Genomic DNA, 72,089 nt, shown 5'->3' on the forward strand with positions numbered 1-72,089 from the left:
GCATTTCTTCGATTATGACTCATTCTGTTTTCCATTTCAGCAGCTCCAGGTTTATTTTGGTGCCTTAACCAAGCATTTTAGATTTGTTTAACCCTTTTCATTGTAGGCTTTCTACTTCAGTTCATATTTGTTAGAAAAAGGGAAGCAAAAGACTGGAAGAACACAGCCTTTGAGGACTCAGTGTAAGTGGGAGGGTCCCAGTGTGGTCATCTGGATGCTGAAAGCTGATAGACTTGGATTTTGTTTTTCTCTGTATATAATGCCTGGCAACACATCTGAGCGTTCGTTCTATATTGTCTCTATCTGTGTGACTCATTACTGTTTCATTATGTGGGAATGAAATGGTGCAGTTTTGTCAGGCTCATGTTTATTAATCCTGGGAAACATATCAGGGAACCCCTTTGCCTCTTTATGTGCCCGGTGTGCCATTTAAAAACCTGTTAGTGTATACTGCACAATACGATGTGCATAACTTCCAGCTATATCATGAAAATTCAGAACATTTTGGCAAACTCTCTTTTCTCTTGGATTCATTTTACAGTTCACATCCTGGTGGCATAGTATGAGTGCCCAAATTCTAAGAAAATATATTAAATCTTTTTAGTCATTTTGTTTGCCACCATTGGCATAGCCTTTATGTCTCGATCTGATCTGTAATAAGACCAAGTACTGTTCAGCGTGCTGGTAGGTAGACCCAAGGAATGTGCAAGATGTTTTACATATACTCTGTCCATTGTGTGTGATAAGAGGGATGCAACACACATCTTCACCATTCTAGATTTCACTGTATCTGAAGATAATCACACTGCTAGGAAGCAGGTGACTGGTTTCCCCATTGTGTCATTGCCTGTGATGATCTTTGTTAATTTCTTGGAGGAAAGCTCAGGTGCAAGGGGACACAGAAGAGTCCATTGCTTTCCACAGTGAGAGCACAGGAAGATGCACAAACCTGCCCAGAACTTCTTTCCAACAGAAGTGGCAGTACCTGATTTAGGGCCTGGCATTCTGTAGATTAAAGCAGAATGTATTTCACTAAAAATGTTCAGTTTGCCCGGGAACACTGCCTTCTAGAGGCTGGCTAGCAGGCATCTCTAAAAATAAATGAGAATGCAATTGCAGCACAAGGGCAGCGCAGCCTAACCTGCCCTCTAAAGGTGTCGGAATTAAAAAAGGCACAGCATCGCCTGTCATAGATAGGGTAGAGATTATTCTGATATTTTTAAAGATGCCGTTTTAAGACAGGCCTGTAACCAAACATATTTTCTTTCTGTTTTGTTCTATTCAGAGAAATTGTTTCCAGACCACTGTGACATGAAAGAGCATGTATTTACAGAGTACAGCAGAGTGTCTCTGACAGAACATAGCTGAAGGCGATGTGATCTGGAGCAAGATGCCTCATAAATTCCACCCCATCTCATGACCCATCCATCAGAGGTGTTTTTGTTCAGGCACTGCTCACAAAACAGCTACCATCATGTAGGCAAGATTAACAACAGACAATGTGAGCATCTACCCAGAGCCCAAAAAGGAGTGGGTGGAGAGCAAAAATCTAAAGGAAATTTGGGAAGAACACTGAAGCCTGCCTTGATTAACAGAAGCACATCTTTGTAATTAGCATGGTCTCAGCAGCCCAAGTTTTCTGCTGCTTGCTAGGCGCTCCTTAAAAGCCAGTTGGGCAGCTGGTGAAGCTGGCCAAACATCCCCATGTTTGCAGAGAAGTGCCGCATGCCTCTTCCATGAGCAATGTTTGAAGGTGCTGCAAAGTCATTTTTCCCGTAACATCCTCAAGCGATGAGTAAGGACTGAAGAATCAGGAGTGCTGGCTGTCCCCTCCTGCCGCCCATCAGCTCTCATCTGCCCTGGCAGCGTGTGTGCCCTGGGTGTGCATGGCCGCTCAGTGTCCCGGCTGTGGGAAAGGGGGTAAGCAGCACAACTCAACTCAAGTCAGGAAAAAAGAGGTGAAAATAAAAGGCAGGGCAGGCAGAAAGGCTGGTATCAAGGCAGCGCTGTCTTTTCCCTTTGGACATTACCCAAATTTCCGTTAAGAAGCTGTCTAGCGGGAGGATCTTACCTGTGTTTTTATCTCAGCACGCCTGGCGGAGAGAAGGGGCTTGACCTTTGGAGTCCCTGTACAGCTCAGCCAAATGCTCCGTGTCAGCTCAAGGGGAGGGAAATTGAAGAGAGATTCAGCACAAAGAAAGTGCTTTTGATCTGGGGCTGCCCTTTTGCAGGTGTACAGCAGGGTGGCTCCAGCTTTTGGGCACCCAGGGAATGGAGGGTTTGAAAGGCTGAGAGCACCTTCCCCTGTTGCTCGCTATGTGAGGTGGAATTATTCATCTGATTCCTGTGTGGGGAGAGTATGAAAGATACTGAAGTAGAAATATGTATGGTAACAACTCCCTGTAGAATAAGAAATTTGTGGTTTATTAGTTGTATAGTGCAGGAATTGAGGTTAACTACCAAAACAACATTTGTTGCTCTATGGTCAGAGCTTGACAGTGAAAATATGCTGTTAAATTATGGTTTTAAAGCCTCTTCTATTCAGACAAAGTTTCAAAGGCGAGCTCTGCCAGCATGTCAGTTAGCATCATTGAAGACCTGTCCTGTGCAGCACCTCTCTGCAGTCTGCACGGAGAAGAACTGGGGACGCACATACTGCAGGGAGAAGAACTGGGGACGCACATACTGCAGCTCAAGCAGAAACTGGAGCTGAATTGCTTGCTGGACACAAGGCAGCAGTAATGTCTCCAGTGTTACAAGGAAAACCAGTACCTAAAGTCAGATTTTCACCAGTAAAACGAAGGAGAAATAACATCAACATCTGCATTAAAATGTGCTCAAGTGTGTTGCGAGATGAACTTTGGACTTAGTGATCTATCGCAGTCCATTTCCCTAGTTTCCAACCACTCACACTGCTCAGGGATTCAGGGGGTTTTGGAAGAGCCCTGGGAGCAGGTCGGGTTTGATAACACCGTATAACATGTAAACAGATGGCTGGTTAAGTTTTTTGTTCCATTCACTGTCTCGAAATTACAGACACAGGACTCAGCCCACCATGTACCAGCACGTGCTGGCCAGCATAATAGTAGCTCCCTTATGCCTCCAGCAATGCACAGTATCCTTTTTTTATGACAGGCAGATAATTATTTTGGGAAGACCAAAGGATCAAGTCTAACAATTTATGACCAGATAAGAGATACATAAATATTACTTGATCAGAGCTGGCCGAATGCCAACCTGCAGCACAGTTATTATTAATCTGAGTTAACTCCAGGGACTTAACGTAAAGGTTCATCCACTGCCAGTAAAACAAAGAGTGGCAGCCTCAGACGTGGCTTCTGTGGTTCCCAGTTCCTCTGCACCCATTTAAAGACTACTCTTATTTTTTACCAGTGGGGTTGCAGTTTCATTTTGTGGAGTGTTAAAGTGTTTGTAATCTTTTTTCATGTGGTTCTGTGGCACTATCCACATCTAAAGTTTGTTTTATGTGAAGTTTGATAGACTGGCTGTATGCATAAGCTTCTTGCATGTTGTTTCAGTGTTAAATATGGATGATTTTATTTTTATTTTTTTACTTTTGCTGAGCCATTTTTGCTGAAAAATTGGCTTCTTATATACTTTTGACAGAACTAGATATTTTTTACATTTTCAGTGAGGTGGAAACAATTAGATCATTTGTATTGTGTGCCAGTCAAAACCACAATATCCTCCTGCTTCCCCACGTTGGGTTGTTAGGGCACTTCCCTGTGATTTGCAGGCTTTAATTTCCAGCCTCCTGAGGCTGAAAAAGCCAAGAACTTGGAGCCCAAAGCTTATTTATAGAGTGATTCTGCTAACCACAGAGATATAGTGCAAAGGTAGACAGCACCACAGATCGTTTCGGTCTTAAAGCTATTAATGTATGCTGCCTGCAAGGATATCTACTGTGTAAATTGCAGATATTTTAGCTGAAGATCCATCAGCTCAACTCAACTAGAAAAGAATTCTTCTTTTGGGTGAGAATTAATGAGTAGGAGAAGCCAGATACCGATACTACTCTGATAATATAATGCATTACTTCCACTTGGAGCGACAACTTTCTGTATCATATGCTGCTGTTATTTCCAGCTAAATCATTTAGTGGGGGGTTTGTTTAGGCTGTAAATTTATCTTGCTGCTAAAATGGCTTCCAGAGAGAAAAACTGTCCTCGTCTCCTTTTGGAACCACCTTCATAGAAAAAAAAAATGAAGCAAACCAGATATATGCTCAAAATGCTGCCTTACACAGCATCACTGGAGTCTTCAGTACTGTGACTTTTACAGCCCGGTGCCCAGATCTCTTTTTGGCCCAAGTTTTTAATATATTGGATAGCAGGTTTACAGCCTTCTGCCAACAGACAAGGAAACAGAGAAAGCTTATTTCTTCTAAGAAAGAAAATATAATTGTCCTTATGAGCGCTTTCTTTCTGTTTCATTACAGAGCACTAATCTACAACCTGTATAAACTATAAACTGTCTAAGAGTGAAAAATCACATTGTACACATTTCATTTCAGTTTCCAGTATTTTTTTGAGGATTCTTCCAGCAGGCTTTAGGATAGCTTATCTTTTTTTTTTTTTTTTTTTTTTTTTTTTCCTTAAGCCAGGGTAGAAAATCACCACTGGAAATGAAAATGGATCCCTGTAGGTATGAAGCACACCAAATACTATTGCGTAGTTTGATTTTGTATTTCTGTTTACATTATCAGTAACATGTTACTGTTTTTTAAAATTCCCTTGTGTCCTGCAGGATAAGATAGTAACATACTTCCCTTTGGCATTCAAGCAGTAATTAAGTTAGATTTAGTTTACAATTTTAATGGGGAGAACTCCCTACACAATTCCCTGTATCATGCATAAACACAGATTCCTGTTTATTCATACAGAGATCTGTTAGTGCTGTTTTATACTAACATTTGTGTTTTGAAACAAAATGAACCCATTTTTAAAAATCCATGAATGAATAGCATATACAGTGAGGTTTATGGAATATTAAGCTGATCAAAAGTTCAAGTATAAACATCCAGGGTAAGCCACCTGAGCTTATTTTATTAATGTTCAGAAAATGTGAACATCTGGGGAGAAATATTCCTGTATGTTTTGACACATTTCTTTGTTCTTCTACCCATCAGGATACAATCTCTGCACAATAGAGGTGTAGGGATTGTTTAATGTCTGCATGCCTGGGAACAGAATAAGGCTGATCCTGCCTGGTTTTGTGCCTTATATAGGGCTTGGCCGCACTAGGGATCTGTCAGGAATGTGCTGCAGCCCCTAGCCAGCCCACTCGGCTGGGCTGCCTTCCCATGGGAGCCAGCTTGTGATGAGGAGGGAGGTAGGGAGAGCACCCCAGCACCCTCCCATGCATGGGTCCTGCAGCTGGGGAGCCCTCCCAGCTCCCATGGGTGAGACAACCCATGTGGGCTGGATGCCACGGGACTTTGTGTGGGAGGCAGTGCTGGTGCAGAAAGTGAAAACGCTTCCTTCCTGCATGGGCTGCAACAGGACTGACTTGAATTACAGTCCCTGCGTTCAAGTGAGCACAGGGACCACTCCATGCCTGCTATTTTGATGTAATGAGGTGGTGTGAGAAGTTGGAAGAAAAAGTACATGGCTTCATGAAGTGCTCTGTGATGCAACCTCATGGATTTACTATAACAGACGTGGCCATGCTTAAAGGGTGCTATCTGTTCTGAAGAACACACTTTTACCAACCAAGCTGTTTATTTTTAGACAACTGAATATTAACAAAGCATTTTCAAGTGGTGGTAAATTCCTTATGAATGCATGTAGCCACACTCAAGAATATTTTACTTGAAATGACAGCATTCAAATAAAATACTGAACTGGTGGATGCCAGAGTGTGAAGGGGGGCATAAAGTTGAACTTTTAGTGATAAAACAAAGGAGGAATTCCATTTTCAGAAGAAAAGAGAAAGCTTTCTCTCAGGTCCTTTATCACAGAATATGTGTCTGTCTCCACGAAACATAACCTTTGGAGCTGCTGGAGAGCTATGACATGGAGACCCCCCAAGCCCCAGCATTCGCTATACGCAGATGTTTAACTTAACATTTTACCCAGAACATTTTCACTGAATGCTGGCAGCATTTTAGCATCTCTGATGCTAGTTTGTGTCTATGGAGATGTTTTGAATAGTTTGATAGGAAAGAGCTTTAGGGTTGTACAACAAGAGATGTCTGTGTAACTTTCTCAGGGTACGGTCTAAATAGCAAGTTTGCATTCTTCATGAAATTAGGGCATTCCTTGAGCAGACATTGCTTTACTTCACAGTAAATCAGCTCCAGTACCTTTGGTACACATGAGTTTACCAAGAGCACGTCTCTGAAAGGTCAACAGATTGCTCAGTCTGGTCAAAACGTCTTTCCAAGTTTTAGATTGCACAAGCTTCAGTCTTGAGAAAGGTTCCCTTGAGTGATTCCCTTTTTAATAAAAGACACAGTGCTGTTTTGTCCATGAATTTTCAATGTGTTTCTTCTTCCTGAATTATGTTGCTAAGGCACACTGTCTTGTTTCCTATTCACCATTCAGGCAACACTTCTACCATGCATTGGGAAAATCACTTTGAGGAACGTGGGCTGCTGACTAGTCCAACACTGATGAGCTTCTGTCCATGACCACCTGTAGCACAAATGTGTCCGCCAAGAAAGTGGGAGGCAGCACCATTTTATTTAGATTTTATTTACTGATTGAGACAAATATTTCATTTTTAGCAGTGCTGTGCTTTGAGACAAAGAAATCCTGGGTCCACTTCAGTCAGCAGAAAACACATTTGGCACTTCAATACTGACACTGTAATCATTATTTCCCAATGGCCTGTTGCAGTACTTTCCATCTCCACATTGTTTATGCCTTAATCATTTCCCATCCTAACTATTCCTGCTGCCACTTTTGTGCTCTTAACTCTCATAGCTTCTCAGTGTCCAAAGTTCAGTGGCTAAATCATGGACTTACTCAAGGAAATGGAAATGTCCCACCCTTCTCCTCAGTCACCTTTCACTGGCCTTCTACACAACTTTAAGGACAATTCAAAATTTGCCCTTTGTCTTCCAAGCCTTTCCTCTATAAGCTGAAGTACAATGTCCACTCTGTGACTAGGACTTTGACCAAATTTTAATGAAGTTATTCATGATGTTCTTCATTCAGAGGGTGGTGAGGCACTGGAACAGGTTGTCCAGAGAGGTTGTGGATGCCCCATCCCTGGAGGTGTTCAAGGCCAGATTAGATGAGACCCTGAGCAACCTAATCTTGTGGGTGGCATCCCTGTCTATGGCAGGGGGGTTGGAACTGGGTGATCTTTAAGGTCCCTTCCAACCCAAGCCATTCTGTGATTCTATGATTCAAAGGGGCCAAATGGCTAATACAGTTCACATTTTTAGTCAGGAATAAAAATTCTCATGAACTTCAAATGATGCTTAATGCAACATTTGTCCATGAGGAGGAGTTCCCCAAGACATCTCTGATCTCTATCTTCTAGGCGTCATTTTCTAGAGAGAGTGTGGAGATGGCAATGAACTCCAGATATCTTCAGGGGATCCCTGGAACAATTTGGTCTTCAAAGGTTTTATGGACCTGAGTTTCTCTCAGTTGCAGCAGTTATGTTTTTAAACATCAACAGCCATTTTACACAAAAAGATTGGATGAAATCATGGCCATCTCGAGTCAATAATAAAACATATATAAAGATTTCTCTCTTCCAAATTTAACTGTCTTAAAAGTGGAAACTCTATAACTTAGATATTTAGCCTAAGCTAGTCCTTCTACAATTAGCAGAAGAGAAGGCTCTTCAGAAAGTGATTTGCCTAATTATTTTAGACATGCATGTTATGGTTAGGATAAAATGCCCTCAGGAGGAAATTTCTCTCTCTTGACTATAGACAGTGTAATAGCCTACAGACAGGCTTAGAATAAAATCCATCTGCTGTATAGCTTGTTTCAGTTATGTATTGACTTCCAGGTTTTTGTCTGTATAGCCTTGGGCTCAGTCCTGCATTGTGTGATCCTGCCTAGAGTCACCTTTATTTCCATTGCAAAACAGGTGGTGGTTTGGGTCACAATTAGGGGTGGCATCAACCAACACTTCTAAATTATTTTTCCCCCATATTTTGCTAAAATGAACTTGGAAAATATAAGTCATTTTCAGTGCTATTTTGGTAGGGAATACCAGAACAGCCTGATTCGTAGGAAATATCAGAGAATTCTAAAATTGTTTATTTACAATTTTAAACACATTTCGTATAATTTTCCACAAAATGGAAAATCTCATTCCCACAAAGTTCCGCCCAAGGTGCAAGCAGATGCTTTGCTGGAGAAACCTCAGAGGTTTGCTTTATTGTGCAAACTATGGATGAGTAATGGCTACACAGAATTTGTTACATATGACTTTAGTTAAGTGGTAACTAGGATGTAGTGAGTGAAAAATGGAAAATACAAACCTAACTGTCAGAGATTCAGAAGCTATCAGGTCATTAGGCTTTACAAGAGTAGCAGATTATAACAAACTGTAGAGATTTCCACTTGCTTCCATCATTTCGTGTACATAAAATTAGTCATCCTTTTGCTTCCCCTAGTTCTACCTTAGACAATAGACATAGAGGAATCCACTGGGATAACCACGGAGTTCCAAACCATTGAACTATATTTATTTAGATTACAAAAACAAAAGCAGCAAACCTTACTGATGAACATCACAGACTGAAGAAACAATGCCTTTAGAAACATGCAAATAGATTTCCTTTAATTCTGGAAGGAGGTCTTTGAAATAAACAGCGTGGTAAATTATTTAGCCTCTATTTTTTTGGAGGTTGAGCTTGCTAATGTTCCAGATGTGAGAGTACAGGAAGTTCTATCATTTCCTCAGAATATGTGATGTGTAGACTATTATTTTTACCATGGATTGGTAAAATAAGAAGAAAAACAAGACAATCATTCCCTTGTTAAATGTATTATGATATTAGATTATTCATGACACCACTTTTTCTGATTTTTCATTTTTCCTTGGCCATGTAAATGTTTTCTATGTTGTAAGAGTCACTCCAGCAATAGGTACCCATTTTTCCTAGAAGTGGGCTGAGAAATCATTAGGAAGGTATTTTGAAAATATAATTACAGAATATAAAGCACTAATAATATAACTATGGAATCAATGTTGGGTATTAATGATGATTAGTAGTACATCTGTGGAAACATATTTCCCACACTGGTACTGTAAAATATGTGACATCATTGATTACGCAGATTTCTCCATCAGCTTGTGTGATTAGAAAGTCTGTCTTTGAAATTTAAAAAAGCCTGCATCATTACAATATACATAGATAACGGTAAAATTGTTTCCAGCCTGATAATAACTAAAGCAGAATATCTGTTTTCCTCATTGATTCATATTACTGCTAATTTTTTCAAGTTTTTCTTGTTCAATACACTCAGGTTTTCATCTGAGTTATTTCTTTTTTCTTATTATTATTTTTGGTTAATTATTATTAATTATTTTCTTAAATATAGAAATTACTACATTAAACTCCCCACCAACACATACTTCCTTGTTCATACATGCAGATTTTATGTATTTTTCTCAAGAAAAATAGAGAACATAAGAAATGCTGAACATCTTTTAGTTATCCGTTTAAGAGCTCCATTTCATACTCTGTTTTTGTCAATAAAAGTGCAGCCTCAGGTCCTCAGAGTTGTGGATGGTAGGCTTGCACAGTTTAGCTGAGAAAGAAAGATTCTGTAGAAGGGACAACAGTGTTCTCAGATGTTAACAGAATTTTGAGTATGAGCAGAACAAAAAAATATTAAAAATGATTAAAAACATAGAATCATAGAATCACAGACAGTTTGGGTTGGGAGGGACCTTAAATACCACCCAGTTCCAACCCCCTTCCATGGGCAGAGACACCTCCCACCAAACCAGGTTGCCCAAAGCCCCATCCAGCCTGGCCTTGAACTCCTCCAGGGATGGAGTATCCACAGCTTCTCTGGGCAACCTGTTCCTGTGCCTCACCACCCTCACTAAGTAAAGAATTTCTTCCTAGTACCTAATGTAAATCTACCCTCTCTTAGTTTAAAGGCACTACTCCTTGTCCGGTCACTACACTCCCTGACAAAGTGTGGAAAAAACTCATTTGATGAGATTTTGCTCTGTAGATCTTTGCAACCTGATAATTTTACTAATTCCGCAAATGCTAGGAAGTCCTCCAGGAAAAGTAAAACTTGAATTATGCATAAAATCACACATTCTGAAGAGTAAAAGGGGCAAGCCAACATCTTTCGAGGACATCTTTCATTGGATCATCTTCTTGAAAATACTACATTCTATTAGCAATCCCTGTTTGGTCTTAAAATATTTACATTCCAAGATAAATGTTGACCTACTGAATAAACAAATTTCTGTGAATGGTTTTCTAGCTAAGTCATGAGTGGGTGTCCCGAGCACAGGAATCAAATACATTCACCAGCAAAACTTACAAGACAGGAATTCCCCTGGGTCTAGTGAGATTTAAACCTGATCTTTATTCAACAGCAATTGTTTAATTTAATCTACTGAACCACACTTAGATTATGTTTACTGTAAATCTCATGGTTAAAGATTAAGCATGCTGCATCTAAAGTTATGTTAACTTTGGGCAGCCAAGAATTCAAAATGTAATTCAAGTACAAGTTGCACATAGAAAGATGGGTTATAGTTCTGTTATTTTGCCAAATCTGCAAAGATGCTGTCATGCCTTTGTAACGAACCAAGACTGACAATATGTATGCAATACCGCAAAGAAAGCAACTATGTGGACAAATATCAAGAGGAGGCTTACCACTGTCTAGCTGGAGCTATACTGAGTCCTGAACTGCATAGATCCTGAGAAAAACAAAACAAAACAAAACAAAACAAAACAAAACAAAACAAAAAAACACTAATGTCTGTTTGTCTGTTGGTTTTATTTTTCCCACCAGCAGAAACCACAGACCAGGGAACTTGCACATTAAAGGGCAGTAAAATGATCATACAAAAAAAGGTAGAAAGGGATGTAATAACTCTATGCTATATTTAGAGAGAACGGAATATTGATTTTGAGTCTTGGTATTACTTAATAATTAAGGATCATTTCTTATTTTGTACTTCTCTCTAGAAAACAAAACAAAACACCACCTAAAACTGCAATATAGCAATATATTCACATTTGTCATTCATTCAGCTCAAAGGGACTTGTGGTCAGTGATGCGCCAGAATGCCTTGAATTTTCAGTAAATATCAATAAGGAGACTATTATAAATTGCTGGGCTTCACAGAGCTTGCCAATAGCCTACTGAAAATTGTGCTGGGAGAAGGCAAGAGGGGAACACACACCTGGCAAAAACTACTGTTTTCTTGCCATGAAAGACAGAAATATATGAGAGAAAGACATAGGCATGGATACCCAGCTATATTTCAAATGTCATCTGCAGTTGCGCCGATCACTCCAAAGACTTCAGAAACCTAAAGCTGCTCCCAGCATTGGATAGCAGAAGTATAGATAATTCCATACTTGAACATGTATCCAGTTACATTGTGTTGTTTCATAAAACACAAAAGAATCTAAGTTACTGTGACTTGAGGCAGCAGTAATTCTAAGGAAATCAATGACATTACTCTCAAGTTGCTGCAACTTTCAGAATAATTTGTTCCCCCAAAGGTCCACTTTTCAGAACTGTCTAAAAAACAGGAAACTATATTCAGCAATCCTGAAAACACCTTGGACCATAGTGAGGAAATAAATAGCTCCTTTCCACTCCAAGTTGTTGGCTGCACTCACGCATTGTTTTTTGGCTGGGTAACAGCTGTGAAGAGACAAATATTTTCCAAACGCAAATATAAAAATGCCCTTAGGATGCAGACATTTTTATCGCTTTGTGGGAACAGAGCATTCTGTTTTAGATATTAAAAATTCAGCAAACAGCACATACTTCACACCTATTCACTAAATCTCTAATGGTAGTTGGCCTAAAGAGCATTGTGCATAGCAAGGTTGTAAGGAAGGAAAGTCTTGATGGGCACTAAATGGCTTCTAACTATACAATCTTCACAGAATACTGTTTATACACTCTTATTCCAGTTTCTGTCCTTCTCTTAGTGAAATTAGTGACAAAACTAATGACTTCAGTGGTATACAGGCAAAATTCTTTGCTTTTAGCACTTTTTAGCACTTTTTCTTTTTAATATCAAAAATATGAAAATATATACTTTTCTAACACAGTAAGACAGGTTTTATTACATTCTGCACTAAATCATCTTCTTGTTATGAAATTGACATTCTGCAAGCTCTGAATCATTAAAAAGTAATAAGGATCCCCAGCAGGATTTTTTGCTAAAGAGTCAAAGAAGAAACTTCATTTAAGTATTATCTAATTTCCAAGGGAATTGTAAATGTATAATCAATTAGAATTCCAGGTCCTGTTTAAAGAACAATTGAAAAGTCATTCGTGGTCTATTGTGTTCTGATTAGGAATGGACTGAAATTTTCTGGAATAACAGTTTTCCGTGATACAATATTGATCTAATAATACTGAAATGTATCCGAGTAATTCAGTCAAAACTGCTAATGAAAGCCAGACCGGCTAACAGATTTCCATCTGCCTCTTGTCCCATTCACTTTGTCCTTTTCACTACCCTTTTACTGACTCTGTTGAGCTAGAAAAAAACACCTTTGCCTTCATGGAAAATTTGATATTTTTCATTGTTCATCCATTTCAGAAGAAAAAGGGTAGGTATTTGATATCTACATATGATATAATTGTTATTTTTATTATTTTACATAAAGGAAAATGAAGGCCCTAGCCCCAAATCCAGAATGTTAAGAAGAGTCAGGATATTCTGAAATTCCACCTGACCTCGGATTTGATCTGAAATAAAAATCTGCAAGGAAATAAGAATGAAAAGTTAGTGTCAATAAATAAAACCTCTTATTTTTAACTTCTTTTTCTCAGGTTTGATATCAGTTTAGTCATGTTATCCTATCTAGAACGGATGTAACTGTGTGACTTTCTTATACAAAAGTTGTGTTGTTACAGAAAATATTATAATGTGAATTAGAAATTAGGAAGGCATATAAGACCTGGGGAACTACAGACCAGGAGCCTCACCTCTGTGCCTGGCAAGATTGTGGAACGGATCCTCCTGGATGCAATGTTAAGACAACGCAGGACAAGGAGGTGATCCGAGACAGCCAGTGTGCATTCACCAAGGGCAAATCATGCCTGACCAATCTGGTGGCCTTCTATGATGGAGTGACTGCATCGGTCAACAAGGGAAGACCAACCGATGTCATCTACCTGGACTTCTGAAAGGCCTTTGACATGATCCCACATGACATCCTAATCTTTCAGTTGGAAAGATATGGATTTGAAGGGTGGACCATCTGGTGGATAAGGAATTGGCTCAGTGGCTGCACCCAGAGAGTGGTGGTCAATGGTTCTATGTCCAGATGGAGGCCAGTGACAAGTGGTGTCCCTCAGGGATCTGTCTTGAGACTGGTGCTTTCCAATATCTTCATCACTGACATAGAAGATGGGATTGAGTGCACCTTCAGCAAGTTTGCAGGTGACACCAAGCTGAGTGGTGAGGCAATTCCTCAGCCACCAGTGAAAGGACCAGTTGATGTAGCACAGGATGCAGTTGGCCTTCTGGGCTGCAAGCACACACTGCTGGCTCATGTTGAGCTTTTCATCCACCAGAACCCCCTAAATCCTTCTCTGCAGGGCTGCTCTCAATGGATTTTTCTTCCAGTCTGTACTCCTGTCTGGGATTTCCCCGACCTGGGTGCATCACCTTGCACTTGGCTACAGTTTCTTTGGCTAAATGAAGCTGCTCTGTGTGTTGATTTGCTGGAAGTGGTCCCAGTATAGCAAGAGATAGCCATAAACTCCCTAGGGAAGAGGCAGTGGCCATGTTGTCCTGATGGCCTAGGGGCAAAGCACTTGCCTGGGAAGTGGGAGATCTGATTCAGTTTCCTCCACATCCTGAGGAAGTCCCAGCCCCCTCCCATTTCCCAGCCTCTGCACTAGGCTGGGATGGGGTCACACTCCATCCTTCCTATTGCTGATAGAATACTGATAGCACAGGTGAAGAAATCATGAACCCAGAGAAGGGGTAGACAAGAGGGCTCCCATGTGGCTTGTACTCTGCTAGGAGTACGGAATCTCATCTCTGATTTAGAATGAATATGTAAACAGCCTGGGAAGCGGGCATCAGAATTGAAGAGCTGCCTCTAAATGAGTCATGTCTTTTCTGGGCAATACCACAACCTGTGATTTTGGATTGATGTGGATGACTCAGTGGCACTAATGAAGTCTGCGATACGCCTGCTCTTCTGAATACATCGCCGCTGTCAGTGGAATTAATATACCCATTTTGGCCCATTTAGCAAATTAGCAAAAGTTATGAATAATATCCATGATGAGAAAACATGAGATGACTAATGAGTTAAGACTTTTTTTTTGGTGAGGATGTCAAAACACATTAAGCATATTTCAGAGATAAGAAAAGTAATAACCCTCTGTGCTGCCATTAAAAGGCATTGCTAGAGCAAGAAGTAAACACTTGCACCTATTTCCCAAACAGAGGGGGCTGAACGGTTCAAACTGCTCATAAATGAGACAATAGAATCACATGCTGAGAAAAGAAGAGGGAATAAAGCAGCAAAAGGCTGTCAATTTTTGGACAATTTATTTGCTGGCACCCCTATTCTTTCCACTATCCTTATCCTTCTTCCCTTCTGTTCCATCTCCCACCATCAGACTGCAGCATGGAGCTATCGTGATATTGTGATTAGCCCAGAGCATTCAGCAGCTTTAATCTTAAAAGCCAGTATGTGCTTATGCATACATATATGTGGGTATATTCATGCACTTGTACAAAATTCTATTTGATGTAGACAAAATACATCCAAAAGAAGAAGTGATGGTATTTCCTCCTTTTGTTCTTGAGGAGGGTAAGATATTTTTCTCTGCACACAAGTGCTCCCCTGTTCCTAATGCAATCACTTTCAAAATGTGCAGTCCCACCCAAATGAGGATTGCATCCTACTTTTCTCCTCTGGGGACTGCAAGCTTTGGCTTTGAGGCCTTGTCCTTACAAGTACAGCCTTTACTTCGCACTGCTTCCGTGTAGCTAAAGAAAGGGGTGAACCCTCCAACCGTTGTGTGTGTCCTGCTCATCAGTCACAGTCAACTATTAATTTTGAAAAACGGGACACCTCTTAAAACTTGGATGGAACCTTAAGACTGATAGGAAAAAAATGTCTGTGATGTTAAAATTGCATTTAATAAATAATAAAGTCTTAACTCTGGGAATTTGGTACTGTTTTGCAATGCCTGTCTATATCACCTGCCATCTTTTGAATTTGTGTCTCCAGGGGCCGCAGCGGTAGGTGATGAGCCTGGAGCTGATAGCTCTTTCTGACTCAGAAAGGCACAGGGCCAGGAAAAATGGTAGTTCCCAGCTCTTATTAATGAGAGCATGGGGAGACCTTTCTATTTACAGGATCAAAGACAAGTTGACACTTGTTCTGGCACTAAGAAGATTATAAATAGGGATTCTGCTTTTGTGAGTTCCTGAGCACCTTCAATTCTCCTTGACTTTGATGAAGAGGAAGAAGAAATTGTAAATATAACCATCTGAAGATTCTCTGTGAAGTCCTTGCATTCATGTAGGACAGCTATGAGAAATGTCAGGAACCAAGCAGCCTCAAGATGCCATGACCTCAGGACTGTTTTAATCAAATTTTTTTTGCTGAAGCCAGCAAAAATATTTTTGGATTACAAAGTTATGTTTTTCATTGGAAGAAATGACCTTCTGATATCAGTGAAGTTGTACTGAATGTCTTAGATGATGAATGACGATATTATATTGTATCCGATTACATAGTTCCTGAATAGGCATAGTTTGGCTACAGGAAGGGTATTGGCTTGGATATTTGTTACTATTTCCTCTTCATAGAAAGAAAACACAAAATATGCAGATTGGTATGTTTTGGTTGGGTTTTATCAGGAAGGCAACACCATGCTTTGGCAATTAGGTGTAGTTTTGTCTTCAGTTTATTTAGTCTTCAATTTTTCCAATCTTTTGTCAATAATTGCCTGTTAAAACAATTATTAATAACACATTAATTACATCCAAAATACAAATAATATGATAAAATGTTTGTAAGTAGCTTGGTTTTGTGGAATACCCCCTTAACTTCTTAATGACCTATGGAAAGCAAATTGTTTTATGTCTGACTAGCTTAGCTGCATCTGACTTCAATTTATGTTCTGCTCCTGAAACCCTTGCTCATCAGATTATTATCTGTGTGGTGCATATAAGCAACTACTTGATGAATGTTCTGAAATTTGCCTATATTTACCTCTGAGGCAGAATTTTGAATGTTTTCTTCCAGAGGATCTTAAACAGTATATCAGCTCTAGTTCCCAATAAGCTCATCTTTATTTTCAGCCTTTTTCTCATTGTAGAGCAAGAAATGGGTAGATTCACATTTAATAGTTTGTTTGTTTATTTATTTATTTATTTTTAAAGTAGAGACTATAAGAGAACATCCAAGATATTAATGGAATCTAAAACCTTTTTGAACTGTTCAGTAAGTTACCTTTAAGCATGGTAACAAAGGAATGGTAGCAGGAGTAACTATAACCCAAGATCAGTAAAAGGAAACAGAGCTTGGCAAATTACTTTTTGATAGAGTGATCTATATATTCACCATAGTGACAGAATATAGCTGAGATCAACTCACAACATACATACAAACAAGTAGGTGGACTGTCAGATAAAGATGTTTTTCAAACCAATATGGTCATCGTGGGAAGCAGTTATTTACAACACAACATCACAACTGTCACTATGTGTAAAATGACTCTCTTTTTTTGACTGAAACAAAGTTAATTTAAAAAGGCAAGAAAGCAAATTTTATTCACTGTGGATATGTCCATAGTGTGCGTAACTTGCAGTCAAAGCCAGACATATATGAACAGAAAAATCAGGATCAAAAATAAAATTTGTAAGATAAAGAGGATTTGTTTTATATGTAGGTGACTTCTCATAGCACCTAATACACCTAAACCCTTTGCCTCTAATGCTCTGCCCATAGCTTCCCAAGTTCAGTACAAAGAGGTCTGCCCTGAAAGGAGAAGGAGCCCCAGTGGAAAAGTAAATTGGCACCAGCCCTTCAGTTTTCGCTGCTTTTGACATCTGCCTCCTGCGAACCAACTGTAAATATATATAAACTGACTGTTGTCTATGCTGGACAACTATTGGCCTGAACACTCTTGACCATAGCAAACAATGCTGAAAATCTAGTTCACTTATTAAAAAGCATAATTTAAATATTCCAAAAGCAGTGATAATTAAATGCTGGATAATTATCATATATTTAAATAATAACATTATCTACATTATCTATTTGATATATGGCTTTGCTCTAGCAAAATATGGAGAAAGTATACTGTAAAGACTTAAGATGAAGAATTATGCATTTTGGTGACAATAACTGCAGTCCAACTTTGTTTTTTTTTCTTTTAACATCCAATTTCAATGAAAGAACATATGTTAAAGAAAAAAAATATATATATTTTTGAAATTCTGGGTCCTTTTTCTTTTTTTTTTCTTTTTCTGGCAGCAGCTCAGCAGCCTTATTTTCTTCTGCCCTGTGAGTGTCTTGTCCCCCCTTCCCCCAACTTTCCATTTATTTTTTTTCCAGTGGAGGTGCGTCACCATTGCTTCTGCAGTCTGTGCTCAGCTCCTGAGGAGTCTGCCTGGGATGTACCACTGCTGCATGGGCCAGGCTGCTGGGAAGAAATGCACAATGGGAGGATGGGAGGGCATCTCACCTACTTACTTACCAAGGAGGAAAGTTATATACCCTGGTATCAAAGAAGGGAAATGCAAGCACAGACATGGTGTTTGGGAGCCATACAAGAAGTCTCAAACACTCCCAGATGCTGGATCTACAACTCTAAGGGCTAGCTTGACTTTTTTGTCCCTTTACCTTTTCTCCCAGCTTCTAAGAAAAGGATCTAAGAAAAAGCACTGGGATATAGTCAGTCTCTGTCAAGTTTCAGCTAAACCAGGATATTTGGAGAACTCTGTGGCAAATGTCTTTGTGACTAAGAGCCTGTAAAAATGTTTCCAGATTAAAAGTAGCATTCTTTCCAGTTCAGCTCTTAAACAGATCAAATGTTCTTAATATCTGCCTTATAAATGCTTATGCTGACAGTAAAATCTCTAAAGGAAAGATTGCAAATTCACCTATATTAAATGTTGATCCCACGCAGAGACATTTAACTCCACTTTCATAAGGGAACCTTGTTTACTGTGCTGGAATGTATAACTTGGAGGCTTTTCAAATGAAATTGTTTTGGAACAGCTTTTCTCTTTTCACTAGTTTCCTGAGCAAAACTTGCAGGCTGTCAAATATAAACACGTATTGCAGTGGGATCAGTTTATGAGTTTCATTCTAATGTAAATTTATACAAGTTTGCGTTGGTATAACTGCTGGCTCCAGACGAGCATCAGATGTGAGACCAGGATCAATCCTCGCCTGGTAGCACAGGCGCACCGGGCCCTGCAGTGAGGATCTGGTGGTGTGGCCGTGTCATGTCCCCCTCCTTCTGCCCATGGTAGAGGTTCGTTCCCCCTTGGTATTGTGCACCCTGAACTCCTCCTGGCTACCGGCTGCCCTTCTCCAGGAGGTGATAACTGGCCCTGCCAGGCCCCAGCCAGGAAGGAATTAATCTGTATTTAAGCCCTGGAGCCGAATCAATTTCAGGGCTTGATAGGGCAGGGAGTAATGGTTTTAAACTAAAAGAGGGAAGATTTAGATTAGACATGAGGAAGAAATTCTTCACTCAGAGGGTGGTGAGGCCCTGGCACAGGCTGCCCAGAGAAGCTGTGGGTGCCCCATCCCTGGAGGTGTTCAAGGCCAGGCTGGATGGGGCTTTGGGCAGCCTGGTCTGGTGGGAGGTGTCCCTGCCCATGGCAGGGGTTTGGAAATGGGTGGCCTTTAAGGTCCCTTCCAGCCCAAACCATTCTGTGAGTCTGTGATTCAGCCAGACTGGGGGAGCTTGCCTTGGTAGCATTTCAGACATCTTTGCTATTTCAGCCAGGACATGTAAATTCACATTGCTCCAAATTCAATCTGATTTCCCACCCATTTTCATTTCTCAGCTGCTATAGGTTCTGTCCCTGTTCTCAACAGCATTGCAATCAGCTGCAGGATGAATTAATGCTCTGTTTACCTTCTAGTCCAGATTGTTACAGCATGTGCATGGAGTTCAGTGGTTTTTATTGTTTTTAAATTGGTCATTTAACAGTGCTGCTGATTCCCATCAAAGCCTGTGAAGCTGGTTTTTTTTTTTTGTTGTTGTTTTGTTTTTTTAACTCCCTGCATCCAAAACAAAAAAATCAGAAGCACCCAATACCTCTAGAGTAGTTACATTTCATGTCAGCACAGGTTTGCTTTTATTCCTGGTATTTCTACTGTTTTTCTTTTCAGTTATAACCCCTTGCTCAAGAAACTATTCTTTATTTTTTATTTATTCATTTATTTTTCTGGAAAACAAATTGCTCCCCTCCACCCTTCAGCTGCCCCAAGCCTTTGTGCTGTTCATGGCATCGTTCTTTGCAAATCTGCAAAATGTGAATGTCGAGGACCTGGGCTGCTTGCAGTTGCTGGAATGAATCTGCTAATCTCTTCCTGCATCTGATTTATATGTAATTAACAAGGAGGTGCCTTGTAGGGAGCCCAAATAGGAATCCCTTCTGTTATAGGAAGCCACAGCTATGAGTCACTCCAAGTGAGAAGCTTAGTAAAAACATCAACATCCCTAAAATATTCTGGGGGGAAAAAAAAAAAAAAAAAAAGAATCCATGTAAAGGAAAATTAACCTGCAGATTCTACAGCCACATTACAGGGTGGCTGGCTTTTTTTCTGAATGTTATTTTCCTTTGCTTGGGCTAATAACTTTGCTTTACTACAGAAAGTGATTTTAAACAGTAGACAGAGTCATGCCTTTGAAGCTTAATGGCAACACAGAGGTGGGTGCTGCTTTCATGTGTTGTGCTCTCAGAGGACCACTGGCATGAATAAACATTGCAGAAGAAAAGAGATAAGCAAAATTGCAGGCATTTCAGAGCTACTGTGAAGTTTATGGCATTATTGAAATGCCAAACTCTTACACATGATCTAAAAAAACCATTGGAGACCTTTAAAAATGTAAAAAAAGCCCAAATAAAATTCTCAATGCCCTTTAACTATTGATACTTCTGAGTTCTCCCCACAGAAAATATTATTTACAGACCTGACTAACTCTCCTCTTCTGGGGTTCCTTGCCCCTGTCTGTCAACATGTGTGCCATTATTTTACTTTTCTCCCACTTTTGGATGCTGCTGCGGCACTTGCCCCCAGGCACAGCAGTGCCAGGCCCTGGGCCACCAAGAGGAGCCAGCAGCCGGCTCCAAGCACGAGAATGGCCAAGAGTGGAGCTCACTGGGTCTGTTCTTCTCTCTCCTACTGCTTTCACCAGCAGGTTATTGCATCTAGTCCCGTTTGTGGCTAGCATGCTGATCCTGTGAGTGCTGCCTGGCTTTTGTGGTCAGAAATCGAGTTTCAGGCTCTGGGGTTGGAGGCTGATGTGTGTCTGTCACTGTCTGTGCGGGCAGAAGTGGGAACCCTCTGAGCCACATCTGGTTACAAGGCTTCCCTTTTTCAAGCCTCTTACTTTTGTTTACTCTCTATATATATCTTTTTACCCCTCCTTCTTTTTCTCTTTCCAATAAGAAGAAACACGGTAGGTCAGGAAAAGCTCAGCTCAGATGGATGAGTAGCTGCTACCAGTCGCGTATATCATTCACCTCTCTGTAGCTACAAATAGCTTTGCTGGGGAGTGGTGGCTTCCTGAGCAACATCCAGAACTGTGATGTATTTCTCAGTGCAGACAGCCAATTGCTACCTAGACATTTTCCTCTGCAGTTTAAAAGGCTCTCGGAATATGATGGGAAACCTTGGACATCACCCCCAGGTTGAACCAGTGCCCCTGCCTGGACCAAGAACCCGTCACTTGGGGTTTGTGATGCATGTGGAGATGCTCAGCCCTGTGAAGGTCACTGCTGCTGCTGGCATCATACAAAGGTGGGGGATTAGACCTAAACCAGGGTGCTGCAGGCACTGCTGCTTCCTGAATGCCACATTAATGTTGCCAAGCCCAGGTGATGGCTCTGCGTCCACTCCCTCTCTCCCCTTTTCTCTAAGGCTTCTCACACCATTCGGTTTCAAGTAGTTGTGCTGTGCTTTTACCTGTTTCCTTCACGCTGTTTTGCAGCTGAATGCTCCAGATGCCTACACCCACAGTTTTCTGTATATGGGGCTTACATTATTAGAGTTTCTGCTGTTTGTCCTATCAGCCTGGAGGCTTTTCCACGCATCAGGCAGAGCTTAGGGCACAGCAATTCATCCGCAGTAAACTACAGTAGACATTATACATTTTTTATTATTTGCCTAACCTTGAGCAATGCACAAACCACAGAGGAATTTCCACTTGGAAATTCAGCTTCAAACCAAAATTAAAAATCAGAGGGGGAAATAAGAGAAAGCTAACTGTGAACTTTTGGTTATTGCAATCTCATTCTCAGCCCCAGGGAAGTGATGGGCAGCCTCCATAAAGCTGTGCTGCTCATGGGTACCATCTGCACCAGCAGCAGTACCTTCCCTGCTCAGGAGATTAGAAATTTCAGGGATATTTGTAACTCGCACAGACATTGTATATGTGTTTTCTAAATTTGTCATCATTTGCTTCTCCTGCTTTTTTTTTTTAATAAGTTTGCTTCTTATTCTTCATATTTGAATAAGATGAAAGTAGCATTATATAAAATTACCAGTTTTTGTTTAACTCAGTGTATAATCAGGAAAATCCTCAACATCTTTGTTGTGAATAAGAACGCTCAGATATAACTCTTGTAAATGTATAAATGTATAAACTGAAGTTTTTCAGTTCTCTTCAGGGGACTTTGTATGTTATCCATAGAGTTTCATGCAGCAAGTAGGAGGAAAAAGGAATTTTGCTGGAGCGATTATAATGCCTTTCCAGTCACTCAGCTGATGTCACTAGAGTTCCATAAATTAGCGCAAAGCAATCTGCTGTCTGTTTGCATGCCATATATGTTTGGTTTGGCAACATTTGGCAGAAGCCATACCTTCAAAAATACTAACAACTACTGTCCAGTATCTTTCTTAATAGACGAAGGCTAAACAAAGCTACCTTTTTAAAAAATCTACTTTCCATTTCAATCACAGCTATAGTAGGAGTCGAACTCGGGATTTTTGCCAAAGTTTCCTCCAGTCTGAAGCAGCCAGCCGGCAACCCCTGAAGGCGAGGAACACAGCTGAATGGGTGACAAACAACGTGCCCTAGGGAAAGCCTGAGGTGTGGTTTAAAAGCCTCGTGCCCTGGCTGGGGACCTTCCCCTCCGTGCTCCTCCTCCCCGCATAGCATTGTTGTTAGTCTGATCTCTGTTTATTTTCCAGAGGCCCAATTTAGAAGCGATCCTCTCAAATATTTATAACTTCTGATACTTTCAAGTTGTTCAAAGAAGCCATGGAATGAGTTTCAGTCCTTGGAGAAGCCATCAGCTTAGGCTGAAGTCAGTGGGGTTGCCTCAAGAACCAAACTGGTCCATGGCCCTTGACATTTTTGATCTAGTAATAATTTCTTGAGCAGTATGGTGCACGTGTTTGCCAACAATGAAATGCCTTTTTTTTTTCTCTTCATTTTTCCGCTGTGAGATTTCAGATTGTTTTAAGGCTTCGTGTAGCAACTGTTTGCTAAATGTCCTGCCTGCTGGTTCTGGACATTTGGACTTTGTTCAGACCATCTATTATTAAATCCTTTATTTGATCATCATTTCTGCTTTGGCAAACCAAGAGAAAAAAAAAAAAAAAAAACAACAGTAAGCTATTAAAATCTTCTCTTTGTATTCATGCAAGAAGCAAACAGTGACAGTGAGTGTCAGGTGCATGTGGCTGTCTCACTGGGATGATCCCTGGAGATTTTCTATTACCCATATGCCTTGCACAGCCACATTGGCAGTCAGGTTTGGTACCTTGCAGTAGGTGGTCTGAAATGACCCTTGCTCACTTATTCTATGGCTCGTGGTGTGTAACGGCAGCTCTCATCCACATGGAAGGAATGTGGCCGGAAAACTGGTTGTTTGTGGGTCTAATGCCCCAGATTAGCAGAGAGCGATCACTCAGCAGCACAGACCAGGTCATGAGGGCAGAAGTGCTTTATCAGAAGGAAGCAGTCTTAGATGCTCTTCAGTAGTGAGCATGTATATTAAGCAGTATGTCTACTAAATGCCTTTTTTCTTCATGCAGTGTAATAGTGTTTCTGGAGACTACATACTGTTGGATGCAAATCTAACCAATTAACAGAAGGCCCATCACTTGTCCTTGAAAGCCTGTATCTTTTTCTAGCAGAAAGATGGCATTCACTAACAACTTCATAAAAATAAATAAATAATCAAAAAGCACACAGTAGCTGCAGAAACAGGAGTGCTAATACCTTGTGACAGTATGACTGTCTGGTACTGCAGCAAAACTTGTAAGAACTGCAACTAAAACTGTGAGACATCCTTTCATTCAGGTGTTTTGACAAGACAAGAAGAAAAATGTTAACAGTCTTTGCTTCTCCAAAGTCTTTGTTTTCTCTTTTATAACTTTAAGAATGTAAAACTCCAGAAACAAGAAGCCAGATTTTCAATGGTTGCAAAGCTGAGGAAGCTCCTAGAGCTATGCTGGCTTGCACCAGCTGGAGGACAACCAGCTTCAGACACTTCTGTGATCACTGGATATTCACACCTAAATTATATTTCTTTCATAGCTAACATAAGGTAAAGTGCTAGAAGAAGCTTTTTAAAAATCTCCATTTCAATGTTTATTTTGATCACTTTCTCACTGGCTACAGTCTGTATTTGATGTGTACATTCTTAAATAGGACAAAAAATAAAGTCTGTAAGCACATGGTTCAAAAGCCTTCTCAATTAGTTTGTAAATTGCCAGGCAGCTTTTACATGCACTCTCAGGAAATCATTGGAATGAATGTGGAAAAATAACAGAAAAATAATTTAACAGTATTATCAGAGTATTCCTATCCTTCTAATTCCTGTCTGCTTCAAAGGAAATCATACTAAACAAATAATCTTTTCTTTTTTCTTTCTGTGAAAGTGAAGCTTCTTGCTATTCTTACTTCTGCTGATTCCTTTGCATTTCAGGAAATCAAACCTTTGGCTAATATCCCCAGGAAACGAGTAGAAAAAGATCTAAAAAATTAACTGATATACTTGCTAACCTTGTCAATATTTCCACTAGCTTTCAATTTCCACTAGTGTTTTGTAACTTACAAAGGTAGATTTCTTTCTTCCCTTATGTTGTTTCAGAGTTTGCTGTTTCCCAGGCCATAGTTTTCCAACCCAGCTCCAATATTCTCCACTCTTTTCTGCACCATTTCCTACCTAGAAAAGTAAGTAGGAGTAAATGTTTTTTAAGCATCATTCAGTGAGATACTGGGAAGGATTCGGTGAGCCTGCAGAGCTTGATTCACAACTTGTGTGTAGGTAAAATCTGTGTTAGTACCAGAAGCGCTAGGAGCCTCCTCCTGGAGAGATGTCTTCCTGCACTTGCACTGCCAGCCCAGATACATGGCTGAGGCCTTTCCCAGCACCCTGACAGGATTCCTCTTGGTGCCCCAGGCTGGCTGATGCAGTTTGGTGCCTCCTCTCCACTGCTCTAGCCTGCGTCCTTGCAATCACTGTCAGCCTAAGCACAAAGGTAGCAGAACTATTCCAGGAGGTACATACAAAAAGGAGAAGCAATAGGCCAGAAAGTGCCACAAGGAAGCAGCTGTAACAACAGTGGTGTTGTGAGGGAAGGATACGTTTTTGTAGCTAAAAAGGTGAGTCATATGCTTTTTTGCTTCGGGCTGTTTGAGAACATTATCCACTGATTCTGTTACTAAATTTATTTCTTTCCTGATTTACAGTAAAAAAAAAAAGTAAAATATTCCCTAAACTCTTCAGGTTTTTTAGATAAAGGGATATTTCACCCTTATTAGAGTAGACTAAATAAGCATAAAAGCCTCCATTTCAACTTTTAATTCCCCTAACATATTATTTTCCAGGTGGGAAACTCTCTTTTGAATTCATAGTTCTGAAATCTCGCATCTGGTAGAGAGATGTTATCAGTGCTGCCTTTCAGCTTTCTTTCCTGAGCAGTGATGGTAGCACAAGTATTTGAAAATGAGACTTATTCAGAAAATTCCACCCAGAAGGTGGTGAGAGCTCCCTCCACCAGTGTCACTGCAGAACCCACCCCAAACTGCACACAGCTGCTTCGTGCATCTCCAGCTGCCGCCTCTGTGCACCACGCCAGAAACCTGGGACTCCTGTTGATGGACTTTTTGGGAAGTTTGCATTCATCAAGGTGCTCTGTCATCAATGAACTTAAAATGCAGAGGAATCAACAGAAATAGTACTGTGCAAATAATTTAGTGCAGAGAAAAGAGAAGACGTTTTGTTCAGCTGAAGAACGGATGTTAGCTGCCAGATCTCACAATGAGCCTCCAGAAGCATACATTGACCAGAAAACAGAATATAATTTTTCATACTAACAGTGAAAAATAGGTAAAATGATTTTATGTTACAGCAGTGATAATCAGAAATCACTCTGGTGTGTCAGTGATCCAGATTCCATAGTGTGATGCTGAGTTCAGTTAGATGAGAAAGAGGAGTGGCGTGGTTAAACTGCAGGCTGAAATCAAAAGCATAAACTTTAGCGAGAGTCTTAATGCACCGAGTGCTGATCACACATTACATCTTAATATTTTGACTTAACTGACATTTTATCTACTTACTGCTGTAAAATCATACTGTTTTCTCTCAAAAGAAGGTAAAAAGCTATTATATAAGGCTACGTTATCTCTGCCAGCTCTTCCTAAGTGCCTGCCAAATGAGGAAGAAGCAATACTGCATTTACTCTGAAGTACTAAGCAAGTTTAATAAGTGGTTGTAATTAAGTTCTGACAATGTGAGAGCATCTTCTTACTGAAGAACCAGCATATCATTGTTATTTAGTTCAGAAATGGATGAAGGAAGCACAAACCCTATTCCTTCACTTGCGTGTGTACCTGTGTCTACACAAACCTGCAAACACAGACCCAACGTAACTTTAAGAAATACATGGACAGAATTCCTTCCTCCTTCTTTAAAATTAGTGATGTCTGTGACATAGTTCTTTTCAAAGCACAGTATTACTCAAGGGTGATGTCTTTGCCTTTGATAAATGCATTTACACACGTACACCATGACTGGTGTGATTCGTAGAGACTGGATGCTTCATTAGTGGGAGAAATGTACCTGGAACCCCACTGTTCACTTCAACAAAACACTAAACACTCTGATGGGAGCAGAGGGGGATTAAATGATTTCTTTTCCCTCAAAGAGCTCTAAACTACTATTTTTTTTTTTGTTCTGTTTAGTTATAGACATACCAAAGACTCTAAGTGGTGTTATCAGAAATAGCAACATCTGTCTGCTTGAGAGCACAGAGGGCTACATGCCTCACTCCTTCAAATCTGCCACGGTGGGACAGAAAAGCAAATATAAAGATATAGAAATCTTCAATCTGTATCATCAGGTATAATGTGCATTTTTCCATTTAAAGCTCACATAAATTTTTCTGCATTATTTTGGTCTGCTTGCAGTCATAGTGGTACTGCAATACGTCCCGAGAGCCCAGGTGAGAGGCGGCTGAGACAAGCAGACCGTAGGGCTGGAGAAGGCTGTGCTGGGCAGGCTGAGGTCTGCAGGGCAGGCTGCCTCCCAGCACTGCTGGCCACGGGACTTTCCAGGATGCTCCGGGGATGGTTTGGGACAGGCAGGTTTTGCTTTACTTCCCTTTATCAGCATGGGTAACAATATAGCATCTGTTAAGCGCTGGCTGTAATTAAAGACAGTTGCTGGCAGTAGCTGGAATTCTGATTTTGCGGGGGGTCCCCTAAAAATCAGAAGTAATCCTTTGGGCTGTGAATTGCCATGTGGCCGAATGGAGGGGAAGGCTATTTTGCTGTCTGAGCTGCTTGCCCGTCTGGGTTTTCAACACCATTAGCTACCAAAATGAGCTGTAAGTAGTGAAAGTTCTCTGCGCGCTACATTTTCCTTCAGCATTGAAGAAATCACAGAAAGCATATCCACTTTTATCAGAGGGTTAGGAGATAAATGACAAACTAAAAGGGCTTGTCTTATTTTTTTGCAACAACAACAAAAAATCACTTGAGCCCGTGTAAGCCAGTTTTATCAACGTGCCTTTGCTCTGCCAGGATCGGTATGTGACACTGTGTAAAGCAAACATGTGGAGCACATCAGAGATTTTCCACTTTTCTTCTCAGAAATGAGGAAGCATGGAAAAAAATTGAATCCAGACTGCAGATGGTGGACAGCTTACTGTGTTTGTTTCATGTGCATTTCCGTATGCTATACTACATGTTAAAGCACAACTCAGAAGCCAAGGGGATGCTATTACATTTTTTAAATCATCTATCTTTATGTCTGATTTTTGAAAAAGACACCATAAAGAGAGGTAGAACAAACAGCACATGCCCTTTAAGGGTGCACTACATTTTTCCTCTCCTTTCTTCTTCCTTTTCGAGTTGCTCTTTCAGGTCATTAAAATGGATTGTGAAGAGGCTCCCATGTATGAACCAAAGGCGCTTCCCAAAAGAGAGGTCAAGGCATGCTCTGCTCTTGAAGTTGAGCAAGGGAAAGTATGATAACTGTTATTATGATCTGAGGAAATCTGTTGAAGATGCAAACACAGGTATGGCAAAACAGATAATGAGCCCCTGAGAATTTGGCTTGTTTGGATGAGGGTGAGGTAGACACCATAACATGACCTTCAAAGGAAGGCAGCCAAGCCGAAGTGACAAAATCCCACAGGTTCAGGGAAACGCTAAAACCAGACTTCTGTGAGCTTGTAGCTCAGGCTTGTCCTGCTTGACTTGCAGATGAGGATGAGATGCTGGATGTCTGGTGCAAGGGTGGGCCTCTCAACCACAGAGTGCACGCCCGCCAGACGGTGAGCCTTGAGGAGAGCCCCAGAGACAGGGAAGACCAATGCCATCAGCTCTTCCTTCAAGCACAGCAGCTAACAGACTTGAAAACCCAATAAAAGTATTCTCCCCTGGGCAGTTTCCATCCCCCAGTAAGAATCCAGTCCTGACAGATGCTTTGGGATTTGATACACCTAAAGGGGGCAGAAGGGATGGAGGGCAGGGGAGGAAGAATCTGTTGTGCACAGGGGAAACCTACCAAAAGGTTAAATGCTTTGTAATGATTGACAGCTCTTCTGCTTTTTAAAAAAAAGCAAAAAAAAACACCATTCCCTTCCTCCCCATACACCACCTTGTTCTGCTTTCCCAGAGATCTCTTCTCCAGCTTCTCTCAAGTGTCAGATTGTGCCTGTGCGATGGTCATGGTGGTGTAAAGCTCTGCTGGATGAGGACCGCAAGGGCAAGTGTTCAGGATGGACTTGACAGCCTCTGAAATTAGGAGGTGATCTGGTTATAACTGGGGAATACTGTGAATATTAAACAAGTACAGATCTACCACTTTCCTAATTGCTCTCTTTCAGTCCCAGTGAGTCTGAGAAAGTACCTCCATCAGTTTGTTCTTACAGACAGAGCAGAGGCGGCCCCAGGAAGTGCTGGCTGTGAGGACTGTGGATTGCACTTTGAATTCTGCCATTGCTAAAAAAGGAGAGGGGAAGGAGACAAGTGGAACACAGTTCTCTCATGGGACATTTTGCCAGCTGATAAAGGATGAGCTGCCCAATAACTAGTTTATAGACTGCCTAAACCACCTGAGATTACTTTTGCTCAATTTCAGAAAAGGGGTCTGTTTGAAGAGTTAGCACAACACAACTCTCCCGAAGGGGATCAGATTGGGCTTAGATTTCAGGCTAGAAGGCTTTTAGGAGGAGGCACTACTGGACTTCTTAAATCCCAGCTCTCAGACAGCCTTCAACAACATAACAAAGCTTCTGTTCTACATTTTTCACATTTAGATCATAGCTAGTGTTAGGAAGAGCCAATTTTGAAGAAGCACTTGATTCTCTCACATGAAACTTCATTAGTCATGTTCCTCGCTCTCACAGTCTGTCATCTAGAGACTTTTGCCTTGCCTTTCCAAATAAGCCTCCCATGCGTCTTTCACATACCCACACAGACCACGCGAAGAAGGAAGAGGAAGACACATCCAAGAATAGGCAGTGTCAAAAGGTCAATGCTTTTCTAGGCTTTGATTCAGAAAATTGTCTTTTACAGATTTTCAGATTCTGAAGCCTGCTATTATAACTCCCTGCATCTTTGAAGGAAACTTCAAGGAGATACGGTTTGGTAATAATAACAATAACTGATTGGTGAGCCTTCATTTGAACTTACCTGATCCTCACTCATCAGACTTCTTGAGTGGGATCTTCTAGGATCTGACAGCAAGGGGATCCAGGCAAAATAATTGTTAGCAGGGCTACTAACAATGCACTTTTTAGTGACAGCTGGAGAGCCCTGTGTGAGCACTCCCTTGTCTGAAAATCCTCCCTGCTGTGACACTGAGCACATCCTCATCATGGGCTAGAACTGGTTGTTCGGGGGCAGATGTAAATGCCAACACACTTGGGTTTGACCCAACATGTGACTCAACTCCAGACCATAGCCTCTACAGTTACATCCGTACTCAATGTTTCTGGCTGACATAGTCTTTTTTAAATGGCTTTTTGTAATGACTTACAACTTATTAACTGCTGTTTTCAGTTATATACTGATAAAATTTGCTTTAGCTGTTGAAAAGAAAGCATCATGTTTAATTGAGAAGACTTTCCAAAATTGTTACATTTCAATCACAGAGGCAATGGTCTATTCTTTACTTAAACAGCAGCTGTATTAGTTAAAATGAAAGAATACCTTGATCTTCATGGTCTGAGAACCTTCTTGTCCTTTTGAAGGTACCTCCTTTGTGCAGAGGATGCCAGCTTCTCCAGGGTGTGGGCTGGTACAGGTGCACAATTAAGCAGCCTTCAAAGCTCTTCTACCTTTGCTTTAAATAAGGTACTTACTGCAGAATTGCTCCAGCTGTGATGTTCCAAGGATAGAAGAAACCTGTAACTACCTTTTAGTAGAATAAAGCTCAGGTATTATGCAAAAATACTTAATACACAAATTACTTTTTAAAGATGTTCTCTCTTCCCAAAACTTTGCCTTGTTAAGCATAAAAATATTTCATAGAAAACTTGATCTTAAAAACAGTGGGTGAGCTGCATATTCTCGGCATCTGCGTGTACCTTTCCCTGATCCCAAGAACCGAATTCCCTCCATGCCGAATTCCCTTAGATCCCTTCATTTATCTTAGAAAAAAGCCAATATAAAGTAATTTGAGAATATTATTATCTATCAGTATTCATACTGATGGCTAATACTGAGCAATTCATGCAGTGACCATAATGTTATGGAGTATCACTTACACATCTTCTATAACAGTAGAAGTCTGGGTTCATAATGCAAGCGTCCAAAATTATTTTGAAAGATATAATTCTGAGAATGTTAAAACAAAATAAAAATGTCAGTAGCAATTTCCACGGAAAGAGAATATTTTCCTACTGCTACATCAATGGTGTGAAAGTTATGTAAGTCTGACACTTGACTCTGGCCAGCAGCACTCTGTGTTGTCAGGTGTGCCAGATGTTAGTGCCAAATAATCTAATACGTCACCTGAATACACAGTATGCCTTCTTGTTCACAGACAGATTTTCAGGTGTCCTATGGCAGGGGCATGTCAAAACCTCAAAAGTTAAAATAGGCAATATATTTCCTGTAGTAAGGTGTTACAGTCTAGTTTGAGTGCTGATTAACTGGGGGTTGTGTTTCTCACACTTTCTTACTCTCTGTCTTATTTTTTTTTCCCGTAAGTTCAAGGACATCAAGCCAGCAAGGAAGAAAGAAAGTTTCAATGGGAAGTGAACAAGATGATAGAAGATTTGTGAAATAATTAGAGTTTTATGACTAAAATGAGATTTTTTCAAATACAGAACAAACGCCTATTTGCTGAACCTTTAGGCTATGCTAATGGGAAGTGGAGGATAGGATACAAAGAAGCATCTTGGGAAGGTCACACAATGCTTTGAAAAAAAGTTTCTTTGGCTGGAGAGACTATCATATTGATGGTATAGGTATGAGCAACAAATCCTTTTGCATAGGGGGAACTAATGTCTGAAGTTTGGGCCTGCCTTATTAGAGATGTGGTTTCTACTTCAGACCAGTGTAATCTCCAACGGATGAATTATTTACTTGCTCGTAAAAGTTATCAAAGGTATGGCACTATTATTACTGGTCAGCAGAGAAGGGAAGACAATAATTGATTCCTTAATATAAATTATTATCATTTATATCCTGGGAAGATCTAAAAGATGGAATCAGAAGTGATCTGTAGTGAAAAGTATTTTTTTTTTGTCCTGATGCCCTCAGCTGGCCAGCAACTGGGAATCTCCCCTATGACTGTTGCCACAAAGTGTATGTCCTCCAAGCACAGGGTTTTGTGCATGGCTCATCTTTTATCACCAGCAGATAAGTAGCTTCTGACCACATTTTGTCAGGCCCAAATAATAGACAGGAATGAACGAGGGCCTATCTTAGTCCAGATCATCTTGGCTTTGTCCCCAGACTGCAGTGCTTACAGCAGCACATAGATTTTCTTCCTGCTGAGTTGTAATAAAAATATGGAATAAATATGGATAGAGTTCATTTTCTGTAACAGCCACAAGGCAAAAAGACGGTAAGCTGAGTTTCTCTAACAAGCTGCTCAGTGTGACATTGATATATATATAAAAAGTTCTTCTTACAAGATATTCCACTGTAAGTGAATACTCATCAGTGACCTGGAGAGATTAACTACTTTCAACAACATAATTTGTGGTTACATTACCAGAAGACATTTTTGTCTATGAAACTTTAAGCTCATGGAGTGAAAATGAAGAATACGGCATGGTGAATTTTTCCAAGAACCATTTCAATTACTTTGTTTCAGTTAACATTCCTCTTTGTAGACAGCTACCTTTGAGGATGTTTTCTGAATCTTGTATTTCTCCTGAGTTTTTTGATCTGAATGGGCATGATGGCTTGGGATCTGAACTGAGCTAAAAGAAAAAAAAAATGTTTTTCTTCTCATGCTATTGTCAATGGAGAGAGCCTCATTTAAAATGCTAAAGCTGGAATCTCAAAACCTGCAGTTTTGGTGGGCTTTGCTCCTTCTAGTTAGATATGTGGGACCATAGTATTTATAAGTTTACAAACAATATAACATCAGCCTCTTCCTCCTGCTCTATGACAAAATCTGTATGTTTCCAGTTATAGTCCACTGAGGTTTTACTGTCTCAGGCATTTCTAATAAAAGTGAAGAATGACACGAGCACAGTGGCTTTGTCTCAGAGGATCCTGAAGTCCCACTTCTCCTGCAGCATTTCACAGAGTTCAGGCAGAAAATGTGTAGAGAATCCTTACATAAACTCACATAAGGGGCGAAGGTTTAACCTAATGTAAAGCTGAACTGTTACATTGTTTGTTGCTAACAATGTGTTTATATGCAGTCGCAAGTTTCCCATGCAAAGCCAAATAATGTTCACTTAGGAAACTCTGGAGCTGTGGTATGTGGCGGGCTTTATACTCTGTGAGTTATGACAGTTAATTACAAACAAGATTTACAATTCCTTTGGGATGGAGAGAGACTCTAATGTCAGCATTTTGACTTGAAAATATTCTAAAATATCTCCCAGCATAGGAGGACTAGATCTTATCTTTCCAGGCATATAACTATTTGTATTAATTAAGAGAATACAGGACACTGCTGATATCTGGATCCAATAAGTGAACAAAGCAAATGAAAATGCAAATGAAAGAATGATCTGATATGGCATGGTGTAAATTTTAATCCAAATAAGGCTAAGAGTGGGTTGTTCATGGTGCTTCATCAACACACAAAATGTACTTACTCTGGGAAATGTACAACAACTGGCAAACAGTATATGCCAAGTTATATTTTAGATTAGTAAAATAAAACTGAAGTTTATTAAGTGGCTGCTGTAATTCACAAGACAGAGAGGTGGAGATTTGAGAACATCTTTTTCTTTCTGATGCTACTATATTACCATACTTCATCAGGGAACCTGTGGCTTTGAAAACAGATGAATACACAGAAGTTGTTGGATTGATGAAAACAAAATAAAAAGAAACCTAAGAAAGGCAAATAGCCTCCCCCACACTCAGGTAACTTAAAATGACAGAGAAACAGTTATAAAAGCAATTCACTATACAGCTCAAGTCATCTCTTGTACAGACAGGAGTGTGTGAAAGTCAATTTAATAACCCCTAAAGAATTTTAATTGATTTTCTTCTTTTAAATACTAATTATTCATCTGCCTGCAAGTGACATCAATTTTAGAAAAGCTAGTTATAGATTTTTAAAACTCTATAAAAATCATAATAGATGTTAATTTTTCTTTATTTATTTGTTTATTTTAGCAACCAACTGAAAATACATCCTGGAGAAAAAAAGAGCAAAAATCATACTTCTGGCGGCTTTAGTAATTTATTATTTTTTTCCTATACCTTGTTAGTTACTTCTTCACTAACAGAAATATTAAAAAATATTAATGGTAAGACTGTACCTTCAGATACTACGAGATAAATGGAAAGCGTCTTTTCCATAAGATTTTCCACAAGACTTTCCATAAAACTTGTTACCAAGTTACTGCTTCTGGGCATTCTGCTTGACAGCACATTGAGTTTGAGCCAGCAGTGTGCTCTGACAGCCAGGAGGGCCAGCTGTACCCTGGGGTGCATCAGGCCCAGCGCTGCCAGCCGGCAGGGACGTGATTGTCCTGCTCTGCTCTGCGCTGGTGTGGCCTCACCTCGAGTACTGTGGGCAGTTTTGGGCACCACAGTAATAAGAAGGACATAAAGCTATTAGAGAGTGTCCGAAGGAGGGCTGAAGAGATGGTGAAGGGTCTAGAGGGCAAGACGTATGAGGAGCGGCTGAGGTCCCTTGGTTTGTTCAGCCCAGAGCAGAGCAGGCTGAGGGGAGGCCTCATGGCGGCCTGCAGCTCCCTCACGAGGGGAGCGGAGGGGCAGGCGCTGAGCTCTGCTCTCTGGGGACAGCGACAGGACCCGAGGGAACGGCATGGAGCTGGGACAGGGGAGGGTCAGGCTGGGGGTTAGGGAAAGGTTCTGCACCCAGAGGGTGGTCGGGCACTGGGACAGGCTGCCCAGGGCAGTGGTCACAGCACCGAGCCTGCCGGAGTTCAAGGAGCGTTAGACAGTGCTCTCAGAGGGATGGTCTCAGTTTTGGGTGATCCTGTGTGGAGCCAAGCGTTGGACTTGATGATCCTTGTGGGTCCCTTCCAACTCAGGATATTCTATGATTCTATTTTATGATTCCATGATTGGTTGTGTACAACTTCATTAAAGGTCTGAATACAGGTGCTGCACTTGTTCCAGAACAGAGCTGACAATAAATTAGATGTCAAAAGTAAAGTAGCTTCTGTTTTTTCTGTTATACAGGTATACACATATACCTCATCTGAGGGTACCTCTGGTGCTCCGAATCCTCAGTCTTCAGAACAGGTCAAGCTCTGTGGCCATTCAGGGCAGTTCTGCTTGTGATGGAGCAGAGAGGTGGTGGCCTAGGGGCTCCATCAGTCCCTTTTTCATTCTTCGAGGAGTAAACAGCAGTACTGAGAATTTTCCCAGAGTGCGGTTGACCTTGATGTTCTCTGTCTCTTAGTCTGGAAAAGCTGCTTTTTTCCCACCTCCTTTTGGCAAGAGCATGACTTGTAAATCAAAAGGTGATTAGAAAGTCTTTGTAAGATTTATAAGATTTCATATGATTATGAAATCTTTTTAATCTATATGCATGCTATTGAATGTAGGACAACTCCCTAAGATTCTTTGGAAAGTGCTTGAAACACGTGCTATTTGTTTTCAGACATAAATACAAACAAGACATGATGTTTTATACTTTTTTTTTCTCATTTTCAGCTTTACAGAGCAATAAAGTCGTAATCGTAGAAATGTGGACAGGAAATAACAAAATAAGATTCAATCTGGAGAATTGTGGGCTGATATAGCAGATAAAAAATGAATTCAAAACATATATTCAAGAAGAAAAATAAAAGATAATTGGAAAGCAGCAATAGAGAAGAGACCTAAGGGTAGCAATAGGCAGGAAATTACAAAGCCATTTCAAATGCAATGTAGTATGCATTGGAATACTACATTGGAATAATAATATTTTATCCATCTGACTGAACACCTCAAAATGATTCATGGGCTTTATACATTGCTATCATTTTGCCCATCACTGGAAAACATTCATTGTCGAGGTGTTTTTTCTCTTGTATTTTATTCTCTTTGTATATATATTTTCTGTTAATAAAATATATTTTTTATCTCTTATTCTTTTAAACACATCTAGTTATTTGAAATTAGATCTTGCTGCTCAGGTCTCTGCTGCGTGGCAATGGCGTGGGTGCCAGGACACCCAGGGCTTTGTGTGTCCAGAGGGGTTAAAGCAGAGCATTGCTATGCTTGGAGCAGCAGTCCCAGCTGCTGGTGGCATTCCCCCTTCATGGTACCTTGTACTTTTCCTTTTGAAGCTGCCTCAGTTTTGCAGAAGGCCTTCAGCTGGAGCTTTCCCCAGACAGCTGGTGTCCTGGACAGCCACAGCCCCTCCCTGCACACAGCTGGGCCATGAGCCCCAGGGGAGTGGAGGTTTCCTTGGTGGAGGTTTTGGAGCAAACATAGGGTTCATTTGGAGGGAAGATGGCTTGTGCCAGAGTTTCCTGAGTTTACACTGTGCAAACAAAGTCTAGCTTTGAGAGATTTTATAGCACCTGGGTGATCAATGAATATAAATAATTAGTTATAAACTTAACAGAGGATCCACTAATGCATGTTAAAAAAAAAGAAAAAAGAAAAAAGTACTCTGTCATATTTGGGTATGTTTATACTTAATTCAATAATCATATGGCACCATTTGCCTATGTAGATATCTAAATCAACCATTCAGAAAGCAGCACCAGGCTTAACCTGAGGAAAACAGTTACTACAGCCATTCTGTGCTGTGTCCTGGCATTTCAGCTAAGGTTACAGGTCCCTTTTAAACTTCTTGGTTTTCTATAGTCATTACATTTATCTATAATATTCAAATTATAAGAACTGAGTTCTTATCAGTACTCCACAAATTTATTGACTTGCCTGATTTAGCTTAAACGCAGAGCAATGTGTAGTAAGGCACACACAGAAAAGACTGTTTGCTTTCCACTGTGATTTTTCCCGTGTTCTTCATAAGTGGAGATACTTACTACTACTACTGACGGTACAGTAAACACCATACTTGAGGAAACACACAACATTTGATGGCAATAGCTGCATGCACGCTACAGGGATGTGCATTAGAACCTGGCAAAGGATTTACTTTGGGGAAAATGATTGTTCTGTCTCCCCTGTGCATCTGAGAGAAAAAAGAAAAAAAAAAGTGAGAAGGAATATTTTCAAATACAGATATGAGTACTTATCATTCCTCTACTGGTATGCGCGTCTGCATGTGTCAACTCACTACTTTTCCATTTATGCAATGGGGATTTTCCAGAAGGAGGTATTCACCACTGAAGTATTTAGATCCTGCGGCTGCAGGTTTAGAAGCTGGAGAGTGCCCAGATGCTTCCAGCTTTTGTCAGTTCCTGCTCTCTGAACTGCGTTGGATGCTTGCCCCAGCTCCTACAGCCCTTTCTCTTTTGGGTAGTAGAGTAAAAGGGTATTGTTTCTCCTGGGCTTGCTTTGGAACATATAAGGAGCAGGAAAAAGTCTGTCTTGTATGTAGAAAAAACATGGCATATGAGATTTCTTGTGCCCTTATATATAGAAAAGATACTTGGGAGTGCTTGAAACGCACAGAAGAGCTGAGTGGGGACAGGGCTCTGAAATGCAGATGTCATTGTGGAGGGCCTGCCTTAAGGCTGCTGGCAATAGCAGCACCCATGAGGGCCAGCCCTCTTTGAGATCTGGAGGCTGTGCTGACGGACCTGGTAGATGGAGAAGAAAATTCAGGTTAGGGTGATTAAAATGACATTGCTTCGCTGACGTGTTGCACACAATTTATCTTCCAAGCTTGCTGAAGTATTACCTGTGGTAGCATTGCTGGCACTGCTCAGCCTCACTTTGGGAGTGCAGAGCATCCTGTGTGTTGAGTGCCCCAGGCACACACAATCATAATCTAGTCCTGAGTTAATTGCTAAAAGCATCCAAACGCACTTGAATGGAAGATAGTGCCACTCCTGAATGAAAGCAAGTAAATGCTGCAGGGTTCTTTCTGTTGCATGAGTCACTGACGGACAAGGAAAAAAAAAAGCCTCAAAAACAATTTATGGAAGAAATGTTATGCGTGTTATGCATGTCTATATCTGATGGCTGATGAGTCAAAATCAAAGAGAAGAAAGGTGTTGCTCTCAACCCTAGGCTGAAAGATAACCAAAGAAACTGTTCATGAGAAAAACTTAAAAGGCTTTATGGATCTCCATTTTATTCGATGTAGGGAAAACAAACATTTCCTGGGAGGTGGCTGTATGGCTTTAACTGGAACTGAATCTAGGCCTAAAATTAGGATTGTTTTTCATAATGAAGGATTGTTAAGAAGTAATGATTTAGTCAGTCAGGAGTTCCTGTTTGGTAAATACTTCTCTTGGATTTGTATATTGAAACTGAGTATCTATGGCTACATTAGCGCAGGGATGACATCAAGTCTGATTCCTTCTGGTAGCTTGGATGCTTGGGGTCCACCGAAAGCGTCAGTTTCATTCAGTCTGTTACCTCCGTTTTCTGATGGGGAGCTCAATATGGAGAACTTCATGGGAAGTCAGGGTGTACTGGAAGTGCATTTTGATAGCTCTGGCTCTAAAATGCTTTAAGCCATATTTCTTCCCAGTTTTCTCCCAGCTTGAAGCATTTGATTACTCATATTTGTAAAAAATATGTTTCTAAAGATATTAAGTACCAACACATCTCTTTTTGTCTTTTTTTTTTTTTTTTTTTCCAGACATGATAATATGCTGTTTGTACTGTTGGAAGTCTTTTACCAGAAAGATCTAAAATCCATGGGATTAGTAAGTAAATGCTTTTTCAAAGGCACAATGTATTTCTATACCTAACTTTCCAGCATAGCAAGATGTCATTGCAGGCTTTTGCTGAAAATTATTTAAAGTAGCCCAACTCTGCTTACTTCCTTTTGACATTAGGGTTATTTATGAGATGATTGTTAAGCCTGACAATGCCAACAACATTTTTGTCCAGCTTCTCTCTCTTTTTATTTTTTTTCCCAGCTCAGAGTTGGTCTCTCTGTTGTACTTAACCCCAGGCAGTAGGAAGCAGAGTTTCTTGATCTCGTGCTCCAGCCAGCTGTCTGGTACACACATCAGTGTTGTTCAAAATATCTCGGATGGGTCTTTCTGGCCTTCAAATTGACCTGGGGCAGGGAAGATCACTCTACTCTATCCTGAATAGCTACAGGAGTGGCACAAAGGACACCAGAAATGATAGAGAAGATGCCAAGCAGGACAGCTCATCCCGTCTGTGGAAGTTTCCTTCCAAAAACTATTGGTTAAAATATAGCTCATGTCATTATGTTGGTAATTGAATGTTGTCAGCTATTCAAATGCTTTATGGAAGGCACATGATCCACTCGGTCCACTCCAGAAGATGGATGTAGGATGGTAAGCCACTCTCTGCTGGGCTTGATGAAAGATCTGCCTAGCCAAGTAACCTGTCCCTGGCTCTAAGTGGGTGCGAAGGGAAGTATGTAAGGGCAAAGCAAATGTGCGACTGTACTTGCTCAGCATGTTTTCCTTGTTTCCAGCATGAGGGTTTTTCGTAGCTTTTGGTGGCATCTTTGTACAGCACAGCCCTTGGTGGCCTTTTCTTCCAGTGGTCTATCTGGTTGCTTTCTCTGTAAATTTGTAGCTGCAGCAGCATTTTTCATAGCTCTATGAGGCACTTCCCAATATTTTCTCTCCATCATTTATGACATTGGGGTCTTTTGTCAAGTCTCCATCAATATTCTTTGTTCTTGAGCTGCTGTGTGCTTGTCCATTTAACTGTCCAGGTTCCTGATATGGAAGCAGTTCCATATGTCTGGGGTCATGTAGGGAGAATTTTTCTTGATGTTTTCCAGATGCTTTTTAAGATTAGGAAATCAGAACTGTGCACACTATACAAGAAACAGGTACTGTGTGGTTTTATACAGGGAACACAGTCACCTGAATACACAGGCCCTGTGCTGCTCACAAAACAAACTGGGCTGTCCAGCAGGGACTTCAACCCATGTTCCTCCCTTGTTGCATTTGTCCTGAGGGTGGAGAGAAGCCATCAGACTGCAAAGTCACCTGTGCAGATCCTGCTGAGTGCTCAGTGACACACAATCAACTAAAACAAACACACAAAAAAACAAGCAAAAACAAAAACAAACAAGCAAGCAAAACAAATAAACAAACAAACAAACAAAAAACACCCAATACAAAAAGAAAGGATCATCACGAGAGAAACCACAACATATTTCAGAAAATCCTTTGAAACCTGTTTGTGCAGTCCAATAATTTCTCGGCCTAGCACACAAAATCACTTTCTTGTGACCTGTGGGGAAAAAGTGCTACAATGAAATGGACTCAGAAAGTGAACTTGACAGCGTCATATTTTATGTCTTTATTTTTTCATCTCTGCATTTTTCTATAGGCTACAAACTATTAAACAATAAATCATACATCTTGACCTCAGATGTTTTTTTCCTGTAAGTTAACCTCTTTGGATAAATATTGCCCTTTGGAGCTCCCTGTTAATTCTGCCTGGTTATTTTACCCGTAGTGCAATTTACAGTGTGGTTGTCCACTATTAACACCATATGTGTTCATGTTGGGAATTTACCTTTCCACAATAAGGGGGAAATAAAAGTTTGGGGCAAAAACTTTAGCTTATGATTTCCACACAAAAAGCAAAGGCAGTTAAACACAGCAGAGAATATGAGGCCATGTGGATGTTAGCATGCTTAAACAACTTTCCAGCATCCCAGGCTGCTGTGTCTTTCCTGCTATGGTTGCCTGTGAAAACTGGATGAAGCTGGCAGGTGCTACTATCATTCCTTCTTTCTGCAGAACAATTATACCCTAAGCCTGTTTATGCTCCTAAGCAATTCAGATGAAGTGACTCATTTGGACATCTGATCCTAAGATAAAATGTTGGATTCTGACGAAGACTGTGGCCCTCAGGACTTTAAGATTTCCCAGGGTTGTGAAACAGAGGCGCTTCCTCTCTTCTCCAGCTTCCCTGTGACTTTGGGTGTACTTGGCAAAATTGCCAATCCTTTCTTTTGCTAGTCTTTGTATGGAGTAGCAAATCCATGGAAAATATATTTATCAGCGGCAATGGATGACATTTTGACAGTAGAAGAGTTTTCACCTTAGCAGTTCAGCTTGGCTTGTCTCTTCATTTATTGGAAATGTAAATAGAAGCAACATAACATCAGCGTTAGTAATACGTGCCTTTAATCAACTTGGCCTAAAATGATGGCTTCCTAGAAATCTCATACAAACACCCAAGTTGATGAAATATTATCTAGCAGTTAAAAGTGAAGCACTTCGAAGTTTGGAGAGGTTACAGAAAAGCTTTAGCATGGAATGTGGATGTGTGAGTTGGAAAACAGATTTTAAATTCTCCTTCTTGTCTGCCTACGCTCTGGATGCCCAAACACTGCTGAGCACCAAATATTTTTCGTCCAGAAATTCCTAGGAGCTTTCTGTACAAATGCAAAAGAGCTTGGCATCTGTCTCAGAACCGTGTAGCTAGTGCTTATGTATAGAAAAATACTTAATGGTATAACAGCACTAAGTACTCCCAGGGGAGCACCCTCGCTGCCAATCCATGTGCTATGGGAGATGGAGGACTGGGAAGAGAAGGCAGGAGTGCACATGTTCGTTTCTGATCAAAACTACTAATGCACGGAGAACAAAAAAGTGTATATATTGATACGTGTGTATATATATGTATATATACATATATGTATAAGAATACATATAAGGATGTGTGCAACACAGTGCGTGACAAATCATAAGGACCAGAGTCAGGTTTTGCCTATTTCCCTCACTCCAGAAGATTTCCCTGGTCAATAGGCTCATGAATCATCTCGCTCACAGCTCATTTTGCTCCTTCCTCTTTTATTTTCCCATGCCCTCCCCTGCTACTGCCCGCTGCAGGGCAGTGCTCTTCCTCACAGACTTCCTTACTGCCTCTCTTTCACTTACCAGCTCTCCATGGTCAGGTCACCGCTTCTACCTTCTCTTCACATCCCAAGCTTCTGAGCAGTGGGGGCTCAGAAAATGCACAGCTTTCACATCCAGGCCACTGAGGGCGATTCATATGCAGTATATCTGCATAGGGAGACTTGAGAGGGTAAAGAGTCAGTGGAAAAACTACAGCTAAGCTTCAATAAAATGCTATTGTCCATGGGAAATGGGAATGCTCAGCAAATTAGTGATTTTCTCAGTTACTGTAAAAGTACATCCTAGCTCTCACACTTCCGCTAGGCTCAAGTCCCTCCTTACAACTAGGCAGGCAGAAGAATTTCCTAATAAAATGCCTTAAAGAATTTTTTAACATAGGCAGGACATGTATTTTCCCTTGACCTTATCTGGGGCAACAGCCACAGCTGGGTTTTTAAAGTTTTTTTCTCAAAAAAAAGAGAAAAAGGGACCAAATTCCCTATTGACTAAAAGTGTACAGAAACTGCATCTGCTTAAGCTATTGGCAAAACTGGCCATTCGCATCTTTCCCCAAAAACATTTCAGGAAGATAGCATTTTGAAAAGTAGTTCCCAGAAAGGACAGTGAAAAAGAGCGCTCGAATCATGTCAGCTTAGGTAATGTTTGTCACACAGCACCGAGCATTACGACTTTTTCCATAATGGTAACAACTTATCTGCTCTAGCAGAAAATGTGTTTCAGACTCTCCGTGTTGCTCAGCTCTGCATTTTAGTCCACTGAGTCATCCCAAATGGTATCAGGATGCACTTCTGCAATTTTCATAACCTTGTGTGCTGCTTTAAAAGGCACAACTGCCCTGTGGGATTCGGCACAATAGTAGGTGGCAGGACAAGATGACCTGTTGCAGCGTTGTACTGCAATTAGAAACACCAAGGATGTGCAAAAAATATCTGCATGGAAATACAAAATAATGATTCTCTTCTAAAATGCTGGATTAGGTAAAAAAATAAAAAAAAAAAAAAAGGAATTAAAAGGGTATATTAAATTCCTATGCCTGTTTTTTAAGCAGCAGCATTCTTTAAAAGAACATCAACAAAGGTGATTCCCCCAGCCGGTGAGGGACAGTGACCAGAGCCTGGCTCTGCCACCCAGCGATGCTGGCACAGCCCATGCTGGCTGCCTGCTGGGTGCCCCTTCCAGGGAGCCCACGGACGTTTTGCAATATCTGCTTTCAGCCCCAAACATGGCAACAAATCTCAGATAACAGAGTTCAGCAGCACACAGTCTCCTTGTTCAGCCAAGTCTTTCCCTAAACAAGGCAGCTTTAGGAAAATATTTGGGGGAACTTCTGCTATTGAGCTGGGTTTCAATGGAGTCAGCTTTGTTTAGACACAGGAATTTTACAAAGAGGACACAGAAGAATGAAGCGATGCCAGCCAGAGCTCTGCTGGCCCAGGGGCGTGTGCTTTGCATCGCGGGCACCAAACGGGGAGGAAACCATAGCAGTGCCGCTGTGCGCCTGTCCCCTCAGGACTGCAGGCATGTCGCTGCATTTCCTTCATGTTTATTTTACCGCTTCCCCTCTAAACACTTTGCATCATCCTGGCTGTGCTCCCGAGGAGCCGTGGTTCATGGCTCCGGCTCGCTCACGGAGCCTTCCTGTTGCCTTTTGGGCTGGCACCCGGTGGCGTTGCCATGGGAAAGGCTGTTTGTTACCTGTTACAGCCGGGGAGGAGGGAGACATGGGATCATTTAAATAATAATAATGATAAAAGAAACCCACACATGCTTGATGAGTGCATGAACTTTTGTTATCTACATGCTGTACAAAAAAAAAAAAAAAAGAGCAGGTCTTGGCTGCTCTGAATGTACTTGAACTGGGCAGTGCCCATTCCTCAGTTCTGAGTAACCTGCTTGGGATCCCCGGGGACGGCTTCTCCTGCCAGGTGAAGCACAGCACTAAGTATTACGCCTCTCAAAGCAGAACTAAATCGGAGGCTGGGTGCAGAGGAGAGCAGGACTGCTGGATGGCAGAGGCCAAGCACTTGAGAAAATCAGCCCATGGTGTTGCAAGCCCATCAGCTCCTCCGGCCTCACCCACTGCAGCCAGCACAGAGGAGCATGAGCGCTGCGGGCAGAGCCCCCATCACACCGAAATTTTGCCTGGAAATTAACTTCATCCCATTAATAAGAACAGGAAATACTTCTTGTTTTCTCTTGGGAGGGGAACATTAAGTAATGGCTTTATCTTAATTTGTCAGGCTTTGCCCTAGGGACCAAAATTAAATGGCTGGAAGCCAGCAGAGTACTCAAGAACCAAAGCATTAACGCTCCGATAAAAAAAAAAAAAATCATTTTAATTAGTTTTCCAGCTGAAAAATAATGAGGTTCTACATGCCAAAAATCTGAAATGGAGTAATGGAAAGGCCTGTGCTTATACAATAGGTTCTGATTGCAATCTCAGGGCTCCATTTGTATTCGTTTGTAGCGCGAAACAAAGGAAGGTGTTTGGATTCTCTCTCTTTATATAAAGCCTCTGCTCCGGCACTCAGGGCTGGTCTTGAACCAGGCTTCCCACAGTCTTGCTGCCAAATCTACAAAATTTTCCTGGCTGACATTCAGGAAAGTACTGCTCGGACTCTAGGATGGAAAGTTAAAAGACTTTGCCTGGATACGCTGAAACATATACAAACAGTGCTTGACGTATGGCGTTGATTCATCCTGCACAGGCTGTCCCCGCTGTATCCCGGGGGGAGAGAATTGTAAAGCTCCCTCAGATCCCTTCAGCCGCTGGTGTTAGATGTTAGCGAGAGGAATCATCTTAAACACTCTTGGAGATGCTTCCCTGTGGGGATTAGCGGCGCATAGCTGGGCTGCAGCACTCCACGGGCCGAGGGGTTTAGCCTGGGACAAACAGCTCAGACGCATTAAAAAAGGACTCCTATGGTCAAAGATACCATTAGTCACCAAGAGGTTGGTCTGATTGTTGGAGGAGCGATGGACATTTAGGTGTTCATTGCTCCTACTGCATACTGAGGAGAGCTATTGCAGCTTGAGTTACAAGCCCCCAAACAACAACAACAACAGGTGGAATAGGAAATGTCTCACTGCTACAAGCATTGTAAGGGATATTCGCCTTGTTTATAAAACCACGTTGTGTCTGCGAGGGCTATTATCAGAGGGGCAAACCCGCCCCTGCCTGGCAATCACTGCTGGTAAGCAGGATGCAGGTGGCTGTCCCGGGGCCGCAGCGAGGAGCTGCACGGCACGAGCAGGCTCGGTGTGCCTGCCTCTGTACATCTTTGCAGGGCTTATCCTGGCAGGGGTGGCACGGGGCTGTTTCAGCCCCTGCCATGCAGTCCCTGCTGCAGAGCACATCTCCTGTGCAGCGCAGTTTTTCAGCTTGGTGATGGTGAAGCACTAAACCCAGGGGGGTCAGTGTGGATGTGGCAAGGAGAGGAGAAGGCTCTGACCTGCCTGAGGAGCAGTCACAGGCATGTCCCAGCTGTGTGAGAGGTGCTGGCCACCAGCAGTGTCCCTGAGTGCAGCGGTGGTGTCCCCAGGAGCTTGGCAGCCAGGAGGGAGCAGAGCTCACTGTGCTCTGTCTGGAGGTCTTCCAGCCCATGGGGTCGGCTAGGGTCCTGCCCAGCCTCCCTATTTGTTCCTCCATAAGTGACCTGGACACATAAGGGCAGGGATTTACCCTTTACTCCTCATTTCTTAAATCTACCTTTTGTGGAGAGAAGAACCTTTAGGTTTTTCTGTGCTCAAAATGTCACTGAGGACCCCAATGCAAAAGCAGTAACCACCCCAAAGAGGACCCACAAGAAAGCACAGTGTGCACTATTGTCCGTTCTCATGGTTAGAAAACTGAGAGCTATGCAGCAAAAACCAACAGATTAGCTTAAATTTATTATTATTTTTTTTTTAATAATGATGTTTTTATTTGCTGCCTGGCATTTTCAAGGTTTAGGTCAGGTTGTTGGGGGCTGGCACATTTCTTTAGAGGGAATTCAGTTTTCTATACAAACCGTAGTTCTGGAAGTGAGGACTCCCCAGAAACAAGCAAATATAACATGCAACAAAAGTCAGCCATTAAAGGGAAAACACTGTGAAGGATAGGGGCTAAGAAAAATGCATTTATATCAAATATATTTGCCATATTGCCAATTCAAAGAATCACAAGTATGACACAAATAAACAACTCTATTCATAACATTAAAACAGATGAGGCATTAGTTTATATTTTTACTTGGTTACATTTAAGTGTGGCATTTCATTTATTTATTGTGCAATGTTGTTTAGGAGTGAGGGTTGGTACTCAAATTTTGCATAAGCACCTTTTTTATTTAAAAATTCAAAATGTCAAAATAAAAGAGTGTTTCTTCCCATCATGTTGTGACCGATCCAACAACTTGTCTTTGCTTTACGTATATATTCCAGAAAGACATTCAATGTTGATTACAGATGGGAACAGATTGATAATCACCACTTTATGTGATGAGTCTTTAAAATAATTCTGTATTCTGATTCTAAAAAAAAAAAAAAAAAAAAAGTTATATTCTTTTCTGATTTTGTCTGTCTGTCTTCTGCTGGTTCCTGCTATGTTTGGTATCTTGGAATGTCTTTCAGTAAGATGTTTATGTGCATGCATAGCAAAAACTCATGCTGATTTTTCATGGCTAGTGTTTTTCCCAAAAAAAGAAAAACGTAATTTTGTATTACATTGAACTATCCTGTTATAAGGAACATTCTGAGTGGCAGGTATGAATTATCTATGGAATCCATATCTTCCTGTCAGCTCTAGAAAAACTAAGCCCTAAACCAACAGGTCACAAAAGACATGAGTTGTTATCATTTAACTCAGTGGCTGTATCATTGACCCATGTCATCATGGATTGAAAATTCGGGAATAGGTCAAAACAAATTAAATTTCTTCTTGAAGTTATGGAGATGAATTGACTCTCTACTTGGTGGTCAGATATACCAAGAGCTGCAGCACAGCACCGTCCCTGCCCGGGCAGGCTGAGGAGGTCCTGCCTCTGCAGTTCTGATGCAGCCTCCCTGCAGGATTCTCCTCCGGGAGAAGCAAGGCCTTTCTCCTCATCCACATCTTTATTAAACATCTGAAAAGGCTTCAGTCATTACTCTGGTGAATTACAATTTTATAAAATTTGTTTTGACAGGGTTTTTCTGTGATTCACCAAGGAACTCTAATTGAATGTAGCACGCACTGTTGTTGTTCTGAGTACAGGTGTTTAACAACCTGGTGTCAGGTAGCCTTGCAGATCTGAAATGGTGTTAAAAGTCAGCTAAAAATGAGTTAAACAATTTCCAAGGAGTATTTCTTTATATCATCGATTGCTATGAGGATATAATGTGTCCATAAATAGAAACTGTCCATGGCACAGCACAGAGAAGCATCAGTGAGCTTTCAGCCAGACCCACTGCTTTGTGCCCTAAGATGTAGCAGTACAAGTATAAATCTCATGGATAGCTTAAATTTAAGTATTGCAGGAAAAAAGGCAAAGAAAATATTGATTTGATTATAGTGTGTTGCCTTGGCACTTACAAGAATATTACCTGGTACAAGACAAGTGTAATACAGATCCAGAGATTAGAAACTGATTCCAACAAGGTTCACCGATGAGAAACAGGCATCAGCTAAACAACTGTGATAAGCCAGCGAGGTATTTACATCACATGGTTAATCTTGTTTTGTGAAAGTTGATTGTAATTGTAGTGTCACTGACTAGAGCAGTGATTTTCACAGGGAAAGACTGTGTTTCAACAGCACTTTCACCTCCTGACAGTAAGAGCTTGGACTGGATTAGTAAACCATGGTGCTGGGTTTGGAGAAGATAATGTGGGAAGTCCCCAAAGTCAAACTGAATAAACGAGGGTGGTGGCAGTAGCAGGCTTTACTGTCATGTCTGTGTTATAGCTGTGGCTAACAGCTCTGTGCCAGGGCAACTCTGGTGCTATTTGCACCTGGAAAACACCACACATCCACAAGATATGATGTTTAGAGAAGTTGCTGGAGCCACCACAATGCAAGGATCATCGGTCAAACAACTGCAGGATCCTGTGCTGAGGCACCCTACTTCAAATCAGCATTTCTGGAGTGAGGTAGCTTTTCTACTGACACTTTGAGAAACAGAAGGGTTATTTCTCTGGGTTGGTCAAAAGTTGGTTTCTCAGTAAAAATTCTTGTGGACCCTTCTCATGGATAGACCTCATTCTCACCAACAAGGAGGTGAGAAGCTGCTTAACATCTTTGTTGGTGACATGGACAGTGAGATTGAGTGAACCCTCAGCAAGTTTGCCAATGACACCAAGCTGTGTGGTGTGGTTGGCACGCTGGAGGAGAGGTGGGCCTGTACAAACCTCATGATGTTCAACAAGGCCAAGGGCAAGGCCCTGCATCTGGGCTGGGGCGATCCCAAGCACAAATACAGGCTGGGTGGAGAATGGATTGAGAGCAGCCTTGAGGAGAAGTACTTGGGGGGTGTTGGCTAATGAGGAGCTCGAGATGAGCTGGCAAGGTGCACTTGCAACCCAGAAAGCCAACTGTGTCCTGGGCTGCATCAAAAGCAGCATGGCCAGCAGGGCGAGGGAGGTGATTGTCCCCCTCTGCTCTGCTCTGGTGAGACCCCACCTGGAGCACTGTGTGCAGCTCTGGGGCCCCCAGCACAAGAAGGTCTTAGACTTATTAGAATGAGTCCAGAAGGGGAAGATGATCAGAGGCTGGAGCACTTCCCCTACGAAGACAGGCTGAGGGAGCTGGGGTTGTTCAGCCTGGAAAAGAGAAGGTTCTGGGGAGACCTTATAGCAGCCTTCCGGTGCCTAAAGGGGGCCTACAGGAAAGCTGGGGAGGGACACTTTATCAGGGTTTGTAGTGACAGGACAAGGGGTAATGGTTTTAAACTAAAAAGGGTAGATTTGGATTAGGTATTATGAAGTTCTTGACTATGAGGATGGTGAAGCACTCGAAAAGGTTGCCTGGAAAGGCAACCATCGCTGGACGTGTTCAAGGCCAGGTTGGATGGGGCTTTGGGCAACCTGGTCTGGTGGGAGGTGTCCCTGGCTATGGCAGGGAGGTTGGAATTAGATGATCTTTAAGGTCCTTTTCAACCCAAACCATTCTATGATCTATGATTCTATAATGGATTCTCAGCTAAACAGGCTTTTGCTCTGATTCAAGGTCAACAAAACAAGACAAAAGTCAGAATGGGACATAAACTTTATTCACTTACTGTTTTCAATAAGCTCTTAAACAGAAAATGAGAACTGTAATGCAAACAAACAAACAAAAAAAAAACAACAAAAAACCCACACAGAACTCATTTACAAAAGAAAAAAAAAAAAAGAACTGCCGAAAAAACAGGAAATTCTTGAAAATGCTTGAATTCATACCTACTATTCAAATTTAACAATAGACCCTGTGAGAGTGACGTGCTTAGTATAATAGCCATTAGGAGTATCAGACACAGAAACGAAAATCTGCTGCTAAATGAGAGGTCTATCCTTATAATCTTCAGCATGTCAGGGATTTCATTTCAGTGTTCACTTTTAATTGTCACTGCTTGACATCTGCAAAAATCACCTCTGAGCTTCTGGTCTAAAACACAAAGAACATCATTTCCTTGATACTCACACCTATGTCATGCAGGAACAAACCCATTCAAAGTCATTTGAAAGAGACCAAGAGAACTGAAAGGACAAATAAGTCCAACATGGTAGTGGCTGCAACCAGAGGGCATTTACTGACTTAATGCTGTGTGCATTTATAGTCTCTCTGTAATCATTTGTAATCTGCTTGCTCTCTGTGTTTTTAAGCTGGGAACGCTTTTGGTGTAGTACTTTCACTTATCATGTTTTCCCAGCACTTAGCAAAGAGTTTTCAGTTTGTTGATGTTTTACTACCACAGCAGAATTAAAATATGTAATGCATAAGGATGAAAAAAAATGCTTAAAACTAACTTAGGTTGGTATTTTCTAAAGTTATTTTTCTAATTTGTGGACTGTGTTCATGGACTCACAGCTTGTGTGTCACATCCTGCTGCTGCATCCTGTCTTATCATGGGCACCTGGCCTCACCCTGTCTCTGCCTAGCATCTGAGCAGAGATGGCAAGACCAAAAGCACACTTGCCCTTATACATTCAATGTAGAGAGATGAAGAGTGTACTTGAAATCTTTTGCCTGTCCAAAAAACCTCTAAGCAAGAATCTGAAGAAGTGACTTCCATTTTCCTCAACCATCAGATGTATGTGAGAGAGTTTGTGAGGCTTACATCATCCAAATTTCTATTATCAATAGATAAATATAGTAATAATGAGGTCAGAAATTATGATTTTTAGAGGATTTTATTACATGGAAATTTGATATTGCTGCAGAATCAAAAATATCTTTACAAATATTTGCAAAAACAAAGCTTAGAGTCAAAGTTTCCTTGCATATTGTTTTGAAATATCTTTTTTACTTTTGATTATTTGTATAAATTACTATTTACAAAATAAAATATATTCAAAATGCACAAAGCTGATATACTATTCTGGAACAGAAATTAAGCTCATCTGAATGTTTTCCTTTCTTTGAAAATATTTGATGCATCATTTTATGAAACATTCCAGATTATAGAAAATATTACCTGTTGGAAAAGAGCTCTTCTGAAGACTTTCAGCTTTTTCTATCTAGAAGGTTGTAGTTTATGCTAGAGACAGGAAAGAAATTAGTTATTAGAAGATCATGTCAAAACTACTGTGATAAATTCTTGCTACTGTACCTAAATTTCAGTCTCTGAGAAAGATAGTTTGTTGGGAAATTTGATGTAAAGTAAGCCAAAACCACAACTCAACATTTCAAAATTTCAATGTCTACTTTGAACTATTTTGCTAGATCAAGTTAATCAGTGTAGTTCAGGTTTTACATCACCAGGACCTTCCTGGCTCGCTGTCTATCTGTTGACAACTATCAAACACTTCTTCAGAAAGTTAATGGATTGCCTCTGCCAGGTGAATTTATTTTGGGTGGCTTATTTGAAAGAAATGGGTATGTTTCCCAGGGTCAAAGCCATATCTCCAAAAACAGGGTGTACAAACACAAATGGGCATTATGGTAAGTAGGATCATAGGTCTGATATAGATTGTAGGATTTTTGCTAGTATTTAGGATAGTGAACCTGAGGAAGGTGGGTTCCTCAGTGTTCCTGAGGAAGTTTGGTCTAAGGCATCATGAGAGGTATGGCTGCTGCCTAGCTTTATACATGTAAAGTCAGGAAGTTGGTTTTCAAACTGTCCTGATATCCAGAGAATAAGATATATCCAGAAAGCAAACTGGAACAAAAAGTCTACTGCTTTGATGGGTATGTTAAGTATTTCCTTTTTTTTTTTTTTTTTTTAAATATTGTAAACACTTTATCTCATAAAGTTTTCATTCCTTTAACAATGCTCAAATTTCTTTAGTGCAAAATAGTTCATTGAAAAAAATCTAATCAGTGTTAGTAAAAACTCGTAAAAGGTCAGGATAAATAAACAGTGGAACAAATTTCTGAGGCAGACTCCTCATTAGTTGCCTTTAAATCAAGAAAACATTTCTTGCTAAAAGATATATGACCTTTTGGTTGCAATTTATGAGGTTCAGTGCAGGAATTACTGGGTAACATTTGATGGCTTATGCTACGCAGGTCAGATTAAATGATCATAATGACCCGTGACCTTAGCAGCTACTAATCTTTCATGAGAGCAAAGCCATAGACGGCAGATGAACTGTAATAGAAAGGAACTGAAGTCTCTGGAGGACTATTTAAAGGGTATCTTGAATTAGCTAATGCAAGAAAGAGACCTTTTCTGATAGAAAAGCCTAAAAATCCCTGCAGTTCCACAGGTATATATATATATTATATTTTGTTTTGACAAGAGAAATTGTATATTGGTTAAAAATATTTTGTTGATATCCTACTAATTCTCTACACTTTGTGTGTGGTCTGAAAGGGGAGGAGGTTTAATGAAAAATGAGAACATGAAAATGTTGAAAGGTTTGTCCATTCACAGATTTAGAAAACATTTGTCACTCAAAAAGTCAACTCCCTTTGGGAGTAAAGCATCCCCTTTGGGAGATGTAGCGTCTCCCCTGGTGTGACCAGGATTTACAGCCCCACATAGACCAGAGACAGTCCCTTTGGCCTCCCCATACCTGTTCCAGGTTGCTCAAGGTGGACTTGGGAGGGAGGTGTTCCAGCAGCTCTGTGTGGGACCTGAGAGCTTCACGTAGGTGTTAGTAACACCCAGCCAGGAAGGCACCATGCTGTGCTCAGGGAAGGCTCCATCAGGTGAGACCAAGGAGGTGTTCAGGTCTTTTGACCTGATCCCGGTGAGCTGGAGGGGCTGATGGAAACCTGACCTGATTCCCAGGTCCCTGTAGGCCATGCTGAGGAAGGAAGGGGCCTGACTTCAGGAACTGGGCCCAGGAAGCAGGAGGACTTTCCAGAGAAGCCTGTTATTTACTATAGAAGGAATCTGGGTGGGAGAGGACTAAAGAGGCTTCATTTTATTTGCTGGAGGTCTCAGCCAGCAGGGCTGTGTGGCCCTGTGAGATGGGTTGAGGAAGTCTGATGATGGCTCTGAGACAAGTAGGAGACACGTGAGAAATGTCTTCTAATGGGCCAGACTTTCCTGCCTAGAAAGTGCTGTGATTCAAGACTTCCAAGGAATGAAACATCAGAAAATGAAAGGTGTTTATGACCCATGGACCCTGGGGGGGGGGGGGGGGGGGGGGGGACGGACACGACCATAAAGGCTTTGCAGCAAATGAGTTGCAGAAAACCACCCAGGAAGCTGATGTGGAGCTTGCATTGCAACTGCAATGTGCTTGGGATAATTCAGCGAAGAGAGCAAAGACATGAAGGAAACAAAAATGAGACCCTGAAATCATTCAATCTCATGTGATGGGGAGGGCTGGTGACATGGAAAATGAGCAGAAAGCAGAGGAAAAGGCAAGACTTGCAATTTCATGTGTTTTAAGAGTGCAAGGAAACAATATGGAAACGTGATTGTTTCTCTGCCAAACAAAAGCAGCTCAAAAAGATTGAAAGGTAATGTGATAAACCCCTTCTGATTGTTTTCAGAGAAGAGTTACAGCATTATGCGAATTTAACAACATGCATTAGTGCTGACAGAATGAATTGTTTCGTAGGGTTGAGAAAGGTTGGGAAGATTGAAATGCATTAATCACGGAAAGCTAAAGCAACGGAGAAATGAAAAATGGAAATAATTCAGACTGAATAGTTTCCAAAGTACACAGGTTGTCTACCACTAACTGCTAGGATGTTTCAGCTCTTAAAATTTTTCCTGATACCTGCAATTAGGGACTTATTAATTCGGTTGTTGAAGTTATTACCTGCCCCTTAAAATGCTTTTGTCTGCCGTTAGCTACACTATAATTTGGATACATATATTGTGATCCAGTAGCTGGAGTTGTGTGCTATGGCACCTGAAAAGGAACAATGCATCTCTCCCTAAAGATACCTATTAACACCTGGCTCTTGAGACTCATTTCCATCATCTCATAGATATTTCATAACTCTATATAGACTACTTCTGAGATGATAATTAGAAATCCTGGATGTACTGGTACCTTGTAAATGAGTGCTATCCCCCGACCTGGGGCAAATGACTGCAGTGAAACTGCAGCAGCTGCTGGCTTGTAACCCATGCATTGGTTAAAGTACAGACCCATTCTTCCTTTTCCACTCCTTCTTGTGGTCCCTAGACCACATCATTCCCACAGTCTTATAATCTTATTATATGCGTAAAGGAATCTGGTGGTTTTCCTAATATCCACATGTATTTTTCAGTTATTACATAAATAAGGTTTCTGTAGTGAACTGTGGTTGAGGAGTACTGTTGGCTGGCAGGTTGAGATCTTCCCACAGGGATGTTTAAATTAGATGAAATTAGAACATGAAGTTAGGTGAACAGTTTTTCTTCCCTGTCTGGTTTCTGTTCAGTCTTGGCTAAAAGTGCATCCCAGCAAGTGCTTGCTCAGGTCCTTGCTGCAGCTTGCGTTCCTGTTTGGGCTGCTGACTCACGCTTGCAAACTGAGTCAAGATGTAGGAATGGTTAGTGAAGGCTGCCCATTAGGCTATTAGGAACAAATTTTGGGGTTGAGTTTTACAGCAAATGGCAAAGGAGTTGAGCTCAGCTTGCCGGCTTTATTTCTTGTCATTGAAGAGAAGCTTTCATTGTAGTCTCAATTCTTTTTGTATGCTTATTCATCAAGGTTTGAACCTCTGTTGTTCTGAAAAGGAACTGAGTTGGGCATGCACATGGAAAGACCGGAATAAAAAAATTTCCCTCCACCAAAAATCCAATAATAACTTGTGGGTGAAGGGAAGCGGAAGGAGAAAAACTATTGATGTGATTCTTACACGGTGTCCTTTCTTGGAAGAATATTTGCTTCCACTGTCCACGTTGCCTCCTTTTGATCAGCACCTCATTCTGCTCTTCCTCACACAGTATACAGGTATGGGGACATGGCATCATGCCTCAGACTTTCTGTCAGTGGTTTTATTACCACTTAAAGGTTATTGAAACAAAGTACATAAAGAACCAAGTTCTTTAAAGAGTGGCAAAAGACTGATGGTGTCATTTTTCAGCTGGAGAGGATTTTTGTGAAGCACTTGTGACAAGGCTCATTTCTCAGAATACGCTTCGTAACAGCTTGAAGGCTCTCGTATTTCATATATAATCCATCTGCAGTGGTTTGTCTTTCTCTTTTGTGAAGAGAACACAGGCCCATATGAATCTTGTCTTGGTTAGCATTAGCAAATAAACACATGCCTTCTCTAGCTAAAAAACAGAAGTCTTTATCCCTGGAAAGCTGATAAATTCATAATTTTCGGGGGCTCACATTCTCTATTCTTTGTGAGCAGTTATGCATATAACAGTGGCTACCACAAATGAAATGATTATTGAAACACGATTCCTGTTCATCAGGAATTTTAGATTATTTCCCTGATTTTGGTATAGGAGCGTGATTAATAGTGGGCAGATACTGGGTATTCATGACAGAATTTGTAAACTGTGCATCAATCTTTCAGATTGGCATGATGCTGTTAAAACTGATCACAACCAGAAGATATTTCTTTACCTCACAGAGCATAAATTACATGAAGATGGTTTTCTTATGTGTTGAGGTATTGCTTTTCACATGCAGGATTTGGGCAAATAAATTATATTGCTCCCAGGTTCACACAAGCATTTAGAAATCTTTCTGGATTATTGCCTTTGGAAAGTCAGGAACTTCCCAATGGCAATTCAGTTGTGCTGCAATGAATGCATGCAAAACACTGTTTTTCTGAAATCACTATGGAACAAGAGGGGCCAGTTTTCTCACTTTTCGGAGAGCAGTTCATCTAAAAGAAGCCTCTCCTGTCCTTTTCCTCCATCCCACGGTCTCACTGCTTGTCTGCCTTTCTGATCCTGGCTATTTCTACCGTATAGACACAGCTTTTGAGCATACACAGCTGTCTGTGCGTGCCCTGAAGAAGCCTATAACCAAGATTTTTCTCCCGGTTTACATGCAGTCTCACAAAGTGAGCTTGTTTTAATTCTTACAAGTACTTGCCTGAATGAAAAACAGAAGTATACGCAGGACCTGATACTGTTATGAGACAGTAAAAAAAAATGCACAACCCAACAAAAAGTTTAGTTGGATAAGTAATGCTGCATGTTTTTCTTGCTATTATAATCTATAGGCAGATACAGGTGCTTGAAAATGCTATTATGGATCAATAACAGGAAAGGTGATGTTTTAAAGGTGTGGGAAAACTATATCAAATAGAAAGATCACTTGGCAGGAATCAACCCAATAATAAATAGCAAAAAGAACAGTAATAAATGCAACCATCTTATTCTATCAGTAATTGACTTAGCATCATATTATTCAAAGTTGGCTTTAATTAACTGCATTTTTTTTTCCTTTGCAGACTGCTCAAGGCAAAGCAGTGGCCCTTCATACATACTGTTGCTATTCTTTCTGCTTGCTTTGTGATTTGTTTTTTCTTTCTGTGCTACTGTCTTCTGCCTATGACAAGCCCTTATCTGAACTTTACTAATTATTCATTTTTCCTGCCATATAATACAACAGTATAGGGCTTGGAGTTTTCAACACAGAATCACAGAATCATAGAACCATAGAATATGGTAATGTCTTTGGTAATGTGTTTGGAAATGATACAACGCGATACATTTCTTTTTTTTTTTTTTTTCCTCCCCCCCCCCCACACACACACATGTAGACTTCATAGAACTTTAGAATGGTTTGGGTTGGAAGGGACCTTAAAGACCACCCAGTTCCGACCTCCTGTCATGGGCAGGGACACCTCCCACCAGACCAGGTTGCCCAAAGCCCCATCCAGGCTGGCCTTGAACACCTCCAGGGATGGGGCACCCACAGCTTCTCTGGGAAACCTGTTCCAGGGCCTCACCACTCATAGTAATGAATATCTTCCTAATATCTAATCTAAATCTGCCCTCTTTTAGTTTAAAACCATTGTCCTTGTCCTGTCACTACAAACCCCGACAAAGAGTCCCTCCCCAGCTTTCCTGTAGGCCCCCTTTAGGCACTGGAAGGCCGCTGTAAGATCTCCCCGGAGCCTTCTCTTTTCCAGGCTGAACAACCCCAACTCCCTCAGCCTGTCTTCGTAGGAGAGGTGCTCCAGCCTTCTGATCATCCTTGTGGCCCTTCTCTGGACTCGTTCTAATACTTCCATGTCCTTCTTGTGCTGGAGGCCCCAGAGCCGAACGCAGTGCTCCAGGCATGGTCTCATGAGAGCAGAGCAGAGAGGAGAATCACCTGTCTCAACCTGCTGGCCATGCTGCTTTTGATGCAGCCCAGGATATGGTTGGCTTTCCTTTGAATTCTTCATATTTTTTTCCTCTAGCTCTGTCTTCATCTACAGTTCTATTCTTACTCCAAATATACTTCAACTCCCATTCCTTTACTGTTATGGCACCAAAAAAAAAAAAAAAAAAAGCACACATGATAGTTGCATAAATCAGGTGGTTTTATTTTGGTTGGTTGGTTGGTTTCTAGGTTGTTTTCATGCTGATCTCTAGGTTCCTCAGTACAGAGGTTAAAATCTGCTTTTCAGATAAATATTTCTTTCTGGTTACTCTTTTTTTAAGAACACCTTAAGGACACATGGCTTTTCCCTGATTCTGGAGCCTGCAGCTAAAATGTGACAACCCTATTTTGTTCACCTTTCTTTTCAATTCCTTTATGATTTCACAATTTCATGGTCTACAGTATACTTAATAAGCTAATGTTACCCTGTTTTCATTCCATTTGCTCAAGCCAGGAATCTGGTATCTGTCATTGTGTATTTTTCCTCTGTTCTGTCCTATTTTCATTTGCCAAGGGTCTCAAAGGAACCGGTTTGTCTCTGACACCCTGCTCAGGGACAAGTGAGAAAAGAAAGTTCATAGAGCAAGAAATATCAAGGCTTTATGCTGGCTTTATCCTCCTAAGTGAGGCTGGACTATAGGCAGAGCTGGTGGAAAGTAATCACTAAGAGAGCACTTTGCTCATAGACTTAGGCTGTCATACAGTGCTGTTAGTGCTGTGTCATACAGGCTGGCAGTAGCAGTGCTGTTACTGCCTCTGTGCACCTTGCCCTTTCTCGAAGAGCATGTCTTGAAGTCAGTTCTCAAAGTCTGTCTGCCAGCATAAAGCCTGAAGAACATAAAAGCTCATCACCCTTACCACTTCTCTTGACTTGGAGAAAACCATCAAGCAATTGTTTCACTGCCAGCAGTAGCTTTTACACCATTACCACTTCCACTGAGAGTACTACTCCAAACTCTCCTCTCTGATCATTCTGGTTAATTAAGGTTTCCGAGGCCTTGCTATGTCTCATACACAGAGATGCAATTTACGGCTCTGCACACCTTCATATCTGTTGCAGTAAGCTTCTCAAGCTTGCTGGAAGGAAACCATCAGGCTGCTTCTTGTCATTGGGAACTTGCAGACTGATCTCGGTCTTCAGCTTCCTTTGATCTACAGCACTCTCCTGCTTCTTTTCCTTTAGTTGTGGGGTGAGGGCATTGCTCTCAATTTCATTCTTCTAGATGGAAGCAGGGGAACGCTCGCCCAAAGATGCACTAGTAGTGCAGGTTAAAATTTCATGAACAAAGCTTGAAGCCCTCCAGCCTTGTGTGTTATGTAGGCTCACAGTTGCACCTCTTCAGAAACTTACAATAGGTGAAAGAAACAGTAGCCTAAACATTTCTAAAGTCTTTAGTTAATTCCTCACTCTTTAATTTACTTAAGGTTTTTTACTTTTTATTTTATTCTTCATTTCCTCTTAAAAAATTATTTTGCAAACGAGCAAATTTACAAGACTGGACAAAATCTTTTTTGTTACTGATGTTTCAGGTTCTGTCTCCTCACTCTCCGAGGCCTTTCCTAAATTCAAGTCAGATTCCTCTATATGTTTATCATCTTTCCTCTACAGGCACACCCCTCTGCCAGACCCTGGGTTGCTCTACCTCTTCCAGAGCCATTTCCGTTCAGTGGGTTTGTGGCACATTCCTCCTCCTTCAAGGGCTGTCCCAAGCAGCCCAAGCCCACAGATGTGTGCAGATGTTTACTTCTGTGGGGGACAACAGCCAAACTTATAAAACATCCAAAGAGACATGGAAAAATTGAGCCCAATATGTTGAAATCTAGAAAGAAAGAAGAACAAATTAATGGAAACCAGAAGAAAATTTTAATTATTTCTTTTCAGGTCAACTCCTCAGCAATAAACCCACGGTTTATTCCCCATGCCATAGTTTTCAGGATATGGCCAAGAAGATGAAATTTGATATGAATTAAGCTAGCAGAGTTTTATTTCAGCCACTGAATCACTTTTATCTGCTTGCATATTTTTATGTCTCCCTTCACCGCTATATATGTAAACCTCTCAATTAATTCCGGGTTCATCATGACAACAGTTCTTCAAGGTGGAAAATTATTATAGGCTTATTGTAACTAGGGAACTGAGATGCAGAAAAATTAGCTTCTTGCTCAAGGTAGCAAGAGTTTCAAAGAGATAGGGAGTTTCAAACAGAGACTTAGTCCCAGTTCACTGACCTCCCTCCCCAGCTTTTACAGATTTGTACATATACATCTATCTCTGCTTTTGTGCTTTTGAGAGTTTTATAACTGTTAAATGACTGATTAATAGCATCTCATTCATTTATTTAAAAAAAACAACACTCTTAGAACATTTGGTCCTGCTGACAGGCATACTGAATTGGGATTCTTGGCTTATGAGTCACAAATTACATGTATTATTCAGAGGTTTCATAGACAGTGAAACGACTGCAGTGTATAACCCTGCTCTCCCAAGGGACATACACTAATTTGTTCTGATGGAACCACCGGGGAAAAAAAAAAGAAAGAAAATAAAAGAAGAAAGTAGGTATTTATATCCAAACTATTTTTGTGACTTTATAGGATAAATATCTTATTGTGCTTCTCTGCATATTTCTTTATGTTTCTTTACATATCCAATTATTATGTGGTAACAACTGAATGTGAGAGGTTGCAACTATAATAAAAAGTGACATGGCCTACTTTCTAATACCATAGTTTCCATTCTATTGAAGAATGAAACATTAAAAATGGTTATTAAAAAAGGAAAAAAAAAAAAAAGGTAGTTTTAATGTGGAGTTTCTGGGTTTCTATAGAAATGCATCTCAAAGCCAAGCAAATGCATGGAGATGTGCAAATATTTTTGTGTTTGTTTGTTCATAGGCTGAATTACAAAATTTAATGAAGAAATTGCCACCATTAACATATTCACTTTTATAAAGACATATAAAAATGGAATTAATTTAAAATACTTGAAATTAAGCAAATGCTTTTTTTCTCAGAAAAATAAAAATTGCATAACATTAAGTATAGCATAAAACCAAATAAAATTTTGTAAAAAATAGGATACTATTTTCTAAATTCACTGATGTTAGCCTTACTCTCCAAAGGTTACAACATTCAATTACAGTGCAGTAGAGAACACGGATGTACCTTATCCAACAAGCTTTAAATAGCAATTGAAACTATTTTGGTTGGAAGCAGGTTGACACTTTTCTGCTTTGTAGGCCCATGCAGAGTCTAAAAAGGTCTGTAAGTATTTACATTCTTCCATGATCATGACTGAGTGTTTTAGTACAGCATTTTTCTGTTTCTTTTTCTGACTGGGACATCCCCATCAAAATTATTTGTAATCAGGTAATTGGAGAATTAACTGAATCTGGAGTGAAGCTTTCTTTTAATTTTTAATAAATATAATTTAGGGGCTCAGTTACATGATGGGTTTTGCTGCAGAGGGTCCAAACTGTAAGGTACCTGCCTGGCTGAAGATGTAGATGCTTATATGTGGATTGACAACTATTTTGATCCTTAAGAAACTTTTCAGTTTAGGTGCTTTTCATCCACGTAATTTCTGAGTGTTATCCAAGAGTATGTGGGTTGAGGATTCAGGCAAGTTAGTTCTAGGAATTAAATGTAGCAATAGTGAGAGAAGAAAAGGCAAAGGTCTTCCTTATCTTGATGAAGAAAATGTTCTAATGGGCTGTGATGTGTCTTGGTAAGTCCTGTACTTAAAAACATAAATCTTAGAGAATTAGACAGTTTTGATGAGGTACTAAAATAGGCAGTTGGGGGATGAGTACATCTGGTGAAATCCTGGCACAGTTTCTGTCACTGGGAATTTTATCAGTGACTTTAATGGATGAGCAAATTCACCCATTTAAAGACAGGAAATGAATGATCAACTCTTCTCTCTCTCTCTCTCTCTCTCTCTCTTTTTTTTTTTTTTTTTAACTGTAATGCACTTTCCTTACCTTATTTTGAAGATACCAAACAAACACTTCATGCCACCCAGGTTTCAAAAGCCTCTTGGAATGTAGGTTTCTCAGGAATAGAATAGAATAGAATAGAATAGAATAGAATAGAATAGAATAGAATAGAATAGAATAGAATAGAATAGAATAGAATAGAATAGAATAGAATAGAATAGAATAGAAATATAGAATATCCTGAGTTGGAAAACACCCACGAGGATCATTGAGTTCAATTGTCAGACTACTTCAGGGCTAACCCAAAGTTAAAAGTTAAAAAGAAGACCCATATTCAAACATTAATCTTTATATCAAAATCCCTGTCTTTCTCTGCACCAGCCTCCTCAGGTTTTCCTGTTCAATAGCCCTTTGTCACCCTACAGGTGTGCTTCTCCAGGGCTCCAGGAGGAACCTCTGTTTGTGGCATGTTCTGAAGGCAGCTAACAGAGAGGCAGAGGAGAAAAGGGTGTTTATTTGCACAGTGGCTAATTTCCCAAACGAAAAACCTAATTATTCAACTCCCACGCTGAGATTGTGCCTGTGAATGCAGTAAATGCATGTCAGTAACCTCAACTGAGCTGTCCCTCGGTTCTGGCCAGCAGCAGCCAGGGGGTCCCTGCTCCCCAGCAGCACCTGTTGGACCAGGGTCTGCTGTTGAGTAACCCTGCTGTAGTACAAAGGGAGGGTATTTCAGTGGGTACATTTTAATTCTTGCTGGTATTAGTCATAGACTCAGTGACTCATCACTCTGGCTCACAAAGCAAAAGCAGATTTACCCTTTATAGGGTTTGGCAGTTGGCAGATGATTGTTTCCCCTCTGTGAATCAGGCTTTTATTTATTTAGTGTAATCAAGAAGGAACTGTCTGTTTTGTGACCTTCTAGGTCAGTGAAAGGGAACAAAGGATTTCTCTTTATTATTATTATTTTTTGGCATCACGCAGTTAGAAGAACAATGCAAAACTATGATAAAGGATCATGCTCTGGTTGGCTGGCTGCTCAGGCTATAGCTACAAGTTACATTATCCCAGTTGGTCTGTAGAATTATTTTACCTTAGCAGACTAACACCATAACTATTCTAACTATTTAAATACAAATGAAGTAGATTTCTTGCTCAAAATACTCCCTTCTAGCAGATACCTAGATAACCACATAATATACAAGGCACTGAAAGTTCCTCAAATAATTCTGCTAAGCTCCTGCTGGACAAAAATTAATGAGAGAGTTTTGCAACATGCCTCGTTATTGGACAGAGTTCATCCTTCCAGATTACAAAAAAGTCTCATGCAAATTACAGAAAAAAAAAAAAAATTGGATGGTAGGCAGGGACTGTGGTAAGCAGCTCAAGGGCAGCAATCTGGACAACAGATCTAAAATGCGTCTAAAGATTGCCAAGTGACAGTGGAGCTGAAAGAAGTTATAAAAATCTAAGAATAACTATTCAGAAATATTTAACTGTTTAGTGCTTCTTATCCAGATAAGGAAAGTTCATGCAGTTTTTAAAATTTTTATTTTGTTTAAAGAAAATGGCTTCATCAGCACAAAGTACACTAATTCACTCCTTGGTTCTGGCACTCGATAGACATTTTGCTGAGGCCGGTAAATGATCTGCAATATGTTCAGGGGATGCCAACAAGCATTATTCATCGCTACAGCTGCATTTGTTACATGGCTTTCAAAGATGGTTATTTCAAAATATTTTTCCCTTCAACTCTTAGCTCGAGAAAAGTTTCAAATACATTGAAAAACCTTACTGCTCAGTGAACCTAAGCTAACTTGAATGATGTTGAATGAAACACCACCAACAGTGAAGTTGAAAAGAGAGCTTTTTTTCATCTTTATTTTAAGAAACTTTCATTAAAGTTTCTTAACTTTAAGAAATTAAAGCAGGTCTGGGATAGGCTCAGTGCATGTGGGATGCACCCAACACTGGTGGTGGGCTCTGAATGTCGCATCCAAAGGGAAGGGCTTCTTGTCCTCCTGAATGCATTTCTCTATGGCCATATTGTGAAGATCATAAATGTGTTGTTTTATTAAGATCATCAGTCAAGGAAGGGTATACTTGGATGAAAAATTGGAAAACTAGAGGTCATTGAGCTACATACTTGTAGAGGTATGTTGCAGAGTATCCCATGCTTCTTTTACATCTGCTTTCTTGTACAATAAGGCTTCAACTTTGAGATAGGAAAAAATCTTTATTAGGTATAAATAAAGCACAAATGCTTAATCAGTTTAGAGGGAATGAGGGCATCACAAGGAAAGCTCTCATGCAGTTTCTTTATTAAGCAGATCTTACTAAGATTTTGATACTATTACCAGTTTGAAAGTGTTTGCCAGCAAAAATTAATCTTTGCTTAGCAGTGTGTGGTCAGTGAATTATATCAAATGATTCTTCTCCACTGAGATCTGTAAGGACAGGTTAAACAATCATCTGCTGGGAATAGTTTCAATAGCAGACAATGAGTTAGTGATCTGGTAAGATTTCTTTCACCCCTATATTTTTATCTAATAAATGAAAGGTGAAATGATGCAAAACTGTAACTGTGGATCTGAATCCAGAGATACAGAATTTGACCCAAAAGATCAATTCCATATCTGCTGAAGCCAGAAGGGGATCTCGGAATCACAAATCATGCTCAAAAATATAGCTGATTTTTTTTTCCTTTTTTTTGACTTTTGATTTTAAAATCTTAGTGTAATGCTTATGTTGAAGAATGTACGTAGAGCACATTCCCAAATTCTTTGCTGTGACGTTGATAATGAAGAGATACACACTGAGATCACAATTCTAATGTGGCTTCAGCTGAAATACTCCCAAAGCAAATGTTATTGAATTTCATAATGTGGTCTGTGAATTTCCTGTTGCAAGTAAAATGATCATGAATTCAACTAGACCAAAGAGAAAATTACTTGTGAGACACTTAACTGCACTTCGCTTTTCCACTTTCTTTTCCTCAGAAACATAATGCTCCTGAGACCAGCTGCCATCAATGTGGTAAAATAAAATTGTACTTGGTTTGGTTGACTGTTGTGCTAGGCAATGGGCAAACATAAGTGAAGATGCATGATTTTATTATTACTTTTAAGATTTTTAATGTCTTATAGCCATTTTTCCTGTTTTCATGTGATATTCAGGAGTCTTAACTAGTGCTTAATAAGAAAATATTCCAATTTACAGAACTGTGCAGAAAAATCTTCAGAGTTTGAAACCAGACACAGAATAAAAAGAAGACAGAATTTTTTTTTCAATTCTTAAAAGTCACAATTTTAAAGTCAACCTCAAAGTTTATATGAGCTTGCTTTGGATTTAGTGGACTACCAACGCTAGGATAAAGGTAAACATTATCCCAGACAAACCATGTCTGTCTACAAATACAAGACAAGCAAAGCATGGGGGAAATAAACTATTGTTATGAACATGGAAATTAAGCATAAACTGCCCATTCTTTCAGTGCTTGGTTATGCAGATATGGCCAGTGCCCAAGACAGCAGAGAGGAAGCCTGCAGGAGAGCCAGGAACTGACCCTGGCTGCTCCACGTGTAAATGAAGCAGTGGTCACCAGCACAAAAGCTGAATCAGCTGCAAAGCCTAGCATTTTCTTGAGAAGAGTCACTGTGAAAAATCATAGAATCATAGAATAATAGAATCATAGAATCATTAAGGTTGGAAAAGACCTCCAAGATCATCTGGTCCAACCATAACCCTACTACCAACGTCACCCACTAAACCATGTCCCTAAGCATCAGGTCCAACCGTTCCTTGAACACCCCCAGGGACGGTGACGCCACCACCTCCCTGGGCAACCTGTTCCCATGCCTGAGTGCTCTTTCTGAGAGGAAATGTCTCCTCATTTCCAACCTTATCCTCCCCTGGCATAACTTGAGGCCATTCCCTCTAGTCCTATCACTAGTTATCTGTGAGAAGAGGCCGACCCCCAGCTCCCCGCACCTTCCTTTCAGGCAGCTGTAGAGAGCAGTAAGGTCTCCCCTGAGCCTCCTCTTCTCCAGACTAAACACCCCCAGTGCCCTCAGCCGCTCCTCACAGGACTTGTGTTCCAGGCCCCTCACCAGCTTTGTAGCCCTTCTCTGGACATGTTCCAGGGCCTTGATGTCCTTCTTGTACTGAGGGGTCCAAAGCTGAACACAGCACTCGAGGTGCGGCCTCACCAGAGCAAAGTACAAGGGGATGATCACCTCCCTGGTCCTGCTGAAATCACGATGAACTGTCACTGCTGTCAATATTCTTGCCTCTAGGTTTAGGGAGGTAGGTGTGAAACAAAGGAGAGCACAACTCTTAGTCTTCACAAATTAGCTCAGCTTGAGAACTACTTGCCACAGAATGCTGTGAATGCTAAATGTTTACACATTATGGGGAAACTAGAAAAGTCCATGGGTAAGAAACCATTAAATCTGCCAAATACAAGCAAAACAAACACTCAGCCCAACAACACACCTCCATTCATCTCAGGAGAATGAGTTGAATTTTACATGAAAATGATTCAAGAGTGAGAATGCATTTCAGTGAATTATCTCCTGTTTTCCTTGTTCATGCACTCTTCCTTAGACATTGATTTTGGTAGCTGTCAGAGACAGTATGCTGTACTAAATAATTTTTTAATTTTTGATGTGACCTACAACTGTCCCAAGCCTGTAATGTTGTGAGTGACACTTACGTACAGCAGCTTAAGATCTAACCCACCAGCTGTTGGAAGTTCACTTAGATGTTATTTAGTCTTTGTGTCTAGCAAGAACTTTCCAAAGAACTTCCGAGGAACTTTCAAATTCTCTTCCGTGAATCCAGTAGTCCTACAAACAAAGCAATTCTGCACATTTTTAGCCACATTAGACTATCTGTGAGTCACTGGTTGGGACTGTAGATTATGGAAGGGGTCAAATGCTTAATTAGCAAGGGTAGGCCGCACCACACTGGAAAATATTTTTTCCTCTGTATGCCCTTGATAGTTCTAAAATCTAAGAAATGTATTTCTACAAATAAACAACATCTGTGTGTTATCAGTATTATCCATCTTCAGGATGGAACACATTCATCTGGGTAGAGCCTGAAAGCCCTCCCAGGAATATTTTAAATCCATTTCCTAGGCAAAGCAAACAGATACTTATGTCCCAGACCTGCATCCCACACTGACTCCTGCATTCACAAGGAACCCCAGTGACCTTGCTGGGTTCATGCACACTAACCATAATGCAAGGCAATTCACCACCTTTTATAATTAGCACAGTATGTTTTTTTTGATGGGTATACGTCAATTTTATCACTTCTTAACGAGAAAATTCAATTTATATTGATGTCCAAAGAATGAGTTAAAATGTACAAATGTTCTTAAATTCGGAAATGTTAAATATCCATGTAAGCTCATGTCAGATGTCTAAATGATCAGAGGAGCTGTCCCTTGAAAACAAGGATGCACTAGTATATTCATCACGACCACATTGCTGTGTGATTTAAAGGAAGACCTAGAGCTGATATAAATAGTATGGAAGCAAAATAAAACACACTGTATTCATGCATTAAGAAGAAATATATGTCAATCCCAATGACTTGTAGAAACATATTCCAAATTTGGGAAAATAATCATCTCAATTTTACCACAAATTCAAAGTTTATTTTAAATATCACCATGCTTAGCTTAGGGAAAACATAAGAAAGAAAAGGTAAGCGGCACTTCAATTTTCCATCTTGATTCAGCATAAGGAAGTCTATGATTAAAAAAAAAATGGAGGCTGCAAATCAATTTTCTTCTTGAAGCCTCAGGTAGGAATTACTCATTCAAGTAACTATCCCTGCATGAATCATTCCTTCAGCAGACTAACTTGTGGATTCATACTATTTAATCAAACTATGGCTCAAAGTCTAGGGCGTAATTACACTGTAATATAATTATTTTCCGAGGAAAAAAAAAAGGAGTTGTACTAAATGTGAATCTTACCTTTTCCCACTCAAAAAATCCAGTTCATTGGTGAAATATCCAGAAGTTCTTCAGGTTCCCAGTTCTAATTTCTTTCATCTTCTTTACTGCAAGATGTTACTAGCTATCAACTAACTGGTGGTGACTGCTCCATGTGCCTTTGTAGCCCATTGCAAGTGCAAAGGAAAACAGGTTTATAAAAATATCACCCATGGAGATTGGCTGAGCAAGTTTGATGGCATCCTTGTGATGAGCCAGGACTGAACAGTCATTGTTGTTCAACTGACTGGCAATTAAGTACTCACTTGTGCCTGATGGAACCTATGGTTAAATTGCTGTTGGTACTTAAAATAGATATTACTTAAAGGTTGTGGTAAAAGTTTTATTTTGTTGATATGGCATTGAAGTTAAAAATATATCCATGCATCAAGTGAAATTTTACATCTTTTATCCACATTTTACTCATCTTATTTTCTTTTGGTTAATTTGTCCACAGCTTTCTGTGTCTTCCTTCCAGTACTGAGTGTTCTTCCAGAGAAAAAGACATTAGATATTATCACTTTTTTTTAGGATTTTTGTTAGCATTTGGAAAATCTCAGGACCACACAACGAGGTCTTTGGCAAATATCAAATATGGAGTTTTCCACAATACTGGGTGCCTGCCTTTTTGCGAATCTTTAGCTTCAGTTATGACCAATTAGCTGTGAAAACATTTAAATATGTGAAAAGTGAAGTACTGAGCAAATTATTTAATTCATTTTTAACCGCCACTCCATATCTATATGAGTTCCACTCCCAGCATGCATCTACCTCTCCCTGCCTGAACTCTTTCTATCAGAGAGGCAGATAGAAACATACATTATTACTATTAATTATTACTACTACTACTACTACTACTACTACTACTACTACTACTACTACTACTACTACTACTACGGGTGTGACAGAACTCTGCAGATGCAGTAATAGATAGGAAGAAAAGAAATTGTTCCTCTCTGAAATTTTGTTAACCAAGTGATTTCATCCCTTGTATTTCTGCATTGTGTGCAATATTAAAACAAATAGTTTAGGAAACAGATAACTTTTGTATTTTCTTTCTGTTTACTTGTGATAACAAAGATATGCAGGCCTTAACTTTGTATGAAAACTACATCAGCATTTTGAGCTAATGAGATTTAATGTTTTAAATGTAATCCATTAAAAATGTGCAATGAACTTGAAGTCAGTACAAATCCTGCAGAAATGAGCAGGTAATTAAGGTGAATTACTTTGTGTCTCTGCAAGTCAGGTGTCCACTCTAAGCTAAATATCAATGATCATGAGAGGGTGAGAATGAAAGGAACATGTGGGGTGTGCTCCAGTCCATTCAGAAATAAGGGTCTAAAATAGATGGCACAGAATGACCTCCTCTCGTTAGCAACAGGCTGAGCTTTGATGATTAGCTTCAGTTTGACACCTTACTTGTAAACGACTGAGATTAGGTGATATAAACCTTACCCTGTAAGCATCTGTTTTCACCCAATACAGTGAAGCATTTAATAGCAAGCTTATACTTAAATGAAAGAAAAGTGCCCTAAATCTTTCTAAGTGTTTTGCTGGAGCAGGGCCAGAGTGCTCATCCATTTGCAGGATCAAACACAGAATCTCTAATGGTGTTTAGGACTTGAAATTCCTATTGATATCATTGCTCTAATGTGCTGTTGCAGCTTTGAAATGTGAGGGCCAGACATGAAAGGATTTGTTTATCACCCATCAGTGCTGCTGTCTTTACCAGAGGGAAGTGAAGGTGTAGAAAAGAGCTCACACATCTCACATTTGGCTGGATATTGAGCATCTGAAAGTTATTCTCATCAGGAATCTTCTCACAAAGACAGGAATGTTTTGAGCACAGACACTGAAGTAGAAACAGATTTCACATACAATCATTAAATTTACTTAATGATCTACTAAGCCCACATTAGGCATCTACCTCAGGTGCACTTCAGGCCATGTAAGTTTAGGAGTCCAAATTTCCTTTACAGTCCATGGGAAGAGACGCTCAGAGGGCCAGTGAGAATATCAGAGTTAGCTGCCCATAATCTCCAGCATTACCCATTTTGCTATTTAATTGCAGTATTAATGCCTGGTTGTTTCCTGGCAAGGTATAAAGTACACATGGAAAAAATAAGATATTGCATGAACACAGAGCACCTTTTTGAGTCCATTAAATTCGCCTGTAAACTGACAAGTAAACTCTGCTTTCACTGAAGTCCTGTGTCTAAGCAGCACAAAAGTGTTTTTCACGCGGTCTTTAACATGGTTTACAGTTTTATTTCACAGCAATCTAGGTAAATGGCCTGCAAAAACTATGTTGTGGCTCGTGTCTGAGATATTAAACTCTGCCTGGGTACATATCACAACTGTAAAATAGAAGCAACTTAACAGTGTCATGCCTTGGTTTTGAACGCATTGAGCACTGTGTGTTATCATTCTGCCAAAGCAAACATACTGTGTTTGTGACAAATTTCCAGAAAAATAGATTTTGACTTATTAGCTACTCAGTTTAATTTCCAAAATGTCTTGAAAGAGTAAAATACTCCTCTCGCCTACATTACTGTTGTTTTAGGCCAAGGAAGAGGGTTGGCTTAAACAGCTCTGTTCTGACTTTCATTAAACTATTTGACTTATTACAGATCTAGTCCAAACAAAGGAAAGAAAACACTTCAGTCGGTATTACATACTGACTTATTTGCAACTTTTATACAACAGAGCTTTACATTTGCATCACTGGCTCTAGTTGCCACAATAAACGTAGCTGTCCTGCTCGTCCAGGATGACTCACAGAGTTTGTTAGGCTTCATTGCAGATAGCTCCTTTCTGAGAAAAGTCTTGTCTAAGACAGGGGCCTGCATCTGTAGTTTCCAACCCATGGTGGGAAGTGAAATATCTGCTTAAGGTGGCATGTGCTGACTGGTCAGTAAGTTGAACAAGTGCACCAGAAAAAAAAAAAGAAGCTTAGTGTGGGATGGACCAATTCCTACACTTCTGTCAATTTCTTGCACAAAGAGCAAGGGACATTACCACCTTGATCTACTTGTTGATAAGAAGCATTGTTTGTTAGTTTAAAGAAGAGACTTTACCCTGTTATATAAAATGTGGATATCAGTATCTCTGATAACCCTTAGATGTGCTGCAGATCTGTCAGTTTCACGGCCTGCTCCAGGATGCAGAGCTGAGCTTGGACCTCCAGCAGAAGTCTAACAGCCATCGCCACCATTCTGAACGAAAGCGTGGGAGCAAAGGAGACTTGCTGCAGTTACCTGCAGGACCCTTCCACCACCTGAGCTCTGCCGTTATTAGCAAAAACTCAGTAAAGGACATGCCAAAGAGGACCGGTTTGTGATATACTCTTCTTAATGAGCCCTGCATACAGCTCTGGCCTTGCAAAGGAGAGCCAGCCCATGCGGCCTAGCAGAGGGAAAGAAGTTAGTGATATGGTTTAGTGGAGGACTTGTTAGTGTTAGGTCAGAGGTTGAACTAGGTGATCCTGGAGGTCTCTTCCAACCTAGACGATTCTGTGATAGAGTTTTGCCAAAGTTCTTGCAGTGGTAGGAGGGTTACAGCCCACTCTCAACACTGTAATTCAGTAATTTGGTTTTTCATACCCCTTCTGATGCAAATAGGCTGGAGCCATCTTATACAGCATCCAATAAATTTGAGTCTTAGAATGAGTGAAACAAAACACAGGTCTATAGATGTTTACTTCCATGCCTACATACCAGAGCAGATGATGTAAAGCATGACCTCGGAAAATTGCAGAAAAATATAGAAATTTCCTCTTCATTAACTCATCATTTGTATGTGACTATGCTAACTTTGTTGAGGGGTTAGTTACAAAAGTCAATCTAATGTCAGGGCATGCCTAGGCTGCTAAATAAAAATGACCAAATAAAGAAGTATAACAGTTGTCTCCTCATCTTTCACTCTGTTCAGCAGATTTTTTTAATTTTTAATTTTTACTTACTCTGCTTTGGTCTTCTTCTATTAGCTCCTTCTAAGTCAATACCTAGTGTGGTGTGGTGGACTCATGGACAGCTAATTTTGGGGACACAAAGGCAACATGAACCCATTTCTGGCTTCTTCCCAGCACAGTCTTCCTCTATTATTCACCAGATCATAGAATCATAGAACGTCTCGGGTTGGAAGGGACCTTAAAGATCATCTAACTCCAACCCCCCTGCCATAGGCAAGGATGCCACCCCTAGATCAGGTTGGCCAAGGCCCCATCCAGCCTGGCCTCGAACACCTCCAGGCATGGGGCATCCACAGCTTTTCTTGACAACCCGTAACATCATCACCTATCTCCAAATGGTCTTATGCCACTTTTCCAGGCATAAGATACAGCCTCCATGTCACACTGTAAGTAAGCTGCTGCACTGTCCTGATAATGAAGAGCATCTAGCAAGCTTTGTTTTAACACAAGAGAAAGTGTCAGCTGCATGCAGACCTTCTGGAAAATGGGCTTTTGGGCCTTTTGTTCTTAGTAAAGCAAATTCTTCTCCCAGACATTTTCTGATTTTAGCAAAAAAGAAAGAAGTTCTTCCTAAACCTGAGAACTATTGTGCAGTTAAAGTGGCTGCAGACTTGTACAAAAATATGCATTTGCAGCTGGCCAGGTCCAACTCCTCTTCAGAATGTTGTTTTTGTAGGGGTCAATATTAACAATAGCAGAAATGATGGCATTGGTTTGATGTAAAAGAACAATGTTTAAACACAAGATATACCTTTGTATTTTCTTGTGCACTTTATGTGGAGATTCCTGTAATTCCTGGATATTGGATGACTCCAATCCACTGTCGCTTTGTTTATGGATGACCGCCCTATCCTTAGCCATGTGAAGTGAAGGATGTGTGGTAGCTAATGGGGTGGGGTTTTGACACTCCTCAAGGGTTTCTAATTCCTGTCCTGTTACAGGACTCTCTAGGGGGACCCTTCTCCTGGAGCTCCCTCTTCCTGTTACCTCAGCTAATGGGACCTGTGTACCACCACATATTACCAATAGTGGCAGACTCCTTTGAGATAGAAGTCTTAATTTCCACGTCCTTCCCTGTTCCCACGCACTTCTGTCAGTGGGAACATGTTGTTATGGATTTGAAAGATGAAGAACTTGCAGGTACATTTACCTTCACTAATGAGGTCTCTCACCCAGCAGAGGTTCTCTGAATGATTAACAGCAAACAATACTTAGAAGCAGACAATCTCAAGAAAACCATTCTGCATAATTTTGGATCAAAAGTTTTTTTTTTTTTTTTTTTTTTTAATGTCACAAGGTAAGTAAATAAATAGCTGGAGTTAATCTGGGGTTCAAGTTCAATCAGCTGAATTAAGTACTGAAAGTTACCTGCAGTGATGGCATTAGGGTATTTCTGAAATGCAAGAAACTGCAACTTGAACCCAGATGCACAGCATTGGGAGCTGAGAGGCAGGGTATATTGAGAGCCTCAAGGTTCAGGTATATGGGTTAGGTAATGTTGGTCAAGAAAAACTCCACGCTGAGTTGGATGAAACTGGAACATTGAGAAAACAGACAGAAGAACTTCTACTTCTTCTTTCCACCTTTACATTGTTTTGAAGTTTTTAATCAAATCTGGAAGATTCCAGAAGCATTAAGGCTGACATCCTCATTTAAAAAAATGAGACCACAGAATTAGAGAAGCCGATGGTTTTCTATATGTGGCTAAGTAGTGAAAGGAAGAAAAGCCATCCTCAGAACGATACCTCAGAAGTTCTGGTCCTGCATGAAGACCATTAATTCTGTAACTACCAGTGAAAGTAAGTGTGGTATTATTATCTT

The 72,089-nt window shown here is 40.5% G+C and overlaps 3 long non-coding RNA genes across 5 annotated transcripts in view; 1 reads left to right on the top strand and 2 right to left on the bottom strand.

Moving 5' to 3' along the window:
* Positions 1–27,008: 27,008 nt before the first annotated feature.
* Positions 27,009–30,421, bottom strand: LOC308189749. The gene is made up of 3 exons (XR_013946573.1): positions 30,060–30,421; positions 28,504–28,640; positions 27,009–28,386 (listed from the first exon to the last, which is right to left on the bottom strand). It is a non-coding gene; the product is annotated as an uncharacterized lncRNA (long non-coding RNA).
* Positions 30,422–48,338: 17,917 nt separating this feature from the next.
* LOC308200757 lies at positions 48,339–52,223 on the bottom strand. The gene is made up of 3 exons (XR_013955781.1): positions 51,638–52,223; positions 50,095–50,157; positions 48,339–49,064 (listed from the first exon to the last, which is right to left on the bottom strand). It is a non-coding gene; the product is annotated as an uncharacterized lncRNA (long non-coding RNA).
* A 6,514-nt stretch (positions 52,224–58,737) lies between these two features.
* Positions 58,738–72,089, top strand: part of LOC308200750 — a 14,090-nt gene continuing 738 nt past the window's right edge. Inside the window, exons 1-3 of one of the 3 annotated variants that reach the window (XR_013955769.1) lie at positions 58,738–58,906; positions 62,368–62,442; positions 63,508–64,171. This is a non-coding gene — a long non-coding RNA (uncharacterized lncRNA). Of the gene's footprint in view, positions 58,911–62,367; positions 62,443–63,507; positions 64,172–72,089 lie in introns of those variants that run through there. The other 2 variants (XR_013955770.1, XR_013955771.1) reach the window with 2 other exon arrangements.

Source organism: Anser brachyrhynchus, assembly GCF_964034855.1.
Source record: "Anser brachyrhynchus genome assembly, chromosome: 1".
In the NCBI taxonomy this organism is placed as follows: domain Eukaryota; kingdom Metazoa; phylum Chordata; class Aves; order Anseriformes; family Anatidae; genus Anser; species Anser brachyrhynchus.